Below are 72,089 nucleotides of genomic sequence, written 5' to 3' on the forward strand. Positions count from 1 at the left end.
ACAAAAGATGCAAGAATTTTTGAGGTACGCGAACACCAACGCAACGTCTCATCGAACAGCTAGTAGTTAATTAATTACATTAATGAAAATTTTCGTGAGCAAAGAAGCTAAAGTCAGAATTTCTGACAGAATCGGGTTGAGTCGGCCTACGGTCGGTTGCTCTTTATTCTTTTTTTCGACCAACCGGAATTAAATTCGGCAGCTTTCCACGCTTCTATACGCGCGGGTTCGTCGCAGCGGTTCATGTTCCGCCGCAGGCTGTTTAGCAACTCGCACTGAAATAATTCTCGGAGAAATTTGATTTGTTAATTTGACATTGATTTTCACCGGTGGCCTCCATCATCGTCGTCATCGTCGTTCCTTTTCCTTGTCGTTCTTGTCGTCTACTCGTTCTTGATTGTCCAGCCTTCTCGAACAGCGTGTTTCGCGAGCGAACCATCGTCGTTTCCTTGTGCATGTCGCGCCGATTGCAAGAACAATGGCATTATTATTACAATTGCAGCACACCGGCTCGGGTGCTAAACAGTTTTCAGGCTTTGTGGCGACGCGCACGGACTTCTTGCTCTTATTAAATAAGGTGCTGCTGCTCGTAGCTACCTAGTCAACGTTATTATGAGACGCAATAATGACCGAAGTGGAGCAAAGGTTTACGGAAGTCGATCCAGGACAAATTGTATAAGAATACTGTTTATTCGATCGATTTGTTTGGCGTTTTCTAGCCGGTGTGAAAAATTGTCGAATCGTTGAAGTTAGGAACGTTTCTGTAATAAAATAGCAAATAAGAAAGGCTATCGCTTCGTTGTAATATATTTTTCTAACAGGTTTCCAAGGTGGGTGAAGAACTCATACGCTTCGTCAAATAAATTATATCATGAATATCAGCCAGTAATAATATTCTCTAGCGGAGTTTCGCAAAAGTTCCCAGCTATTTATACCCGCAGTCCTTCGCACGTTCCCTGGAACGTATCGCTCGCTGAAAAGATTACATAAGGCGTGAATGACGACAAAGTTCCGCGAAGAAAGCTGATGTCGGAGGATAACAAAGCAAACGCTAGAAAGGAAACGACTTGTTATCGCTTTTCTTGCGCTTTTCCCACCGTGGCTGTCCTTTTTCTTCGGCCACCATCGCAATAATTGTCGACCTCGCACGCATTATATATTTCTTGTCAATCGATCGTTTCGCTATCTCGCAGATATAATAGATATAAGCCGCATGAAGGAGCGGATGTTTAAAGCCGAATGCCTCCCGCGGGACGTGTACCAACCGTTTCTTGTAATAAATATGCAAAGTATGGTTTTTTACGTAGAACACACGTAGAAACATAGGAAGCTGGTCTGTATCCCGTAATCGAAGTGTACTCTGTCGCCCTGAAAATCACATGCAAACGACTGTGCTATCTAAATAGGTTGCCAATGGCCAAATATGATCGATAATCGAAAATGTGAGAAAATCAAATCTTAGAAATGCTTTAATCTTTTCGTAGAACCATCGAAATCGACTAAATTTTCCATACGAATGAAAAAAATCTGCAAACATTAAAGCTTAATTTTACGATTTCGAAAAGATTATTTCGTGGGAAAGATTGGAAATTGCAAGAAAAGGTACAAGAGCTTTCAGGACATGTTCAAAATCGCCTAGGACATTCGCAAATATTTGGAGCTCAAGAAGATTGATAGGAATTACGTGGATATCTCGAATGCATTAGTAAACAGCTGCGAAGGATCCTAAGTATGTACATCTTCAATTAGAGTGCGTTACATAAGCATAGTACAGGATCTATGATTAGAGCTACTTAGGTTTAATTAGTCTCTAATTCGGTACTGCATACAATATTATCCATTGTCAGCTTGCTCTCTCAGCAGCATCTCTCTCAATCCCATATAGCAGCTGTTGCTACAAGATGCTTAAACTAATCTGGTCTTGCTCCTAAATCCCTTTGATGGTTAGTAATTGAGGATATCTCTCATAAGGACCGTCCCTGGAGTGTATAGCGAATATAGATTCGTCCGCGTCAATGCCTTTCTATGCGGACTCGTCATTCCGTTTTCCAACCACGTGGCTGATTCGCGTCAGCCGATGCAGCCGTACTCCTAAATGTGCACCATAACCTAATCCATAGAGTATAGACGATGAATCCTTTCTTCCTTTTGGAACTATAACACTTTCGTGCCTGACGATATTCTACGTAGCATGTTACTAGGGCATCGACTACGGCGCCATTTGTGGCATGGTTGGATCAAAGTAGAGGAATTGTGAGATTCCTTACAGTATCCCGACCTAGGATTAGATTTATTAGTTCTTTGGTTTGAGATTTCTTTGAAAAAGACTTGGACCAACGTGAAGTATTGACTGTTCGATTCCTAACTGAATTTCGATTCCAAACTGAAATTTAATTTTCGTTACGATTACAATGTTTTTATGTCGAAAGTAACAAGCGAAAAGTAAACAATAACGCTTAACAGACTCATAAAAGCTCATAAGAATAATATAACGAGCGGAACTAAATTAGTAAAGACTACGCAAAACTGGTCATTTAACGAAGAGGAACAGTCTTTTTCTCGCAGAGGAAATATTTAGGTAACTGGAAATACTTCCGGCGATATAAGGGTGAAAGTAATGCTAGAGACGCGCTCGAAATTCAAGGTGCATTGAACATCTAGCGACTGCACCCCGGCAGAACCGCGTCGCTCCGCTTTCCAGGATTCCAGATGCGCCTCCTTTATTCGGAATTCATCGGATCTCGAATACTTTTCGACGGGACGCGACGGCAGATCCTTTGGAAATCTTGTGTGCACGGGTCGCGATTGTACCGAGGCAAGAATGTTTTTCGTTTGATCTGCCAGCGAGTCCTGAAAAATGTTCGATTCAAAAGAAATCGCGGCACACGTGAGTTTGAAGATACCTCTATTTTTCTGTAAATTTCCTTGCGTGTCGGGCTCCACGCGTCCTTTACCGGATGTATCCTATCTAAAAATATGATCCTTCTCGGGTATATGTGTAAAATATCTTCTATATCATATATAGATAGATAGATCATGCAAATCCGAGTTTATCTCATTTTTTTTCTTCCTTTTATCTATTCGTCAATTGTGGATAAAAGTTGTAGCGGCTGTAGTATTCATGTTACCAAACCAGTTGTGTTTTTTTTTGCTACATTAACAATGAGGTCAGTATCAAATTTCGTCATAACATATATGTGGTACCGTAGCGCTTAAGATGTAGATGTCGCTGCTGGGTACGGTTGCTTTTCTTCTCATTTTTGTATCGTGGAAGAAAAATTGGACTCCGGTCGCCGGGATTCGAACCCGGGTCCCGGAACATTCGTAACCTAAGGCGCTAACCACTGCGCTGCCGTCGTTCGACGCTAGTCAGTGTCGAGTGCTGGTATTTGCTATTGAGTGCCGCCATAGGCTTTTTTCCACGATACTACATATATGTATGTGTACTAGTTTCCCTGACATTATATCATTCTACGCCAAAAAGTTTATTCCGTTATAATATATAGCAATATATAATAATTCAGTTTATAGTAAATTACAATGTAATAATAAATAAGTAAGTAATATTTTGTATAGTCTCGGTTTCGAAGGAACATCTGATCGTGGAAAGGTTTGATTATAATTATTTGAGAAACGAACTCTCGAGTAAAATAGCATACTCTATCGACTCTTATTCTCTCCCATCGCGGTTTGGTTAGAACATGGTCGCCAACGACGATGGGCACCGACGAAGCAAGTTCACCATGGAAAAAAATAAGTAACTCAAGAACAGAATCACCGGTGAGAATTGCTTCGTTTTTGCCGGTGGCATTCATATACAACAAGCTCGTTACTTAACACCTCTGGAGAAGAAACTGGGAGAAAGCATTAAGTAAAAGCAGTACCCGACGATGTTGGGCACAAGCGCAAGGGAACACGGCCCTCTCTCATTCCTCGGCCTGTTAACTTTTCAACGAACCTTGCTGCCAGACTCAAAAGCTCTTGGTAAAGCGTGATTTACACGTCACGGAAACTTACCCCGTATTTTCCCCTACCTTACATCCGGCCTTCCTCTATTCCCAACTCTCTCACCCTGTTTTCTATGATTCTTTTCTGGAGAAAGACTCTGTTCACCAACTCTGCCCGTACCTTTCTCCCAGACGCAAAATATTTCGTTCTCATAAGCGTCCTATGATATTACGTTTCAAACGTTGAACATTTCGCACTTTTGGTATTTTACGATTGGTATTTAAAGTTATTTGGATTTAGTAATTGTGTTTAAACCGTTTCCAATTATTTTGATATAATTATGCGTTATGTTTTGAAATTTCACAAGAAATGGACTCGAAAGTTTGAGGGCATCCATTACGCAGAACGTTATACCTTACCATTACCATAAGAGAATAGAAAAATAGAATCGATATGATCTTTTACATATATGAATCGAAATCAGAAAGAAAATCAAACGAGTTCGCATGACTAAGGACAAGAAAGTTTGTATTAACCTAATGGCTAATTTGTTTAACAACAATCGCAGAGTACGTATCACGAGCATTGAGCAAGTCGGTTGATCGAGTAAACTTTAAACGAGGACAAGTAGATGAATAAAGCGCGTGTCGCATGTGAGTAATACTTGAGTGAAAATTAATATACAAGAGGATTTAAAAACTTGCGATGATTATGTACGGTACAGAAGACGTAATTATCTCGACAATTGTTTTGTTATATCGCTAAATATAGGAAATCTGTTGCTCGACTCTCCACTCGAGTATCGTTAAAACACTTGTCCTATTTAATTAGCTCTCGCGACGTCAAATATAATTTATAAGCTAAATAGTGACTATTGAAATTTTCGCTGATTTCGAGACGATTAATTCCAATTAGAACGTCCGTATTTATGAAAATTAATCTTCGTTCAAGAAATCTAGATTCGAAGGAACACGAAAAATATAATCTATTTATAATTTCAATATATGTAACGCAGAATTGGATTTGTTCGTTCATATCGATACTAAATTAGAGTCAGTGCCAAAATAAGAAATGCATGTACTATGTCTCATTTTCTGTACAATTTCAATTGGTTCAATCTTTCGCATCGATAGGAAGACACGAAGACGATAGGAAGAAAATAAAATAATTTGATTCTATCGTTCATTTTTCACACTAGCATCGCAATAATGGGGGGATGTATTACTGGCATAGCCATTATTGCCGTGCATTATTAGTTGTAGTCATTCGAAAGATATATCAGGAGGAGGGGTTTTTAAGGGGACAAAGGGAACGTAAAGGGAGAAATATCAAGAAGGTAACTCGCTTTTTATTTTCTTCCATCCGCTTGCCTTTTGCACAACAAAAAAGATTTTTTTACGAAAAAACTCTTCTTTCTGTTCACGACAACAAGATACAATAATGCTGCGTGAGTAGGATCGATCGATAAGAACTGTCGAGGCATTGAACATTGTTCGAGATATAAATCGTACGATGTAGTATCTCGGATAAATCTCGATTGTACGCATAATTAAGCTGCTTAATCAATTTCCGTTCAGAGTTCCATTTAAATGTCATCGTGTTAAAAAATATCGAATGTTCGACTACAGTGTTAGGAAATTTAAGGGGCGATTCTTGAAGCCGAAATAAGATAAAAATCAAAAATAAAAAAATTTTCGACTTTGTTTTTTAATTATTGATAATTACAAGTCGACAAACATATTGCGCCTTGTACGCGAGTAAACCTTCTTACATGAACGAAAGTAAGTCAGCCTAAGTAGCAAAGTGCACGGGGATCCTCAATCGAACGATATATGGACAGCAGTTTACCTCGGACAAACCATAGAGAAGAAGTTTATGATATTTGAAGACGTAAACCATTTTGCATAACGTTTTGTAAGAAAAATAGAAGATTCAACATTACTGCCTACTAATTAAAATCCACAATAGCATATCGAAAACGGCCTCATGGAATTTTCGAGTAGAGATAATTAATATTTCCTCTAATCTTTTGCCTTCATAAATAATCAATAAGTAATACTACATATAAAGAATATTTATACAAATTTCACACATGCATCGCGAATGTTCAGATCGTTCACAGAAAAGTCGTACCAAAAATAGCAATCGTTTTGTATTACAGTAAATGTTCAATATAGCCTCCGTTTTCTTGCAAACGAAGTACACGCACTGTAAACGAATAACACGCACTGTACACACCACACGCGCTACACACCCAAATCACTTGCGTCGGAATTAAATAAAAATGATTAAAGAGATAATAGAGAAAACAAAAATGAAGGAAATGAAAAAGTTCAAGGAACTAAAAATGAAAAGGCCCAAAAACATCTGCAGCAAAATAACTTAAACCTATTCTAAATCTACAATTAACTACAACTTTATGTTTATACAATTTTCCTATCGTTTCTCTTTTCCTGTTGAAATGAAGAATCATTTCAAGGACAGAAATCCTTCCAGAACTATTTTATCCTCTTATCAAGCTTTTAAAATCGCTAAAACATGTTACGTAAAAATGTAATAGTGGAGAGATATTCTTCGCCAACGCTTTCGTTTTCTTTGTATAATGATCTCGAAATTAGTCAGGGACAATTACGATATCTGAGGTGTTCCTTTTAAAAGCATGATTGGATATGCCTATTGAGAAAACGAATAGGCTGCTCCCCAGATGTGTTTAAAAATGGTTAAAACTACTTTGCAAGGATAGCATCATTTTGGCAACGGAAGCGAAAACATTAAAATAGCTATTTAACGCGACAAACATAATTTATCATTTGGCTGTACATTAATTTGTATTATTGCACATTACCTTAATTAATTCTTCGAGTATAAGATTAAACATTTTTTTGCTTTTGGTTTCTTTATCTTTTATTTTATGTGTATGTATGTGAATATTGTGAGCTGCAATGGTCAGTAATTTGTGTGGAAAATGTGTGTGGTTCATGCAAGGTAGCGTTCGACTACAGTTAGTAGCATCTCAAGAATACTTAATGCGTATATGATTTTTCTGCGGTTACCCGCGGATGGGACGATCGCGGTGCTCGTATGAAATCTGTATAAACATCGTATAAACATTTATGTATAATACAAGCTCGTGATATCGTTGCGACGTTTAGGAGTGAACGACCAGGCAAACTACGTGTATTCTCAAGCAATAACAGCGCAAATGTGTGTTAATTCCCCAAGAATACGCGTCGCCAACCTGGCCTGAAGTAATCCTTGCTAGACGAACTCTTCTTTCTTCTTTTTTTCTTCTTCTCCTTTCACTTCTTCTTATTCTTCTGAATTATGGCAACTTTTCAACGATCCGTAAACGATTTTTATTAATTACATATACGTTATTACGCATTATTTCTTTAATTATAATAATTTGTACATATAATGTAGAAGAAATTACTTATTTTCTATTTTTATTATTCATTGAAAATTCCTAAGAATAAGAATTCTCGAGTGTAAAGCACTGTTTGATAAAAACAATTAAATTGAAACTTATAAATTTTTCGTTTCTTTTTTGTATTTTGCTGGTAAAGTATCTACTGTAATCTGTAGATTTTAATCAATAAGATACAGATCGTTTACTCTCTTTCTTACATTGGAAAAGAACTGTGAGTTTGAATCGGATTCTTGAAAGCCATAATTGTTCTGTAAGAAAAGATCTTCAGGAAATTAGATCCAATGTATTATAGCGTTAGTCGTTTGTATCGAGAAGTTCACAAAATGCAACAGGATAATAATCAAAAGTAGACACGGTGAGATTCGATCGAAAGGGCGATAGTCCTCGAGACAGGTTCGTCCTCGATGTTCCTTTTTCACCGAGCGCCTATAAACTCATGCAGACAACGTATAAAACTAATGGAACATTGTTGTACTGGAATAAGGCTTCTGTGAAAGGTTTTGCTCCTGGTGCACGAGTATATGAATATTTCTGCAGTCGCGTGGACGTGGACACGCTACGAATCGCGTGTTCTCTCCGTTCCGTTAGAGCATCCCCAGTGGCCGAATGGACGTGGAAAAACAGTGAAATACGTGTCACGGATATTATAGGTACAGAGGTGAATATTTATTGCCGAACGACATTCGCGATATACCGTTTTTACGAGTTTGAAATTTTTTCGCGCGCGTTCCTTTTTATCGTTTCATCTCGCTGCACGATCGAATCAATATTATCAGTAGAAGTTTACAATTTGGTTTTCTGAACGATACATTTGGTTTTTAAAGCAACTCAAGCGCGACGCAACATAACTCGCATTTGAGTCGCGCGAAGAAACAATTTAATCGAGTAAAATTTCCACTAAACAGAGTATCGTCGTAAATTTTCGGAATAGAGAGGGCACAGCAGTGCATTTTCAATCCCCGGCAACTCGTTGGTCTATTTGTCATAGATTCTACGAGCGAAAGTAGCAATCGAGTTTTTCCAACCGATCGGTTTCACCGTCACGATCGTTCTGCGATTACAAAACGCACGGAACGCTTCGCGTTACAGGCGAACGCGCACGATTACAGGACGTGCTGACGGGGACGCAATTTCCCGGTGACGCAAACTGATAATAGAACGTCATACAACCTCCATGAATTCCGTGGAAATCGGCGAAGATAATAGGTCATGTGTATGTGTGTGTTGAGTGTCGGTTGTTCCTGCGCGCGTTCGAGGACCGTGGTATTGGTTTACAGACGATGCGAAGAGGTCGCGGTTGTAATGCTGGAAAAATTAATCGAAACGCGCCTTGGTTAGAAACGCAGGCGTGTGTGTCGCGTGCCCGACTAATTTTCCACCGTGAAAACGAGAGCATCGGCAGCAATAACAAAGTGAAGCATTTATTCGATGACCCTCGATACACTCTGGCTCGCTCCAAAACCGTAATGCCATCGGGGGAAAGGATGATTCACTTGGTTCGAACAAATGAGAATAATGAAATGAATTTCCCGGGATGTAGGACAGCTTCATAGCGTTTGATATAAACGGTTCATTCGTAATAGAAGCAACTGGTGCATTCTTCTGCTTTGGATTGCACAAAAACAATCGCGAAAAGAACGTGTTGTTTTGTTTTAGTTAGCGCGTTATTTTGCAGACTCTGCGAATAAAATAAGCAAATCTGGGAAATAGAGGGAAAATAACATGGAATATATGTACTCTATCAATTTTCTAACATTGACCATATCCAAGATCAATTTTGCAATCTACTTTCTACGATTAATCAGAAGATAATAAAAATCAAGGAGGTAACTTTTTCGATTTAACATCGTTAAAAATTCTATCTTTATGACGAAAGTTACCTTCGTCTTTTCCAATCTCAACCGGATATAGGCAATGACGAGAGGGGAAACGATGGCAAGGCGGAGAAATTCAGATTCGAACTTCGTCATGAACCATATTTCCTAGATCGAAGGTCGGAATCTTTCTACCATTCGGAACGATAGTTCGGCTACAAATTTTTCATTTTACGTTGTACACTATTTTGTTAAATAGCTGAGAATAAAGTAAGTGCGTCTTTATATAGCGCTTTACATGACAGACCATTAAAAAGGCATTAGAAAATCTTCGAAACGAATAATCACTCGATGAATAATCGTCACGAAAGCGTATCTAGGTTGAATTGAAACTTTTGTAGCGCTTCCTTAAAAACTCGTCAAGAAGCAATATACATATTCGATGAGCGACGTAGCAGGAAGTAGGGTTTGGTGCAAGAACGGGTTTTCGATGTTTTTTCAGTGCTGTTTTAAAACGGGCAAGATCTATGCATTTAAGAGTCGAGCCGAGTTTCTCGAGTCTCCGAAACCAGAAACATTCGGTTCGAAGAGCACTGTACTGCTGGTTTCCAACGGAGTGATCCTTAAAGGTCCTCGCCCGATTGGATGAAAATAAAAGGTGGACGCAACTGCCAATACACTTAAGTTGGCTCCGCCGTTGTGCTTGCTTCCAGTATCTTTCTAAATGGAGGAGAGAAGGACACAGTATGGTCTTGGGATAGGGATACAATGACAAGGGACAAAGAGAGAGACGGAGAAATAGGGTAGGCAGGAGGAACAGAGGGGCTAACAGAGAAAGAGGGCTGAAAACAATTCCATGATAATAAGATAGGAGCCGGTTCGTGCGATGTAAACCAGTAGCTAAAAGACTCGATTCGCGTAGGGTACAAATGTAGAAGGATAAAATGTGTTCTATGGAACGAGCTATGGAGTTCTTTGAGTTGTCTCTCTCTCTCTCTCTTTCTCTCTCCCTCCCCCCTCTCGTTCCTGTTTAGTAGTGCGCCAATGAAATACAAACATGGTTTGATATATCATGATTTTTAAGAATTGTATTATCCTACAATTATTTCTTCAATAAAAAGCTACGTCGCCGGAGGTGATATACGTACGATGCTACGTCTAATCTAATTACATATTACTCTGAATCGCAATTTTGACACCGTATAGTTACCGCACGTTCAAAAAACGGATATGTACCAGCGCGATCATTAAACGCATTAGATGAGATGTATTAAAATCGTGGAAACTTTAAACTTCTTATATTCCAAGTTGGTACGAAAAATGCTTTCTTTTATAAAATTGATATAATAAGATGTCAGTACAAATTCCTCTTTGACTTGCTTTTTATTTCATGTTGACAGGACTTTCAGTCGCACCTTCACTCTATGTGACCTATCCCAAAGTCCACACATGTACGGTGGGCAATGGCAGATAGTAAGTCATATGTCTTTTTACTGTTTACTATTCCGCGTACGTATTCCCAGAAAAAGATTTGGGTCACGATACTTTTCATCTATTCGTGCTGTACACGTTCCGCTTTCAAGTCCTCTGTCTCCGAAGCTAATTGAAATATCGACCTGAAACAAAGTGCATTATAAAAGGTACTTTTCTTTCTACTATAATTCGACCGAATACTGGGATGAATTTCCCAATTTTTTAAATGGTTAATAAAAAGAATAGGAAAGACGAGGTTCGTTAATTACTGTGATAATATGATTGAAAACTGAACGTTATTGAACACGTGTGCAGTCTTAAACATATTTTAGAGAATCCGCTTTACCAGATATTTTTTTCGGAACTAAAAGACAAATAACTGGGAGGTATCTGATTCTTCAGGAAGTTGAAAGACTGCCTTTTAGATGGGCAGGAAACGGCGCACTTTGGCGTGGAAGTCGAGACGATATATCTTTACGTCCTGCTTGTAGATTTATTGCGTTCGAGGTACTCGAGGAATTAGGCTGACGCGATCCATAGGTCAGCCCACGAATCAGTTTAGTCTCTGTTTAATCTTCTATTCCTATAAATTTTATTTGCTGCCTCGTTTCGTCTTACAAAGTTCGAAATTTTCAAAATAGATATGTAAAAGGATTTCTAACATCTCACAAGCACAGCACGAGGCAAGTTCGACTTTCTTAAATGATTTTAAACGTCTCACGAAAACTGTGAAAGTTTCGTATATTTTTTTGTGTAAAGTTTAATATTTTACTCGAATATCATTGTAAAATATGTCGTATAATCGAAACGTTTTGTTTCGAAAGAATACTAAACTTTTAACGAAATCCTCCTAGCCAAAATTATCCATCCTAGAACGGTATATTTAAAAGAAATCTCGTCTAATATCAAATGATAATCTAAGGTTCATCGTAAATTGTTTAATATTCTTAAAGTGAGGTAGATATGGGAATAGATGAAAAAGAGAATCTAAAATATCGGAAAAATGTTCGAACTCGTGCGAGTCGATTTCGAGGAAAAGTAATTTCGAGTCCCGAAACTGCTGTTTGATAAAGAAAAACGGAACACGCCCGAGGTCGTTCCAATCATTACAAAATACCTGCTAAAGACCGATTCGTTTTATATGCTTGAGAAAACAGTGTAATCTTTACCTTTTTCGGAAGGACACGTAGCGAGAGTTGTTCCATCGAGAGCGACGATGTCCAGCGTACGCCACAGTGCCGATTCTCATCTTTTACACTTCCTGCAAACGAAATTTCCGTTTACACGTTGTCCTTGTCGCTCCGTGGCAACTATCGTATACGGCTGGCCTGCAATTTATTAACGGGGCCCTTGTGCACGCCGGAAATTTGCGAGACACCCGGTTTCAAAGTGGCACCCGGCGAATCATGCGAAGCAAAGAGAACGAGACCAGAGTTCTCTACTCTCTAGGTCTAGAACCGAGAAAGGGAAAGTCAGAGAAAGAGAGGGGAAGAGAGGATTAGTATCGACAGGACTAAGGTGAAACGTTGGAAGGGCAAGGAAAGGGTGCATAATGGTGGTCGTGTTAAGAGGAGAGTTGAAGAGAGAGAGAGAGGGAGAGGGAGAGAGAGAGAGAAAGAGAGAGAGATATGAAGCAAACGGACGGACTGACGGACGCCGGATCCCCGACAAATGGATTAAGCGCAAATTGCTAAACTCTGTTTAATTTGGCCAAATGAATTTTGTTCCTCTAGCCCTTTCTCGTTTTCCTTCTCTCTTCTCTCTCTACCCCCTCCCTCTCCCAGCCCTCTCATTCACTCACTCACTTACCCACGCACCCACTTTCTTTCTTTCTCTCTATCTCTGTTGGTCTCGTTTTCGCCTTTATCAGAAAGCCTGTGTAAGCCTGTCTCAAACTTTCGCTCTGAAAGCTCGTTTTCTTGTGCAAAAGTGGATGCACGTTTGAGTTCTTGGAAAAAAACGTTTTATATCTCTCTGTTTCGTTTCCTTTTTATCGTTTTAAGAGAGGTTAAAATCGATGCGCGAAACTGAAAGAGTTGTACGAGGAATTTACACTTTAATATTTTATTAAGACAGCCTTCGTATCTAGAAACAGTGCGCGTATTTCCTACAAAAGCACCGGTATTTGCTGAAATTCTACCCGAGACACTAATCTTTTCTTTTATGAGTGGAACATTTTAATTGTCCACAGGTGGGTGCCCGGATGAAGCTTTGGAAAACAAACGATTGCGAAACGAGGGATGCGATTTAGTCTGGTAGTCAGGATCCGGTGGGGCGGTTCGAGGAAATGTCGAAACAGATCAAAAGCGTCTGGTTCGGTTATTACCACACGCATATCTCGTCCATATTGTTAAGGCAACTTCGTAATCGGACTACACGCAATATTCTCCCATATTCAGACGGTTCGTTTGCGCTGTTGGAAATCAGTAGGTGTTCATCTTCGAATACGTGCCAAAATCAAGCCGGTAGAGATTATGCCTCGCGTTTAGAATACGCTGCCGTGGATTCAAAATGGATGCATACAGTATAACGCAAAAGTTTTCGACCTGCCAGACGGAAATGTTTTGTTTTCGCAAAACGAAAGCTCCGCGTGCTATTAAATTAATTGTACGTTCGATTAATTAATTTTTTGATCAATATTCTAGCAATTGAAAAGATGTCCATTTAGTGCTTATTTTATCCCGTAATTGTGGATTTCGACCGATTTCTTGGGAGAATTTTGAAATATCGATAACCCGAAATCATACCTACATCGTGATACGATCTGATGGATAAAAAGAATGTATTTTCGGAACAGTAGTAAGATAAAATTCTTGCGATATTAGAAAACAGGAGAGATTAAGGAATTAAGGTTCAACCACGGGTACAATTTCCAACTTATTTCGCGTATAATAGAATTTACATTAATTTCCATGGCAAGCTCGCATATAAATTTAGATTTTCACTGGCATTTATTTAAACCGAACGGAACCAGGTTAAATGGAAATATGGTACATCTAACTGAATTATTTGCATGAGACTGCGACGTGTGGACGATGATGACTGATATCACCAATGGATGAAAGGAAGTTCGTGTCAGAAATCGCGAGAAATGTCTGTTCGGGGAGTCTTTTAAATTTTATCAGAATAAAAGAGTCTAGCATTATGCAAATCGAATAAAATATTCGTAAGCGAATAACTTAACCAATGCGAATTTCAAATAAATCTGTTAAATAAATAAAAAATTATTTCCCAATAAAACTTTTGTTTTAATATTTATAATGCGAGATTAAACGCGTAATACATATCCAGTTGCGTAATATTACGGAAACGGGTTTTTCGAGTTTAACTTTCGAGTAAAATGGACCACTAGGAAAATCAAACTTGTACGTGGTTATTTAACATGAACATCTTTCGAATTGCAATAAGCGTTGCTTTGAGAATCAACTAACAGTGTATTAATCATCAACGTAGGTAGAGAATAATTACTATACTATTCCTTTCGTTTCCTCTGTTCCCTCGCTCTGGATAGTTGTAGAAGTAACTATATACGCCACTTATATAAGAAAATCCACAAAGAGTGCCTAATTATATGCCATCGCAAAGTAGCGGTTTAGAAATTATTCATTCTAGAGATCGTGTGATTTTCATCGAGGTCGAATGACATGTCCTCGTTTTGGATATCTACTCGAATTAAAATAATAAAATCTCACGCGATAAAAATATTTTTATTTAAATTCTTTAAATTATTTAAATTCCGATAGAAATATTTTTATTGACAGTGCGATGGAACGACAACGAGCCTTTATTTTGATCTGATTTTCGTCCAGATTAAGCGGGTAATCTTACTCTCGAGTAATATTTAATTTTACGTCCCTACGTTTGTTTCATTTTTTGATGTAGAATTAAAAATTAAAATGTTCGTAACATGAGAAACCATAATAGTCATAATAATCAATGAAACAAAAAGAAGAAAAGAAAGAATTGAAGATATTGAATAATAGTTATAGTTTCGTTTCTTTTTCATCGTTCTTTAACACTTTGACTATATATAATTATGACATGCTTTCTGAGAAATTCGCATTGAACCATCATTATTATTAAGTCTTTATCATATGATATTACTTTATTTTATATTTACTTATTTCCTGACAATCCCATACAGTTACAAAAAATCGGGATGTTATCCTTTCCTGACCATTCACTATCACTGGATCATCAGACTCACAGAATCATCGTTAAAGATATTACCATCTAGTCTAAATAAATTAAAGGACATGCCTGAAAAATTGTTTTCGTCATAAAAATTTGAACGATTATCATCAACGCGCTCTAATTTATCAGTATATGTAAATAAAAGTAAATTTTGAGATCAGATGTTATATATGTATGTATGTATGCGCTGTTGCAAGCGACACGACGGATGTTCGGAAATGTATCCAACCGGATCAAACTGTGTTTCGTAAGCATTTAAAGCTGTTTAAGCTATTTAACTATTCCAATAATATTTATTTTCACCTTTACTACCAATATTTTAAGAACGATATGATTATCAAATAATAACACGACAATTATATTAAATATTTGTTGTAATCGACTGATGATCGAACCGAATCGTTAGATTCGTAATCACTCAATCGATCGTTTGATCGATGAATCATATATCCTCTATCATTTACGTAACTTAAAAGCACTTTTAAACTTACAGATTTCCATACGTTTGAATGCCGTTGTACTTGAAAAATTGACTCAATTTCTTCGTAATACTGTCGATTCTTCTCGTGATTCTGGGAATATACTATCTTTTGAGGCCACGAAACCCTTTCGAGGCATATGATCTACCACACAAGAGCTCTACTAGGTAGCACATGGGAGTAGATATTAACGCGAAAGTCATTCGCAAACGTGGTTCAGGAAATTTATAACCTGATACCAGACGCGAAATAACAGAATGACACCGGTCTTGATGATTCCCGACGAAGAGTTGATCAAATCCATTACCATAAAAAATTTCGACTATTTTCAACAACAAACAAGAACAAATAGACAGCTTCTTCAGCAGTAATCTGCTGCTACTCCGTGACGATAGGTGGAGAAACGTCAGGTCGTATTCACTCCAACCTTCAGCTCCAGTAAGATGAGATCCATGTTCCAATTGATGTCCGAGACCGCTGTAAACATGGTAAAATATTTGTCAACCCTTCCGGCGAATGAGAACATGGTAGAGATGAAGGACATCTTCACCAGGTATGCCAACGACGTGTTCGCGACGTGTGCTTTTGGTATCGTGATCGATTCATTGGCCGATCGAAAAAATAAATTTTATACTTTAGGCAGAGAGACTTTAGATATTCACAGCGTAACGATTCTCAAACTTATCGTGATAAAAATATTCCCAGGATTAGCCAGAAGATTTTGTATAACGTTATTAAGCAGAAAAGTGACGGATTTCTTCAAACAAGTGGTACCTGACAGTATCAAAGTCAGAGAAGAGAAAGGTATAGTCAGACCAGATTTTATTTAGCTGATGATGAAGACCAAAGGTAAATTAGACTCGGGAAAGGATCTCACCGTTGATGATATCACTGCCCAAGCATTTATCTTCTTTTTTGGAGACTTCGAGACTACATTCGGACTATTATGCTTTGTTGCTCATGAAGTGGCTGTGAATCCCGAGGTTCAGGAAAGACTGCATGCTGAAATCGATTGCGTTTTGGCCGATTCCAGCAGGGAGTTCACTTTCGAAATATTCAACAGTCGTTTAGGGTATCTCGACGTTGTGATCATCGAGACACTGAGAATGTGTCCAATTATACCTATCACCGATGGAGAATGCTCGAAATCATTCGAACTACCTCCAGTTCTGCCAGAAGTGAAACCGTAATGAACGAAGGTTCTCATCTGTGGTTGCCGATCTACGCGATCCAACGCGATTCAAAATATTTTGAGAAACCGAATACCTTCGATACAGATCGATTTTTGGATAAGAAGAGTAATCTCGTTAACAGCGGAGCGTATTTACCATTTGGCATGGATCCGAGAAATTGTATCGCCAAGACGTTCGCGTTAATGAAGGCTAAAGTCGCATTGTTCCATATTTTTGCCCGTTGCTGGCTCGAAGTTTGTTCCGAGACGACGATGCCTATGAAATTGAAGACGAGAGGAGTGTTTCTTACGACGAAAAATGGATTTTGGTTACGGATAGTTCCGATAAACATTTAATTAATTGAAGAAACGTTTAATTAATCCGTCGAATTGAATTTTATTAAAATCTTATAAGGTGGTAAAATTGATAAAATCTGGCAGTATGAACTGGCTGAAGGAAGATTGTGAATGAAGAAGTTATATGAGATTAGTGAATTATTTTGAATTAAGAAGAATCAGTATGAATCGATCAGTGGAATGATAAAATGAACAAATATATCAGAGTAAAGGTATACAAATAATACGTAATATTTAGATCTCAAGTTAGCAGCACGAATTAATAAAGAGAAATTTGCTAGGAGAAATTTTAAACGAGTTTAATTGCCAGAGAAGAAGGAAAGCTTGCTTGTGAATACTCGAAGAGAAATGTTGTTCTGAATAAGAAGACTAATTGTATTGTACCTTTAGAATTGATTTGCTTCGCGTATCTTTTTGAGTTCGAGTGGTCTCTTTGATGTGAATTTGAAGCGTATATTTTATTACGAAATTTTATCAGACAAGCAACAATATTACTAAATATTTATCTGTATACACGAGTAAAATCCATTAGTATACATAAAGTGAATAACGTGTAGGTTTAGACAATCAATAAGATTGACGTAATTTACAAAAGCTTGAATACAGAAATCTTGAAAGTATTTACAGCCCCGGTGAAAAATCTAACAATATATAAAACTTATTAGCAGTGAAAATGGTTAATTGGTTCGATAGCAGTATACTTATATATACCTAATATATGTATATCTATACTTAAGTGGTAGAAATGTTCGTGTAAGCCTAAACGATCTCAAAGGTATGTATATCGTATAAAATTGCAACATATCACATACATAATTAAAAGACCGATAAAGTGAAACAATACAATTTTTGTTGTTGTCGCGAAAAATTTTAACATAATGGATTTTACGATCCATCCTTACGGGCCCATAGAAGAATGTACATACTTTTATGTGTGTATGTAAAACTTGCAGTTAATTGGATAATTAGTTTTCACAACAACCAATATCATAAATATAGTTTTAGGATACAGGCTTCTAAAATTGCACTCACGTGACTTTGTACATCTTTAACTTCGTTAATATTTCAAATTTCCGTATGAAATTTTCCGCGCATATTCCGAACCGAATATCTCGCTTTTCGAAAATATAAAAAAAATTTCAATTTTTCAATAACATTTAGGAAACTTGTACAAAGAAATACGTGTTTGATTTGGCAAGATATTAATTTCGCCAAATATGAAATGATTCGAATTTATATTAGGATATTATATTAGACAAAAAAGAAAAGACAATTGTGCAGATTTCTTTATACTTTGAAGTTTTACGTTTATCGTATTTCGCCGTATATCGGAGAGTACCCTTACTTGCTTTCATTTTTGTACAGTATAATACGTACGAAATTTTGGCAAAAAAATATATTAAATATACTTTTGGACATTGTTTCGGTTTCTATATTATAGCGTCAAGTTTCATACTTTCGTCGTTTAATTATTCTCACTGAATCCCTGCATTAACTACGTTATTTCATATTCACAAAATTTATGCGATTTTATATTACGTTAAATCATAATTCTTTGGGAAAGAAAATCTAGGAAAGTTTCAAATACAGCATAGAAAATTCAAATATTATCCGAAAATAACATCCATTTTTTCTTCGATCTTCTTAATTTACATTATTGTCTAATAGCATCGCATAATTGTGAATAAGAAAATTTTTCTAGTCGAGCAATTTTCAAAGGAATAGTGGCATAAAAATAAAGACGATTATGACTCATTTTTATGCAGTCTAATAAGTAAAAAAGCGATAATAACGCGAAACAATGTATAAACATACAAATGCACGAAGGACATCTATATTTGATAAGATATATTTACCTATTAGACAGATAAAAACTAAAACAATAAAGCATAGTTGACGACTAAATCACCAATAATTTCTACAATATGAACGCTAAACGGTAGTTAGAAATCAGAGATATCCAGAGAATACACAGTCGAGAAATACACAGAAATTCGATAAGACTTATTATCTCACATACATAATACAAATGTTTGCACGCTCTAGCATAAATAGCCCAATGGCTATAAACAGTTACATCAACCCGTCATAGCCAGTCAGTACGCACGCAGCGCTCTAGCATGAGCATCATTCAATCGCGTCTCCGGCCACTCTCTCACATGAGAGTATCCATATACGTTGACAGCTTCTAAGCTTTTTTTTAACATCGAATCGAACATAAACTTTTCTCGTGATTACCGATCGAAAGTCGAATCTCTTTAAAGAAAAGCAATGATCTAGTTTTCTGGTAGGTGGTTGTGTGGTGTTATACCAGTGAATACCCAGTAGAAGCGTTGAATAATAACGATGGAAATAAACTGGTGGCCAATAATCGCGGCAGTGGTCGCCGTAATCGCGGTAGCTTATTACAGATTCACTCGGACCTATGATTTCTTTGAGAAACGCGGGATTCCTTACTACAGTTACGTCCCGATATTGGGAAGCATTTGGGAGGCCGTACTTCAACGAATCTCGTTCGCCGAGACGGTTGAAAAAATATACCAGGCGTTTCCCGATTCGAAGTACATCGGTTTTTTCGACTTCTCCTCACCCATAGTTATGATTCGAGATCTCGAACTGCTCAAGTCGATCACCGTGAAGAACTTCGATCATTTTCCAGATCACAGATCCTTTGATAGCGTAGATAGAGATCCCCTGTTTGGTAAGAATTTATTTGCCCTTCGTGGCGATAGATGGAAGGAAGTACGAAACACGTTGAGTCCAGCCTTCACGTCGAGCAAGATGAAGGCGATGTTCGTACTGATGCGCGAATGCGCTAAAGAATACGGCGATTACTTCGCTTCTTTGCCTGCCGACCAGACTACTTTGGAGTTAAAAGATTCGTTCACCAAATATACCAACGATGTAATCGCCACTTGTGCCTTTGGCATTAACGTAAACTCGATAAAGGACCCGAAGAACAATTTTTACGTGTACGGTAGAGAGGCTACTCATTTTGGGAGATCGCAATCCATCAAGTTTTTCATTGTAAGAAGCTTGCCCTGGGTAGCTCGAGCGTTAAATATCAGGATAATTAGGAAGCAGGTCGCGGATTTTTTCCAAGACTTGGTGGCTATTACGATGAAGACCAGAGACGAGAAAGGTATCGTTCGTCCGGATATGCTTCAGCTGATGATGGAAACGAGAGGGAAATTAGGCCCAGGAAAGGACTTGACCATCGAAGACATGACTGCCCAGGCGTTCGTCTTCTTCTTCGGTGGATTCGAAAGCACCTCTACTCTGATGTGCTTCGCTGCTTACGAGGTTGGAATTAATGAGGAAGTTCAGAAGAGATTGCAAGACGAGATCGATCAGGTTTTGGAGGATTGTAAGGGCGAAGCCACGTACGAGGCTATCAACGACATGAAGTATTTGGACGCTGTCATTCTCGAGAGTCTTAGGATGTACCCGACCATCGTGGCTATCGATAGACTTTGCGTAAAACCGTTCGAATTACCGCCACATTTGCCAGGAAAAAAACCCTACATCGTTCAAGAAAATGAATGCATATGGATACCGATTTATGGAATTCAGCGCGATCCACAGAATTATCCAGAGCCAAACAAATTCAATCCTGATAGATTCTACAGCGATGCGCAACAGATGCTCAACTCCAGTTCGCTCTTTACCTTTGGATTGGGACCTAGAATGTGTATTGGTAACAGATTCGCGATATTGGAGGCGAAAGTTTTGTTGTTCTATATTTTTGCCAAGTGTAACCTCTTACCATGCGCCAAGACTTCTATACCGCTGAGATTGAACAGGAAAGGATTTGCTATGACGTCAGAGAATGGATTTTGGTTTAACATTCAACCGAGAAACATAAAGAAAGGCGAGGTCGAGAAAATTACGGTTCCAGGGAAAACGATGTTTATCGAGAAGATTCCTGATAGACATCCAGACAATTAAGTTATATGCGATGTTTGTAATATCAATCTTCCGAACTTTCGTTTGAAAATATCTACGTATATTTTTTCGATATATTCAATACGATAAGATCGACGGTAAACCAGAAATCAGAACCGAAGGTTTCGAGTTGAACACGTCACTTCAAACGTTTATATTTAGTTATTCGCATCGTCACTTGATTTCGAAGTATTAAGAATCGAGATGCTTGTTTTGCGAAAGAAAGTGAAAAACACATATACTTGGGGTATTCAAAGTGTATAGAGAAATAAAAATCTTTCATATAATATTTTCATTGTAACGCATAAAATATACGAATTGTATAAAGTTTCGGGTCAACGATTTCTCTTTGGTTCGAACAGGGAAACACTCTTAGATATCTATATACAAAATCAACAAGTTGAAAATGATTCTATTTAACAACGAAGAACGTAGTGACTTTTGCGGAGATGAAGTACATCTTGTTTTATTTAACTGTGTTAAAACATCGTTAAATTTTCATAACTTTAAGCGATTTTAGTATTTTGTCAAATGATTTTCTATTGATACGATCTTTATGATTAATATGATTTTGTAGAATTTATAGAAAATAATCGTTACTAATATTCTACAAGCGTACTCTTATCCAGTTGGTTTGCCAAATGCTTGACGGATGATCTAATACATCAGATCTAATGATCTAATAACTCGATCAATGTTTTATAGCTTTTTTTTCCTTCATACGTGTTTACGAGATTTTCTCTGTATACTAACATTTATATACTTTTTATTATTTAGATAAATGTATCTGTTATAATATAATATGATTAAACAAAATTAATATTTGGAATAAGAATAGTTTGGGTTTAAATAGAGAAACAAACTAAATAAATACAAGTTTGTATTGGGAAATGGAATTTATAATTCTAATCTATAATCGATTCTTATTATAATAAGATTACATTATTGTTTTTAAGATAATACCATACTGTCCATACCATACTTCGTCCTAGTTTCACAAATTTCAAGTTTCAGGTACCGTAAACTAAATAATTAACGATAGCATCCTCCGTCTGGGGCTCCAAAGTTCTTTCTGATAGAGAAAAGATTCAATATACGATTGCCTTTCCTGAACATTAAACGATGCGAACAAAACGATATCTTCGTTCAAAGATGTTAAAGTTTTCGATCAGCTTTGTGTTTATACCTAAGGTACATTTCAATCCTTTTTATCGATTTTCTTTATTTATCGTATTATTTTTACGAGTCAATTTCCGTTAAGCACCGATGTATCTCAGTTTTGGAGGTTCTTTACTCCTTTCTCCAACCTTCCCGCGTGATCGTAAATAAGGGGAAAAAGCCAAAGAGATAGAGAATTTTTTGGGTACCCCACAAAATTCTTCTGCCACCATTTAACCTGTTCATATTTCAGTGAAACGAATCGGAGAAGAAATGAAAAGGAGGATCGAATCATGGCGCGTGTTCTTGGTCATATAATGGATACGTGTTACGCGTCCATCTCAATTATCCTGGCCGGATGCGTCAGCATCGTCTCTGCATGTCCAGCACGTAACATGGAGTCGAGATACATATAACAGTCGTATGTGTAATATATTCTACTACGTGATCGGCTAGTGGCAAAGACGCCATACGACCTTGTGAATGTTGCTTTAATGAGCGAGTTCCCGCGTATATATAAGCTGCTACATCATGAGATGGTTGCTCGTCACAATATCACGCGGATATCGCACCAACCTAATTGCGACCTACTTCTTCATTCTCGTGGTTGAAGAAATTGTGATAATATGCTGCGAACTCTCATGGATTTGATATTCGATTTTCTGGGAATCGCGAACTTTGTCTTTAGACAGGGTTCCGATTGGTAGCTGGGACGATTAAATACATATGATCATTTCTTTTTATAACTTTTTGAAATACACCAGAAGAAAAGCAATGAATTTCATTAAATTTATTAAATGATTGGGTCATTCTAAACGTTTTGTCTTCCGAAGATAATCTTAGGTCTATTATGTTATAGTTTCTAGATGTGAAAGTTTGTGGTTGCTGCTCGATTTTCTCTGTCTTATTCCACTCGTTCAATTTGGAATGATTACAAGGTTCAAGACTAAACGTTGGAACGATCGTACACTGTAATTTGTCACAATTTCAAACCGGGGATTTCAATTTTAAACGACCGTCGATGTCCATTTGAAGCGATTGTGGATCTTCAATTGAAATTACTTTGAATTTCATTTGGGAACAATCATTCTATTTATAAATATTCTGAGGTGTAAGTGTTGTCCCTGATAATTGTAGCTGCTGACTGTAGATATGTCGCTGACGGGGTACTGCTGTTTTTCTTCCATTTTTGATGCGTAGCAAAAAAATCGGACTCCGTTTGCCGGGATTTGGAACCCGGGTCCCGAACGTTCGTAACTTAAGGCGCTAACCACTGCGCTGCCGTCGTCCGGCAGTAGTTAGTGTCGAGTGGTGGTATTTGCTGTTGAGTGCCGCCACAATTCAAAAGAGGACTCATTGTGAATATACGCAATTAATTAATTGACCTGTCAATAATAAGTACGCGGTTGTGCCCGCATCAAATCGTATCGCTATAAAGAAGAAAATAACAAACAACTTATATGTCCTCTTTGACACCATACGAATATTTTTAGAAAACACGCGAGTAGCTTACAAGGAACTTAAATATCTCTAGATTAAATTGCGAAAAGTATTTTGTATGAAACTATATACTTGTACCTAGTTGTAACTTTTAAACGGATAAAGTTATCAGTGACATTTTTTCTTCGAAGATAATTAACGAAGCAACGACGTGGCAATCTTTAATTGAACTAACGATAACGACTATTGAAAAGATACGAAACGAAACTCAGATATGGAAATCTCTTCGACGAAGAGCATATTGACGAAAGATAAATATTTTATTAAGAGTTATTTTCTCGCACGGCTAATGTTAATAATGTACGATATCCTTAAATAACGTTATAATAAATCTCTATATTACCTCCAATCATTTTATTATGACCTTCAACAGTATAATACTACAGTAACAACAATGTCGTAATAAAATCTCTGTTCCTTACGAATGACCACACGATGAGAACCACGCACATTTACCATGAAATTTCTTCGGAAATCAATATAAACCAACACTCGACTAGCAACATTAACAACAGCCAAACGAAGTTAGCAATAACAACTAGATACATAGTTAACAATAGCAACGGAGTTGGCCGAGATAGGAAACAACGCAACGAATATTTTCATAAACGATCAACAAGTTATATTCGACGAAGCGGGAAAGCAATTTGGTCCAGTGCAGATTATCGTGCAACTTCTTCGGAAGGTTGGTCGTTGTTAAAGGACCCGTTTCCGATCCAACGACCCTTAGGTGCCTTAGGAAATATCTAGCAGGTTGACTCGATAAAACTACCCTCTCCCCTCTAATGCAATTCACTTTAGCTACGGTGAGTGCGCGGAAGGGATGAAAAGGAAAACTCCAAGACCGAAGGTTAGCAATGTAACCAACACCATCAAGACCGGCTTTTGGCCAGAATTAATGAACTGAAGATCGTAAGGGTGGATTCAAGCAGTGTATTGTCTTGTCGTGTTAGTGGAAAAAGGCGCGAAACGATGGCTAAAAGGGAAAACGAATCTTAGTTTTCTTGCTCTTCTTCTACCTTTCTTCCCTCTTCGTCTTCGCAGTGTTATATATCCTACGATAAAACTATGGCAAATACATTACAATTATAATGAATTGGACCAATTATCGAAACGTGAAATACTGTTGACACTTTTATTAATGTATAACATATACTTTTATCGCTTTGAAGACTATTGTTTATGGTAAAAATTATAACTCATATTCATACATATAATTTACAGATAAACGATGTATAATTACGCAATAAATTTGTGCTTCTGTTAAATCTCACATGCGGAATAAAAATTAACATTACCTTCCTAACTATCCGAAACAATATTTACTCGATTACAATATTTTCCTTCCGCAAGTGTCAAACATTCTATTTATCCGTTTACTCGTCATGATTAGTCACTCTTTTTACTTAATCTACGATATTTTTCTTTCATTAATTGCAATTAAAGAACTTTTCTCATGTAATAGTAACATGTTACATGTATATCCACGCATCCTTGAATTTATTTCATTCTGTATTTATGCCAAACGAATTTTCCGAACTTAATGTTTCAATTACGTCATAAACTTGCTAAAAAACAGTTTTTTTGTCAAACTCTAACGAAACAATTATATTCAGCAAATTGTTCATTACACAATATTAATCTTTCGAAGCACGAGCGAATAATCAATCAGATCACGAATTATATCAGAAACTTTTTATTTTGCTTATATCACATTAAGTAAAATAAATAGCAATCTTTAGTTAGTATTAGTATTAACATTCGAAAGACGGACGCTGCGCAGCTGGATTCGCAATACATTTTTTTTACTCCAAAATGTCTTTCCTGCTCTTGTTATCGAGATCGTGCGAGAGTTTTCTTATCGCTAATGGAGAGGAAGGGGCCAGGCTCATATTACAAAACATCTTCAGTATGCTCCAAACAAAATTGAGCCAACGTATAGATCACGTGGATTACGACTGATTCGGTGTGACGTCCGCCGACATAGAGTTAACCGAAAAACACTACTCCTTACGCAAAGAAGATTTTAACCGCATTAAAGATCACTCATTCGCAAATTCAATTTCTACAATTTCCATTGCTCAGATGCTTTGTCGTTCCATTAGTTTGAGATATGCAGTAAAAATTTTCTCTGGGCTCAACATTCAGCCAAAATCCATTCTTAGCATAGGCAGTTATCACACCTTCCTCATATTGCAACGGAAGCAACATCTTCGATCCAATCTTGACATTGCACTTGGCGAGAATGTGACACAGCAATACCTTTATCTCTGTTAACGCGAACCGATTGCCGATGCAGATTCTGGGACCGAGACCAAACGGCATAAACGCACCCGAATTTATGATCTTCTTTCCATTCTCAAGGAATCTATCCGGATCGAATTTCTGCGGATTTTCATAGTGCTTGGGATCGTGGTGAATCGCGTCAACAGGTATCCAGATGTTCATTCCTGCTTTTACGGTGAAAGGTTTTTCACCAGGTAAGGCTGGTGGCAGCTCGAAATCTTTCACGCATAGTCTATCCAAGAATACGGTAATTGGTTGCAATCTCATCGCTTCGTTGATCATGGCATCCAAGTACTTCATCTTCTGTATGGCATCGTAAGTCAATTGTCCGTTATTATTTTCCAACGTTTCGTCGATTTCCTTCTGTAATCTTTTCAAAATCTCTGGATTTTCGGCTAGAAGGTAGAACAGAAAGCTCGTCTGCGTTGCAACGGAATCAATTCCGCCAAAGAATAAGCTAAAAGCGTGATTAACCATGTTTTCCGTGCTCATACCTTTTCCTGGACCCTTCTTGTCGTTTACATCTATGAATAGTTGTAGAATATCTGATCGATAAGTGCCATTCTGTTTCCTTTCTTCGATCGTGTTGATCACTTGTTCGGTAAAAAATTTCGCTATATGTTTGTCCAGAAATCTGAGCTGAAGGAGCTTCGCCAGCCAGGGTAGGTTCCTTTGCGCCAACATTGCCATATCTTTTTTGAAACTAGTGAACGTGGTCGATTTGCCGTACGTGTAAAATACGTTCTTCGGATTTTTTATGGTGTCAACAGATACACCATAGACGCAGGTGGCGATTACGTCGTTGGTATATTTAGTCAGCAGATCCCTCATCTCCATTTCACGCTCATTCTCCGCTAGATTCGACAAATAGTTCGCGTATCTGGTAGCACACTCGGACATCAGATTGAACATATCCTTTACCTTATTGGAAGTAAACGCGAGTGACAATATGCTCCTTTGTTCCTTCCATTGCTCGCCTTTCATAGAAAACAGCATACCGGCAAATATAGGGTCCATGTCCTTGAAGACAAAGTTACGATGATCGGTAAAGTGATCGAAATTCTTCATGTTGACGGACTTGATTAAGTCGAGATCGCGGAGCACTATGATAGGCGTGAGGGACTCGTATATGCCAACATATTTCGCTTCAGGATGAAGTTCATAAGCTTCCAGAATGGTGTCTTGCAAGGTGGACCGTTTTGCGAAGAAGGATCCCATATTTCCAAACAATGGTATCGGTGGAATGTGCAGAATTCCATGTTTCTTGAATATATTATGATTCTTCGTGGCACAGTAGTAGATAGCGATCAGTATCGCTATTAAAAACAGACCAAGGGACAGATACTCCATTCGAATATACCACAACCACTATCAGAATTTTACTTCCGACACGATGTTTGCTGTGTCGGCCTTTCCGAATAACTAAAGGTCGATCAATTTATCGCGTAGCTATATACATAAATAAGTAAGAGGACACGTCTATATTCTGATACGCAAGAATGTCTCAAGCGTAGTAAACTCCCTAATCTTTAACGTTACGTAAGCAAAAACGAAAAAGATGAAATCTGTATTTCGTAAAAATCGCCATGATTTATTTAGCGAAGGTAGGAAATGCGTAAAGTATCTTTTAAACGTTTGTCCGCTTACTTAAACGCTGATAATTGCACAATGCATTACGGAATATCCTATACGCTGCAGTCGCAAATCTTTTTCGGAGCCTTCTAGCTACGCAGTACTGGAGAAGGCTTAATTTACGGTACCCTAGAGTATTTTTGCTTCCTCTTTCTAGAACCCAGGCTGAGGAAAACCACGAAAACCACGTGATCAAGCGCTCCTTGCAGCTATCTTTGATTCACACTCATTTTTGTTTTATTGTATCAGCCGGATCGATTGACGAATTAACTAACCTATCTGATTGTCTTTAGATTAAGTGTCAAACGACAGTGCATGGCTTATAACAAATAATTACATCGTAATATGTAAAAATAACAATATTTAATCTAACTGTAAATTTTCGTACGGATGTCTCGACTAATTAAAAAGTTCCTAAATTAAATGATTTTAAAGTTACGACTGGAGTAAAATCATTGTTCACGGTGACATCATCTTATGGACAATGCGTGGACATAAATTCCTATATGAATAATTGGAGTACGTTAAGGTATAGTGGAGGTATTGAATAGTGGAATAGAAAAATTCAAATATTTTGTAATAGATTTGAAATATTCGGTATATTTAGAACACTTAGACACACGTAAACGAATAATTTATTGAAAAGAGGCATTTGTCCTATCAACGAGATCGAATAATCTAACCAATAAGATGTTTTGATGTATATGTGTATGTATTGAAATATGTACCGTTTTGCCCGAACGATGAGGATCTCTTCGTATGGAATTGACAATGTTTCCAAAAAAACCGCAGATACGAATATAGTGGTTCAAAGCAGCAGAGATAAAAGTCAAGAATTTTTTTTGGTATTTTAAGCAAGTTTGGACTCGATGATCTATGAACTCGTTCATCTATCTCTTGATGTTTGATGAACTCCTGCCCGGCGCGGCACTCGCCGTGTGATTTTTGCATTGGACTTTGATGCGCGTTTCGACACTAGTTTGCCAGGCGTAACTCTCTGAAACAAGGTTAAGTACATGCGAACGCTGATACGCTGGTATGGTTTAGATCGCTGGTGTTTCTGTGCCATGCGTAATAGTGTACACAATTACTCGACATTACTAGACCGTACAATATCATAAAACATATTTCCTATGCCGTCCTTTATCCGTCGTTAACTCGCGAGATTATTTATAAAATTCCTAAAAAGAATCCACGAACGAGAATTCCTTACATAAGATTAAATCAATTGTTAATCGTTAATCAAGAGTTTCGATCGAATCGGAAATTTATTATGGAAGTAACTACTGTTGATAAATTATTCCATTGAGCATATTATACATTGCATTGTGATTTGCCGAGAATCTGATTTTCTGTCAGACAATAAATCAATATACAGGATGATTTATCTAATTCGGTCATCTCAATTTAAAACTACATACGAACGAAATAAGTCAGAACGATATTAATGTTACATTACGATGGGACTGTAACAGGAATGTTATCACGATACTAAATTGTGCATGCTCCGTACAATTTATACATACGTAACTATATTGCTTCGTTTGAGGAAAGAAAGTAGTATTGTTGATATTTGTATCAATGGAACAAACTTACAGTACCATAACGCAGGCTTTAGATGTCACATGCGGAATTTATCGCCGATGGAAAACAGATACGAGAAACAGATCGTTTGCTAATTTTTTAAAGTTAAATATATTCCTAATAAGAGTTCAAAGTAGGAATACTTCAGTTTTAGGGATAGGGTTGAATAACACACCGATTCTTTGCAAAAATAAAACCGTTTAATAATTTTCAGTAATACTTTAAAGTAATAGAACTATTTAATAATAATAAACTTAATAATAATAACAGTAACAAATTTTAATGAACGGAGAGAAACCTTTTTTTATAATATTGTAGCGAAATATTAGAAGCATAACGAGTTAAACAATCAAATTTTTATACATAAGTTTAACAACATAAGTTTCATAAAATTTATGCAATGCAAGAGTACAATATGACAATCAATAAACAATATCTAATATCAGTGTCGCACAAAGATAGAAGATATTGCATTATTTCACAAACGGATTTTTCTTACACTTTGATGGCGAATCATAAAGGAAGTCGAGTTGGTCGATGTATTTATTAATTCTGCAGATTCTGTTGATGATATCGTTACCGAATGTCGATTGGCGAATAGGCGTATGAAATAATATCGAATGCTGAAGACATAGGAGGGAATGTTAAAGTTAATACGTATTGTAAGATCAGGACAGTTAATTCTGTTGTTCCAAATACTGCGTAATAATGATAATTCGTTAACAGTCCTACGCTGCTCTACTTACAATATATTCAATTGAGACAATAATCACTGAATAATCATGATCAGGTCGCCCCTCTTATACGCAAGGAACCTGAGAAAATGATTTTGGATATTTTCCGGAAGTTAACAGGATTTCTCAGAGCTTGGCGTCCATATTGCCGGCGCGTATTCGAGATGAGATACTACAAGATACTACAAGTGTAATTACGTGTAACAAGTGTAATTTAATACGTTCTTGCCTTTTACAGTATGAGATTATCTCGAGTAATTGATTTTTCAAACTCTGACATGTGAACTATATTTCGCAAGCTGTACATTACATGATATTAATTGTTTAATGATGCGAACGTATGATAAACGTATCATTTTAAAGGTTTAAAATTTTCTACAAATCATTTGTACAAATTCATTTGGCACCTCCGTTGACCTGGGAAAAGCGATCAGAACGTTTCCTTGGCTTAATGATCAACCAAAATCCATTTTTCGCACCGGCGTTTATCACACCTTTCTCGAATTCTAACGGAGTTGTCGTTTTCGGTCCGATCTTGACATTGCACTTGGCAAGAAGGTGACATAGCAATACCTTCATCTCTGTGAGTGCAAACCGGTTTCCGATGCACATTCTGGGCCCAAGGCCAAATGGCATATACGTGTCCGAGTTCATAATCTTCTTACCATTTTTAAAAAATCTGTCTGGATCGAAATTCAAAGAATTTTCGTAGTACTTAGGATCGTGATGAATCGCTTTCACAGGAATCCAAACGTTCATTCCTTTCTTGATTGTGAAAGGTTTGTCACCGGGTAACGCAGGTGGCAGTTCGAAATCTTCAGCACATAGCCTGTCTATGAATATAGCTACCGGATGCAGTCGCAAGGATTCATTCATCACGGCATCTAGATACTTCATCTCGCTTAGAATAGCGTAGGTTAATTGCCCGTTGTTGTTTTCCAATGCTTCATCGATTTCTTGTTGTAATCTTTTTTGAACATCTGGATTTTCGGCCAACAGGTGCGTCACTAAGCTGATTTGCGTGGAAACGGCCTCAAATCCACCGAAGAAGAAGCTGAAAGCGTGAGAGGCCATGCTTTCCACGCTCATACCTTTTCCTGGCTCCTTTTTTTTGTTAGTCTCTAGCAATAGCTGTATGACGTCCGATCTATAAGCACCAGTCTCTTCTCTAGCTTTGACTGTCTCGGTTACGATATCAGAGAAAAATTTCTCGACGTAGCTTTCCACGTATTTAAATTGCAAGAGTTTCGCTAGCCAAGGAGCGTTTTTGTGCATCAACGTTGTTAGAGATTTTTTGAAAGTTACTAAGGTTGTACCTATTTTACCGTACACGTAAAACACGTTATTTGGATCTTTTATTGTGTCCACGGAGACACCGTACACGCACGTGGCGATCACGTCGTTTGTATATTTACTCAGAAGGCTCTTCATCTCCACTTCACGCTCGTTCTCCGGCAGTTTCGTTAAATGGTCCACGAATTTGACCGCGCAATCGGACATCAGTTTGTACATGCCTTTTATCTTGCTAGAAGTAAACGTGGGAGACAACATATTTCTATGCTCCTTCCACTGGTCACCTGTCAGACAAAATAACATTCCCCCTAACAAAGGGTCCACTTCCTTGTACGCGAACGGTCGATGATCTGGGAAGTGTTCAATATTCTTAATGGTGACAGCTTTAACCAGTTCCGGATCGCGGAGCATTAGAACAGGCGTCAGAAATTCGTAGAAGCCAACATATTTCGCTTCAGGATGTAATTGATAAATTTTGAGAATAAAATCGTGCATGGTGCACTGTCTTCTAAGGAAGGGTCCCATATTTCCAAACAGTGGCATTGGTGGAATATGCAGAATTCCATGCTTCTTGAATAAATTATGATTTCTTGTGGTAAAGTAGTAAATAACGACGAGTACTGCTGCCACTATGGACAAAGCGATCGGTAGATACTCCATGGTAAAGTAGTCGATGTAGGCAGAGTTTAGCGATGACACGATGTGCGCTATGTTCTCTTACCAAGAAGACTAAGAGTCGGCCTATGAGCACAGTTCTTATATAGGAGAACTCGTTTCTGCATATCAGTATGCAGGAGCGTCTCCATGGTGTCGAACTCCTTTGCGTTTGACGTTCCATCGCGTTCCACTCACATTTATGCGCAGATTTATCAGTTGTTGGTGATAATAAGTTTAACATATTCGACATAGATTGCAATTACTGATTACATAATTGGAAAAAAGATGGATCGATGGAATTTAGGCCGTGAAATTTTAATTAAACATACCCGGAGCATAGCTTTCAAGGAAAAGAAATCGGTCGTTCTGAAATTTTTAATAACCAATCTTCGATATAATATTCGTTAATAAGTACTTACGATTGTCTTCTATTCAGCTGACAATATATTTATTTCGTAGTTGTAGAGTTAATTTGTTATTCTTATTAAAATACTTTTCCCACTGAAGTTCCCAAACATTCAAGTATACAAATAAGAATAAAAGTTTGCGGACAGAGGATTATATGCATAAGGAAAAGATTATTATTAATTTTTATTGATTGTGTGACGTTTTACGCAGTACTTTAATGCGCAGAATAAAAATTATCGCGGACGGAAGACGGAAACGCGAAGTGATCATTAGTTAATTTTTGTAAATTAAACATATTCTTGATAAAAATTCAAATTGCTAATACTTCAATTTTAATGAAGGAATATTTGTGCCTTTACGGAATATTAAATAAATCATTGATTTTTTGCAAAAATACAAAATATGTAGCGAAATATTTTTGTTTAAAATTAGATTCCGTTTTCCTATTTGTTTATCACTATCAATCGTTCATTCTATCCAGATTAGTTGTGTGCATCGGACACATGGATAAAAGGACCATTCTTTATGTAAAAGCAAATTGAAAATGTAGCATTTCTTATTTGAGATTTAATTTTTGAAAAAATGCATTTTGTAGTCTTTAGATCTTCTCGCTCGGGTTAATTTTAAGAATTGATGAAAATAGAGAATTTGCATTTCCAGAGACACTTCCATATCAATTACTATTTTGATAAATTGTAACGCGAGGAAGAGAAATTTTAACATAATTATAAATGTTAATAACATTGTCTTTGTATTAGAAGTTTCTTCGTACCGATCTGATAAAGGCATCAGGCCCTTATCTGTTCATGTTTTTACTATCGGTTTCTCTTGACATTATAAATACCATTGTTTGAAATCGTGATTGGATTTACAATTTCGCTATATCATGTCACGTATATGTATACTCGATTATGTGCTCGATTATGTAAGAGGAAAACGTGTCACTGGATCTTTAAACATGAAAATAGTTATTTAAATTATTGATTATGTATAAAAAAAACACGTCAAACAATAGTTGACAGACTAGATGCAGACAACTGCGTGTTATTACACTTCTTTTTCGTGCGACAAATAGTTGGCGAGAAAAAATGAAAAGGGGGTCTATAAAAAGGTTCTTTTACATTTTGAATCATTTTTTATCAACAAAAACTTAAAAAAAGTGTCTATTTTTATTTCCGAACTGAAATACTTGTTACGATTTGGTCTTGATCTTCGGTATTCGTAGCCGTTATATGTTACTCTAGATGTCGAATCTTAGAATTCTCGAATTATATTTAAATAAAAACGGTAGTTGCTGTCACCAGAAGTAGTTATTAACTATTTCGATTAATTCGACTCCCATTCGCTAATTTTGAAACAAGGCAAACGTCTGAATGAAATGATTCCAAAAACTTGTCGCACCCTTCTAGAGCGCGTCACTATTTTGAATTTCTAAACTGTTGTATCGTTCATATTTTAATTCGTTAATATAACCGTATGAATAGCGTTAACTAGCGTATCAATACGACTGGTAAATAAACTTTCACATTTCGGCTTACCCGCTATGTGCAGGAGTACTAGCACGAGAAGGATTAAAGTCTCCTTGAAATAAATAAATATTTTCAATATCTTCTTGATTGATGAAAATAATAGTCAATGAATAGTTTTATTGAAATTGTATATGTGGTACAAGTCCGAAATCGAAGAAGAAAATGTTACAATGTTTAGCTTCTCACCTTGCTTATATGTATAGTCGATCGCACTCCTGGAATGTCGTACTGAGTCAATATAGTTATTGGAAGACTGACTGTATGAATGGTTAACGATTAATAAAATGCTCCGTTCTACTTCTTGACGTTACTTAAAGATTGGATTAGAACAATTCTCTGCTTCGTAAAGACTACTGTTCTTCTGAACTTGATATTAACTCTCGATAAATTTTTAACCGATTCTTGACAAAATTTTAACTACTTGGACTGAACTCTATAACTGAACTGAATAACTGAAGTCAATAACTGAACTGAACTGATTGAACCCTTGAAAAATTTTTAACTGAACTGCGCTTTGACAAAATTTCAACTGAACTGCTTCTCTACAAATTTTTACTGAACTACGTTACGGACTTTAACTGGACTGCTTGTTTCTAAGTGGCTACCCTTATTTATACTAAGACTATCATGGCCAATTGTCACGTGATGGATTATTCTATGATAGCGCGGAGTTTTGGTACGTGATTACTTTTGCGGACGCTGCAATCTTCAGTTCTGCTGGTGTCTTTCGAGAAGTGTTAGGATTTCAGCTTATGTGGGTTTCGTGGAAGTATTGCTGCTGCATTCTTCTTGCAGTATCAGTTTCTGCTCATGATACGTCGTATTCTGCTCAACACGTGGTTACCTTGCTGATGCCAGTACTTGAGCCTTTGGCGCGTGTCAGTTGTTTGTCACTGTAGCTGCTATATGAGAAGATTGTAGCATCTTAACTTCCATTACTTGCTTATTGTACTGTGTATTGTATTCAGGAGAGCGCGTGCAAGGCGGTACGTGTCAGTGGATGTCTCATTTTTCCTTGTTTCTATTTCGATATTCTTAGATTTTAATTTTGTTCAATAATAATGTAAAGTATTTATACGCGTATTTCCTTTCCTTTCAGTTTTGTGTTCTTAATTCCATTTGCCTAGAGTTGTGGCCCGCGATATTCGCGAGTTATGACGTATCCCTTTCACGTTTCCCTTTGATATAATCAATAACTTAGATGACATCGAATGAATTCGACTTTATGTGCGCCCAAATAATTATTTTAATGTTTGAGGGTCCAGAGGCGCGTTTCCCTTTTATATAATCGAGTTTAGAGTGTGCACAGATTATTTTTTTATTGATTGGAACTATCGTGGATGGTATTGTAACAGAAATCTTGAAACAAAATTTTATCAAGAATGAAGAAGAGCTAACCTAGATTGTACATGTACATATGTACGTACTATTAGAGATCAATCTAATGTTATTGTATTTTATATATTTTTTCCTATCTAGTATTGCCTAGTCAATCTCAATTTAAATTATGCGTACTTATACGAAATTAACCGGAGTAATGTATTCTACGCTGAAATTTACAACAAAAGAATTACGATAAAATATTTTGTTTTGAGCAAAAAAATATTTATCTTTGTATAGAACATTAAATGAACTATAAATTGTTCCTGAAAATATAAAATAAAAAGTCAAGTATTTCTGATCGATTAGATCCATCATACTATTCATTTAGCTATACATCGTGATTAGTCATTTCTTTTATTTAATTTTTAGACACCAGAGATGAACAATAACAAAACCGAAAGGTCCAGGCTCGACGATTAATCCACAATAGCTTTATTTCATTAATTAGAATCCAAGAACTTCTTTTATCCAATAATTGAGACACATGCATCCTTGAATTTAGTTTACTCTATTTTTATGCTAAACGAATTTTCCTAATTTAATATTTAAATTATGTTACAAAATAGTCGATATAAAACAAAACATTTTTTACCAAACTCTAACAAAGAAATAATGTTTAGTAAATTGTACATTACATGACATTAATTGTTCGAATCATGAGCAAAAACGTATAATCAACCAAGCCACGAATTATGTAGGAAATTTCATACTTAAGTAAAGCAAATAGCAATCTTCAATCAGTATCGAGATTAATTGAGAAAAACCATACAAAGCAGGATACAAAGAAGGATTTCAACGTATCGTGTTAAAGATCGCTCATTCCTAAATTCAGTTCCTATAAATTCCATTGATCATACGCAATTTGTCGTTCCATTAGTTTGAAATATGCAGTAAGAATTTTCTCTGGGCTCAACATTCAGCCAAAATCCATTCTTAGCATAGGCGGTTATCACACCTTCCTCATATTACAACGGAAGCAACATCTTCGATCCAATCTTGACATTGCACTTGGCGAGAATGTGACACAGCAATACCTTTATCTCTGTTAACGGGAACCGATTACCGATACAGATTTTGGGACCGAGATCAAACGGCATAAACGCCCCCGAATTTATGATCTTCTTTCTGATAGATTCTCGAGGAATCTATCCGGATCGAATTTCTGCGGATTTTCGTAGTGCTTGGGATCGTGATGAATCGCGTCAACAGGTATCCAGATATTCATTCCTGCTTTTACGGTGAAAGGTTTTTCACCAGGTAAGGCTGATGGCAGCTCGAAATCTTTCACACATAGTCTATCCAAGAATACGGTAATTGGTTGCAATCTCATCGCTTCGTTGATCATGGCATCGTAAGTCAATTGTCCATTATTATTTTCCAATGTTTCGTCGATTTCCTCCTGTTTCAAAATCTCTGGATTTTCGGCTAGAAAGTAGAACAGAAAGCTCGTCTGCGTTGCAACGGAATAAGTTCCACCAAAAAATAAGCTAAAAGCGTGATTAACTGTGTTTTTCATGCTCATACCTTTTCCTGGATCTTTCTTATCAGTCACATCCATGAATAACTGTAGAATGTCTGACCGACAAGTGCCATTGCGTTTCCTCTCCTCAACCGTGTTGATAACTTGTTCGGTGAAAAATTTTGCTACATGCTTTTCCAGAAATCGAAGGTGGAGAAGCTTAGTCAGGCAGGGTAGGTTCCTTTGCGTTAGCATTCTCATAGCTTTCCTCAATGTTGTAAACTTCCGACGGTGTGGACAGATACGCCGTAGACGCAGGTCACGATTACGTCGTTAGTATATTTAGTCAACAGATGCTCCATTTCTATTTCACCCTCGTCTTCTGTCAGTTTCGACAAGTACATAGTCCGCGTATCTGATCGCACATCCAGATATTAGATTAAATATGTCCTTAATCTTATTGGAAGTAAACGTTGGCGACAACATGCTTCTCTGCTCTTTCCATTGCTCGCCGTTCATAGAAAATAGCATTTCGGCAAAGATAGGATCCATATCCTTATCGACGAAGTTACGACGATTGGTAAAGTGATCGAAATTCTTCATGGTGATGGACTTGATCAAATCGAGGTTACGAAGTACCATGATAGGCGTGAGTGACTCGTATATGCCGACGTATTTCGCTTCGGGATGAAGTTGGTAGGTTTCCAGAATGGTGTCTTGCAAGGTGGTCCGTCTGGCGCAAAAGTATCCCATATTTGCAAACAATGGCAACGGTGAAATGTGTAGGATTCCATGTGTTACGTCCGGTGACTCTTTACGTTCGAGGCAGCCAGCAGCTGTGCACATAGAATTAAACGGGTCGCAATAATCTTAAGGAACTGTCATAAAATGAGGTTTTCTGATTTACCATTAAGGTCGTTAAGTGGCATAAAACATCTTTAAGTCAAGAGATTCCTTATTGCGTCATCAGGTAAAAATTGGGGAAACGTGGGTTTTCCCATGGTTCCAAGGATTCCATCCTAACGCGAGCAGTGGTGGGGCGATCACCACCGAGTAAAAGTTTTCCTTTGCAACAGCATCGTCACCGGACTTCACTGGTTCATCATCTTTATAACAGTCAACATCTCTTTACCAGATTTCTTTCAATCCTTCAATCATTGACCTACTTAACTTATACCTTACACACCAGCGTAACTATCTTTTCTACAAAGTTGTTGGAGATATATACTATCTTTGAACTGTTAATCAAGCATTATACTCATTAAGCTACCTCTATTATCCTAATCGAAATAGGGGGTCGATCAGTTCGTGGTGTCGATTGTCTAAACTCCCGTTGATGCGCTTCCTCGCGATCGCGTCTCTCCGTGAACAGTCGAAAAAACACCATGCTTCTTAAATAAATTATGATTTTTCGTGGCGAAATAGTAGGTAGCGACAGGTATCGCTACCAAAGACAGACCAAAGGACAAATACTCCATTCTGAATATTAAATTAAAGCCATTGTTGGAATTTTCACTTTCGACACGATATCTTGCACAGCGTCCGCTTAGTAAGATGACTGATTGTTCAACGATTTATCGCGTAGCTTTATAAGTACATACATATAGAAGGGAACGTGTCTGTGTCCCGATATGTAGGGGCATTTCAAGCATGTTCTATTCCCTAACATTTAAACGTTACTTCTTAAACCAAGCGTGACTCGGCAAAAACTAGGCTACCACTCCACGTTTCCTTATAGTTATTTCGACTGATACTCATTTTTGTTTTGTTATGTCGACCGATTGATAATTTGGTTAACTTATCTGATTGCCTTTAGATCAATTCTCGGACGATACTGCACGCCATTTGCCGTCTTATCTGAAATAACGATATTTCATAATGCAAACATAGTAATCAGAGACTACTTAATGTGGCCTTACATTTTCATACGAATTAATTAAATGTTAGCGAATCGATTAATTATAAAGTTACAATCTAAACAAAGTCATCGTTCACGGGCGACATCATTCTGTCGATGAAACATTGACATAAATTCCTATGTGAATAATTGGAATAGATTGAGGCAGAGCAAAGATCGAGTCGGGAATGTAAAAATTCAAATCTTTTATAATAGATGTGAGATGTTCGGTACACCAATAGATTATATGGACGGATAAACGGATAACCTACTCGGAAAAAGGTGTTAGTTCTAATGACTAAACGGAACTAATCGATAAGATTATTCGATAAGATATTTCAATATCATAGGAATATTTTCATACAATTGTTCGATGATGTCATACAGTATGAAAGAAGCATAAAACATATAAACAAAACAGCCGTCCGTCCTTTAGTCGTTGTTAACGCGTGAGTCTTACTTACGTACTGACATAGATACATAAATAAGCATTCCTTATTAGATTAAATTCATTGTTAATAGTTGGACACTATCATTCCATTACCGTGAACTGTTAATTCCGAATCAAAAATTTTGATCGATTTTTGTTATGAAAATAATTGCTGTCTATTCGTTATTCCATTAATTAAAATGTCGCACATGTTGCACTGTGATTCGCAAAGAAACTAATTCTTTGTTTAACCAATTTTAGGTAATAAATTAGTATACGGAATAATTCATCTAACTCGACCGTTTTAAGTTATTTATATGTCGTTACTTATACGAAACATCAACCTTAAGTCTTTCTTTGATGGAATTTTTTGGAATCCGCATGTAACAGATAAAGGTAAAGAAAGGTATACATGCTTAATTTCGTTTTTGATTCAAATATAAGAAACTTTGTAAAGTATGCCTGTTGTGGTATTCTATAGAAAAAAATGAAACTTCCTTTTTTGTAAAATGAAATATATACAAACATGGTAATGTCAACCTTTCCGGCATCGTTTCTAAAGTTTTAATTTAAAAAGGTTAAACGCAACTCTATGCGACTATATTAGGATGCAGAAATATTATCATGATAATGACGAGCTGTAAATGTTCCGCTTAATTTAGAAGTAACTACATGATTTTGTCTGTCGCCTGACGTAGCGTTGTAGGTATTTACTAATGGATAGATTTATCGTTCAGATAGAAATTGCGTTGAATACAACCTAATATTTACTACAGAATGATGCAGCGCTTTCGGTGTTACGTGCCAAAGTTATCGCTGATGAGAAACAGATACGGGAAACGATAGTTTGTCAATTTTTTTAACCGTTTAATAATAATGAAGTAAATAATAATAATAACAACAAATTTTATTAACGGGAAAACACCTTTCTAATGTAGCAAAATATTAGGAGCATAGCGAGATAAACAATCAAATTCTTACGCATAAGTTTAACAAAATAAGTTTCACAAAATTTTACGCAATGCAAGAGTACAACATGACAATCAATATACAATACATAATATCAGTGTCGCACAAAGATAGAAGATATTGCATTATTTCACAAACGGATTTTTCTTACATTTTGATGGCAAATCATAAAGGAAGTCGAGTTGGTCGATGTATTTATTAATTTTGCAGATTCTGTTGATGATATCGTTACCGAATGTCGATTGGCGAATAGGCGTATGAAATAATATCGAATGCTGAAGACATAGGAGGGAATGTTAAAGTTAATACGTATTGTAAGATCAGGACAGTTAATTCTGTTGTTCCAAATACTGCGTAATAATGATAATTCGTTAACAGTCCTACGCTGCTCTACTTACAATATATTCAATTGAGACAATAATCACTGAATAATCATGATCAGGTCGCCCCTCTTATACGCAAGGAACCTGAGAAAATGATTTTGGATATTTTCCGGAAGTTAACAGGATTTCTCAGTGCTTGGCGTCCATATTGCCGGCGCGTATTCGAGATGAGATAGCACCAGAGTAACGTACGATACTACAAGTGTAATTACGTGTAACAAGTGTAATTTAATACGTTCTTGCCTTTTACAGTATGAGATTATCTCGAGTAATTGATTTTTCAAACTCTGACATGTGAAATATATTTCGCAAGCTGTACATTACATGATATTAATCGTTTAATGATGTGAACGTATGATAAACGTATAATTTTAAAGGTTTACAATTTTCTACACAAGGAAATTAAAGGTTATTTTACTTCATATTCCATTTGTACAAATTCCATTGGCACCTCCGTTAACCTGGGCAAAGCGATAAGAACTTTTCCTTGGCTCAATGATCAACCAGAATCCATTTTTCGCAGTGGCGCTTATCACACCTTTCTCGAATTCTAACGGAGTTGTCGTTTTCGGTCCGATCTTGACATTGCACTTGGCAAGAAGGTGACATAGCAATACCTTCATCTCTGTGAGTGCAAACCGGTTTCCGATGCACATTCTGGGCCCAAGGCCAAATGGCATATACGTGTCCGAGTTCATAATCTTCTTACCATTTTTAAAAAATCTGTCTGGATCGAAATTCAAAGAATTTTCGTAGTACTTAGGATCGTGATGAATCGCTTTCACAGGAATCCAAACGTTCATTCCTTTCTTGATTGTGAAAGGTTTGTCACCGGGTAACGCAGGTGGCAGTTCGAAATCTTCAGCACATAGCCTGTCTATGAATATAGCTACCGGATGCAGTCGCAAGGATTCATTCATCACGGCATCTAGATACTTCATCTCGTTTAGAGCATCGTAGGTTAATTGGCCGTTGTTGTTTTCCAATGCTTCGTCGATTTCTTGCTGTAATCTTTCTTGAACATCTGGATTCTCGGCTAACAGGTGCGTCACTATGCAAATTTGCGCAGAGACGGTATCAAACCCGCCGAAAAAGAAGCTGAAAGCGTGAGAGGCCATACTTTCCACGCTCATACCTTTTCCTAGCTCCTTCTTCTTGTTAGTCTCTAGCAATAGCTGTATGACGTCCGATCTATAAGCGCCAGTCTTTTCTCTAGCTTCGACCGTGTCTGTCACGATATCAGAGAAAAATTTCGCGATATAGCTTTCTACGTATTTAAATTGCAACAGTTTCGCTAGCCAAGGGGCGTTTTTGTGCATCAGCATTGTTAGAGATTTTTTGAAAGTTACTAAGGTTGTACCTATTTTACCGTATACGTAAAACACGTTATTTGGATCTTTTATTGTGTCCACGGAAACACCGTACACGCAGGTAGCGATCACGTCGTTTGTATATTTACTCAGAAGGCTCTTCATCTCCATTTCACGCTCGTTCTCCGGCAGTTTCGTTAAATGGTCCACGAATTTGTCCGCGCAATCGGTCATCAGTTTGTACATGCCTTTTATCTTGCTAGAAGTAAACGTGGGAGACAACATATTTCTATGCTCCTTCCATTGGTCACCTGTCAGAGAAAATAACATTCCTCCTAACAAAGGGTCCACTTCCTCGTACACTAACGGACGATGGTCCGGAAATTGTTCGGCGTTCTTGATAGTGACAGCTTTAATCAGTTCCGGATCGCGGAGCATTAGAACAGGCGTCAGAAATTCGTAGAAGCCAACATATTTCGCTTCAGGATGTAATTGATAAATTTTGAGAATAAAATCGTACATGGTGCACTGTCGTCTAAGTAAGGGACCCATATTTCCAAACAGTGGCGTTGGTGGAATATGCAGAATTCCATGCTTCTTGAATAAATTATGATTTCTCGTGGTAAAATAGTAAATAACGACGAGTACTACTGCCACTATGGACAAAGCGATCGGTAGATACTCCATGGTAAAGTAGTCGGTGTAGGTGCCAGAGTTTAGCGATGACACGATGTGCGCTGTGTTCTCTTACCAAGAAGACTAAGAGTCGGCCTATGCGTAGAGTTCCTATGTAGGGGAATTCGTGTCTGCATATCAGGATTCAGGAGCGTCTCGACGTGTTGAAACTCCCTTACGTTTGATTTCATCGCTTTCCTTCCACTTTTATCAGTTTTACCAGTTTTATCAGTTGGATAATTAGTTTAACATGTTCGGCATAGATTGCAATTAATGATTACATATTTGGAAAAAGATGGATCGATGGAATTTAGGCCGTGAAATTTTAATTAAGCATACCCGGAGCATAGCTTCCAAGGAAAAGAAATCGGTCGTTCTGAAATTTTTAATAACCAATCTTCGATATAATATTCGTTAATAAGTACTTACGATCATCTTCTGTCCATCTGACAATACATTTATTTTGTAGTTGTAGAGCTAATTGGTTTTTGTTATTAAAATACTTTTCCCATTGAAGTTTTCAAACAGTCAAGTATACAAATAAAAATAAATGTTTGCGAGCCGATTATTGGGGGAGGGGGGTTGCAGAGCGGTTTTTTTGCAGAAGGAAAATATTCAATACTTTGACCTTATGACATGTTATGATCTTGACGAAGTCGGTGAGATTGGTTATTCTAAATAACCACAGTCATTCGCGTAGTTCGCTTATCGTTGTCTGACGCTGAGCAAGATAATACGTATACAATTTTTCTTGATAAATAATTCCACTGATTGTGATGCAACATAAATTGCGTTGTGATTCTAAAAGAAACTGGTTTATTTACTTAACGAATTAATGAAGATAATTCGTCCAATTGCAGCACTTTAAAGTATTTGTTAATTGTTTCTTATACATATAAAACATTACTTCGGAAGGAAATTGTACGAAAAAACACCCTACACGATATAACAATTCGTTGTTTACTATTTTGTTTGTTTACCGGCTCACCGAGATTATTTCGTGTTTTTAATTGAATATGTTATATTAGACTTTACTGCTTGCTGGTTACTGTATTATGTTATGTGACTATTTCTACGAACGCTTTTTTCGTATAAAAGACAATTTAGAACAATTTAGACAATTTACGACAATTTACGGTGTAATTTAAGGCGATAAAGCAAATCTTGTTATATAACGAACATTCTGAAATATCGTCACGAAATGATAGTCGATGCAGTCTAGTACTAGTTTGGTTATTTCGATATCACAGAAAAATTAATTTTTTTACGTTTTCAGATAACATTATTCAAATATATATTTCGTAAATGTAATGTAAGAAGTTATATAACATAAAGATTACAGAAGACTATGTAAATGTTATTATGTTATTTTACACTACATTGAAAGAAATTTTACTTCATGCTCGGAGCTCATAAAGCAATATGTATTCAATTTTGTATAAATCGATCATCTACCATATATTTCGTTTCAACGCGCATGCCAAGTATCCTTACGTATTTCGTTGTATTATTATTTTTAATATTCTTCGTATTTCTTTTTATTCTTACTTCAGTAACGATATATCTCAAATATTTTTCTTTTAAATGTTAACCGATTCGATTCATTACCGAACTTTTTGTCGAAAATTATAATATTCGAATAATCCAATTTGTAGAGAAATAACAATCGTTCTCGATAGCTTCGATCATTGGACGAATAGGACCGCTACAATGTGTCTATATTTTAATGGTTTTAGATTTCCTTTTTTCCTTGAGTCGATCGTCGAAATTAGCCAACAGTGAATTGCGCTCGAAGTAGACGGCCGCGGGTTATTTGGATGTCTCTCTTGAGCGGCACGGAACGTCGCGTCGCCTCAGATCCAGGATATTGCGAACGATGGGATCAACGTACGGAAACAAAGCCGGCCACTTAGCGGCAAATTAGCGATAGCTCCGGACGCCACTGTCGCTCTTCATTACACCAGCACCCTTGCACACCCTTGGCATCCAGCGCCGACCGAGCATCTCGAGCATCTCCCCCTATACTTCCAGCGCTAACCCTCTTAACATCCTGCAGACAATGCAACCGCCTATCTTCCTCACTACATCTCGACCAATTAAATCTCCGCTATGACGAAAAATCCGTCTCCAATCACCGGTAATCGCTTAATTATTCCATGCCTCGACTATTCATTCCCTTCCTTCTGTTTCTCCTCCTTTCTCTTCTTTTCTCCTTCTTCCTCTACATTTTTCCTTTCTTAAATATATTCCGTATGTGGCGAAAGAACATTTCCAACATTATCTTAAACAAAACATATACCGTATGAGGTATGCGAATGAACTACGATATACTTTTTCAACTCGGTGAAGGATCTGAAACGTTCAAACGGACATTTCATACGTCAGAAATAATTGGTACTTGATAAATTGGTACTTGAAAAAAAAAACTTTGGAGTATCTTAAACAAGTTACTAGATGATCATAGAAAACGGAACGAAGTCATGGTCGCGATCGGCGTCGCGTATTTTGCATCGATATCTCTGCGATTTATTTCCAATTTCCGAGAGCTTGCACCGCCATGGCTTTCCTGCCCGCGGAAATTGAAGGAAACCGAAGAAGAAAAAGGGCGGAGGGTTTTGTGCTCGAAGCGTACCACTCCTACCCGAAAGTGGGATGACGGCTGGCCAGAAGGCTGGTAAAGAGTAGGGAGACTCGTGTATCAGACTCCATTGTTAAAGCTTGTTGAGAATATGCCAATAGTCTGGAATTCAATTTGACTTGCGAATCACGAACACCGTTTAATATACAGCAGACAAGGAGGTGGCGGAAACCGTATGGCTGCTTGTTTGGTAGATGACAAACCGAGCAAAACACAAACAGATGCATGAAGGAAGTTGCTTGCACGCGGAATGCTAATTCGATATTAATCTCAATGATAGCCTCATGAATACTCGGCCAAGGTGAACTTGATAATTTTAATTGATTTGTCGCGTTGTTTACCTGCTCTTTCAGAATATTTAGAATTTCGAACTTTTTCATTTAACAAAACTGCTATTGATATTCTCGGTAGTATTTCACATACGAGTTGAAACTTTCAAATTCCACTCGTTAGAAAATCATCGATTATCACGAATATACTTAATGCGATATCATAATTTTATCTCTGTTTTACGATGTAATACCTTTATAAAGTTCGTCGTTAATAGAGGATATCTTTTGAAATGGCGAAGATTCTTCGGATAGGAAAGTAAAGTACAATTACCCTCATCGTAGGTGTTATTACGATTTTTATAATTTTATTCTTTAAATATATTCTTTAAAAAATGTAGAATTCCAACAACGACAAATTCAATTCAAGATTACGCGTAACGAATTTGTGCAATGGTTACTACTGGAATGGTTATTGTTGGAATAAGAATCTGATGTTTTTCTAAGAGAATTTATCTTCTATTTTTATTCACTCCTTGTCGTAATTAGATTAGAATAGATTTTCATGCAGACTGCATCGAACAGTAGGCATTAGCATCCTCTTTAAAGAAGTATTGCGTGTTTTCTAATGGACAGCGTAGCGATTATGTAATCGAACTAACTGATGAAACGTCTTTCAGATTTTATGCAAGAAATTAAAAGGTAAAAGGAATCTATTATTGAATAACTTGTAAGTAGTACGTGTCTGTGCATCGTATCGACAAATAACGAATACTAAAGCCGTGTAATTTATTCGGTACGATGCATCTTTCAGGCGAAGGAAAAATAGCTATGTACATACTTATTATTAGCTGAACCGAGTCGATCATCGAGAAAAAACTCTTGCGGAGATGAAAGGGCTCGCGATATTTCTGATATTTTTTTCTTATATAAAACAAAATTTACTATTAAATTTCAATAAAATCTTCATAATCTAGGACGTCTGGGATAAATATAGAAAGAAGTAAGTGTTTATATCAAGAAATTAATAATATCTCGTAAATAATATCATTAATTATTTTGATGATTAAAAAATTATGTAACCGACTAACGTCTTTCATTTCTATCGAATAATATTATTAGGAGGAAAATGTTATTAAAAAAGCTAGTCGATATACGAAAACGAAGGAGAAATTAGCGCACGCGAACGAAAGAGGTACGATGCGACAAAGTCGGGTTCGTTCAAATTTGTTTCTACTCCGATGCCGTCATTAGTTGAGCTGAAGCGAAACATCCCTCGGGGAAATATACCTTAATAATAACTTAAGAGCGATCCTCTTTCTTCCTCTCTTCTTTCCCCCTTCTTTCAGTTTCTCTTTTTAACGTTTATCCCAACTAGCTTCTCACCTTTCGTTTCTTTCGTCTGCTAGTAAGTGCCTTCTCCATTTTCTTCCTTTTTTTATTAAATTCTTTCTCAACTTTCGACGGCTGTAACGTATTATTTACATTTCCGATAATTTTTACGGTATACGGTAATTTATGATGTAACACGATATATTAATTTTGTGGAAAATATGTGAGACGTAGTAAACGATAAGTTGATATTTCTTTCCCTTTCTGAACAAAATTCACCGTGCAGTTTTTTTCCCTCGGAATGATAATAAGATGATCGGCCTTGTCGCAGAAAGTGGAGCAGTTACGCAATTACGTAGCTAAGCATTCGAGAGCAAGTTAGAAATACAATATATATAATAATATTTTATGGAAATATTAATTAAGTGCAACGCGTGAGTTGATTATTAATTTAGTTTTATTTTAATTTTTTTTTATTTCAACGTGAGTTCTGACCGATTTAAAATATTTCGAGAGAAACTATTTCGATTAATCGAAATTCATACAATACAGTTGCTTTTTTTTAGAGGCATTGTAAATGTAAGTTTTATTAGTATTTGGAGAAGCTTGATATGCTTCTGTAATTTATAAACTATATTACATTATATTTTCTTATCGTGTTAAAATTGGCGATTATCGCTAAACATAATTATACAGCAAAAAATATAGGCACTAGATCGAATGAAAATAATTCTAGCGATTTAATGGCTAAATATCATTTTTGAACGACTGGATATGATTGCTAAAACTTGTAGCAATTTTTCGTTTATTTAATGCTCCTTAAAAAAGAGGGAAAACATCTAAAACGTCTCGTTTGTGGAAGACTGACGTTCAATTTTCACGAATAGTCGCCAGGAGACGCGAGCATCTACTCTTTCCTTTCTTGTTTTTTAGTTGGAAATTAAAAGCAGCTGGATGCTGCCTCGTTCCGAGCCCGGAATTCCCGAGAGCAAAGTTTCTCAACAAAGGCTGGATTTCTTTCCTCGCTGTTCGCTTCTTAAACGCTGACATAATGTACGAGCTAAGTCCCTTGAATCACCCAAGAGATCAGGACATCCCGGTTTCATTGGCGGAACGTTCCTAAAATGAGAACGTAAATCCATACCATGCTGAAAAGCGATAATACGTCTTGTTTTTCAATACGTATTCCGAACGAAGATTTACAACCAATGAATTCATTTCTGTTGAGACAAAGATATTGTTCTCTAGGTATCTCTTCAAAATCTTCACTTTCTTGCTTACCGACCACAACGCTTATTAGCACTTTAACGCGAATTAACGACTCTGACTATCCAGCCGGTTCGATCGACAGCAGCCAAAATTTGTTGTTTCATCCTGAAAGGCTAATTTCACGTTTGCACCGGGCTAGTAGTCACGAAAGGCCAGCCAGACGAAACTTGAAAGTTTTGCGCACACCTAAATGGGAAAGAGAAATAACTTTGACTGAATTGAAGGCGACAAATTTGAGAAAGAGACACAGAGAGAGAAAGTAATCCTTTAATGATCCTGGACACACGAGTCGTAGAGAGGAAAGCTTCGCCTCCTATCGAAGACAGAAGAGGAAAGAAGAAAGGGGAAGGAAGGAAGAGGAAAGAGGGAAAAGGAAAGAGAAATGAGGAAAGAGGAAAGAGGAAAGAGGAAGGAGAAAGAGGAGAAGGTGGCTGGCTCGGTCTGCAGGCATCTGCATAACAAAACGCGCAATTAATAAAGTTCCCGGTGTGGAGGGCGACCACAAAAGAGCATTTCGTCCTTTCACCGTGCTCCTGCAACCTTCCATCGCCTTCCTCTCTGTCCCGTCGTCCTTTCCCCCTTTTCGTCTTCACCCCTTCGCCGAAACGAAAATCGCATGGGTGGGGACAGAATGTAGGTTGGCGGAGTCAGAGGGGATCGTGGAAACAGGCAGACACCTAGCTCCGGGTTAAATAAGTCAGGCTTTGTAAGGAATCCTCCGTGAAACTTGGAAATCTTTGCTACGCGAAACTGTTGGCTACGTATTTTTAATATTTTACCGGATACCGGCTTTTCTGCGTTGTTTCCACTCGCTGGATTCGCGGAAGTGGGTTTATTTTCCAAGCTTTTCGGCAACTTTCAGCGAGACCGGGCCGCATCGACGATGATTTTTTCGTGAGGAATGGAGGGTTAAATGTAGGATAGTAAGAGCTTTGAAACTAACAACAGATCTTTCTGAATTTTATTAAGAGATTGTTACCAATTCACAAATCTGATTTTCGCGGATTCTACCCAAAGTATGATGCTACCGATCGAGTTAGAGGAGCAAGTAGAGCAATAGCGGAATAGGCAGCAGTCGTGCAAGAGGACATTTTCACACTGCATCGGCTCTAACCGGGGCTTTCTTTTCATTAAAAGCCCAAGCAAACTTTCGAATGAAAATTCGCTTGGGGGATGTCTGAATTGAATTGCTTGTGCTACCGACCGCTCCCGTCCTCCCTTTCTACATTCTGTCTCTCTCTTTCCCTTTCTGCGAGTCGTCGCGTCGTGTCGGTGCAATCCGAAAGTTTTCCCGCGCAAAATGCCAGTCGCATTATTTATCAAACGGGCGAGGAAGCAGCCGGCATCGGGCCGAGATTTTAACGTTGGCTGCTATCGTGCAGTTGCCTCCTACGGTAAACAGTTTTCAGTCTTCGGTTGGCCAAAAGTCTGGCTAGTTAATATTTCAGACGACTTCGAGCTAACTTCATGCATACTTATGTCGCGACGCGTGACTTCACCCGCAACCAGGATACCACGCTCCCCGATCTACTCCGCTAGATTTCCGCGCTAGATTTTCCAATCACCAAATTTTACACCGATTCCTCCCGTTAGCTACGATTTCTCGATACAAAATCGTTCGCAAATAATCTCCCCGCGAGATTATTTTTACCAGTTCCGGCGAACTGATTTTATTAACGCGAAACAGAGTCCTCTACGCTATTTTTCGACAGTTTCGTTTTCGCACCCCCGCACAATGTAATTCTTATCCGTCGAACGTTACGTTCCACAATTTCTCGCTTGCTTTTTTTCTAAAATTCCCTTTCTGGCATCGATATATTCAATACACCTTCGCGGTATAAATTCCGCAAGGGAAAGCGCTATTCAAAAGTGAACAACGACAATAACAACATAGAAGCATTGCACAAAGGTGACAAAGTTTGAAAATTGTATACGCACTCTTTCGGTATTGAAGTTTAAAAATTGTGGTACACACGCTATCAGTAGGGGAAAATAGAATAGTTCGGTAAACTTATTTCGTAGAATTAAACAATAGCTTCATCAAAGCGATTAATTCCTTCGTGCACCGTTCCAGCTGCGTTCTTCATTAATTAAACGCATCGGTCGATGCGATTTTTGTGCCTCAACGTAAAATACTCGGGCAAAAAAAATGCACGCATCGTATAATAAAAGAGAAATAATGGCCGCCTTTGGAAGCAATTATTACGGACTTGCAGAATTTTTTGCAGAAAAGGAAACATCGATAAATACGCGCGGATGTAGTCTAACGTCTTTTACAGACGTTAATAAAGAAAATGTCTTCTTTGTGAAGCTATCGAAGGGTATAAAATGGAAGAAACGTTTGTTCGTGGTGATTTCTTCCGGTAATAAACACGACAGTTTTTACTTCCTTCTTCTTACTCTTTTGCAGAACTGATTAATTCTTGAATATTCAGATATCGTAGACCGTATGCAATAAGTATTTTGTGATTATACAAGGTTCTACTATCTTGTTCCGTTATTAATTGCTTCCGACTGAAACAAAGGCCACGTAAATATAACTCGGAATTGTTTTACGCGAGATAATAGAAATAAGACAATCCAGATGTTGGCAATAAGTTGAAAGATTTCTGCTGTTTTTTAAGGGACAATTGTTCTTTATAGGTATCGCGTCCGTTATTTCCTTATCATCGTGTTTCCTTGGCAGCTTCAGAGAATTTGTAATTCTACGAAATTTTATCTGCATCCCTTTCTACGACGATTCTATAAAAAAATGCATCATCATCGTGCAAACGTAAATCATCTGTATTGCGTAGGCGTAACCTTTCGAACTTGATCGTAAGATTTTACACGTACTTTCGAATCAACCGAAAGAATTTATCTAATGAAGTAGAAAAATATATGAAATATTCTTCATTTTTCTCTTTCTTTTCCTTTTAAATGGGTCGTCGTATCGGTTTCGTAGAAAAGTCAGTTTTCCAAGAAATCGATTTCTGATAGGTAGTTTGTTTGTAAAAAGGTAAAAAATGTTTTTTTAAAATGTGGGAAAATACCATCTATTCCTACATTTCTAGGTAGATATACAGTTTGGTAGTCGATCTCAGTGCTTATAAAAGAACATTCGCACGCGGTTGCAAACACGCGCGATCACGCGCATACAGGGCAACGTTTCAACCGGAAAACTGACAGGGTGCCGTGATCGATCGGCTCATCAAACATCATGCCATATTGTTGACTGAATCCCTTTTGCGGGGCTGCGAAGCTGGACGAGCTGAAGCGAGAAGAAGAACCAAGAGGAAGGAAAAGAGCCAGCTAGAGTGTCTATTTTTATTACGTGGTTTAACCTGACGGCGATTGCGCGAACCGGAGACTGATGGCGTTTTTATATACACCTGCGAAGAGATAAGGGAAACTACGAAAAGATCGTGTATCCGCCGGAAATTAATATGGATCCCCGTCCCCTTCTCCTCTCTTTCTCCAAGAACTTTTTGGAAAACAGGTAAGGGCGTTGCTCGCGCAAATATCCAGTCGTTCGGAAAATTCGTAGACTTTTTGACAATTGATTTGTTCAATCCTATCCTACATGTTATATATTTTATAAGAATCAAAGAGAATCGTCGTAACAATTGTTTAATTAATTATAAATATATTTCGTATTTTCCTTTTACCTAATTTATTCGGTTGTGTAGCGAAAGAGTGATCAATTGCAAGTTCGAACAATAGGAGATTGATGAAGGGCCCGTTTGATTTTGCGGTTTATCCATCATCTAACATCGATGCACTAAGCGTTCAAAATAGAAAAGGTGGAGATTTAAGGGAACTCTTGGTATCTTTTTGGTTAAGCGGGATCGATACTTTCAATGGCAGAAAAAAAAAAAAATCTTTTCCCGTAAATATAAATTACGTATGAACGCGATCAAAATCTTCCGTACTGTAAATCAAATATTATGAACGATAATCTGTGAACTAACTTTTTATTTTGATAAACTGTTTGTTTACAGAAGATTAAAACTGCCGTAAACATTACGCTTCTCCTTGTTATTTTTTCCTAGATAAGAAAATTCAAATAATGAAGAACGTAATATTTTCATAAGTTCTTGGAGTTAATCAGAGTGACTTTAGAGAATTTTTCTTCCCGTCGGTGTACGTACGATTTTTGTTGGCCTGTTTCCGTGATGCAGCCAGGAATAAAATAATAAATTATTGAAGCTATGTTATGTCGCGTCCTTGGTCGTTGGAGGTAAACAGTCTCCGGTCGCGGAAATTGAACAATTTTTCTGCATTTTGTTTACCAGTTGCTATTCTCCTTCCGTTCTTTCTTTCTGCTGGCCTAGCTTCGAGTCATTTGCATTGTTAACAAGCACGTTATATGCACCCTGTTCGCGTACCAAGTAAATATGCCCTGATTAGAAAATGCAAGTCATTCTCTCTTTCGTAGTTTGAAAATCGTAACTTCTATGTATATGTATATATAGAGAATAATGGTATTTCACTGATTTATCGTAATATACGCATGGAAGTGTAAATATTTCTGGAAATAACGGAGCATAAATCAATCCGGTAAACGCGTCTCTGGGAGATACGATACAACGCGCGCATCTCGTATGATGACAATCGGAGGATTTTTTAAGCGACGATAGTGAAAAAAACTGTAGAAACACGAGAGCGTTGCGCGTTTACATCCTGTTGAAAAACTTTGTATTTCGGTAAAATGTTCGATATAATACATATTTCTCTGGCGATATGCGGTCCATCCACATCAACGAAGGTCCTATCTGGTCGCATCAAATATTACGGCTCGTGTAAACACTGCAGGGTGGTAATTAAAGCCAGGTCCTTCTCGAATTATAAACATCGAACCAGGGTAAATTCGCCGTAGGTGAAAACCCAGCTAGCGCATTTCCCAAATTCGCTTACACGAATGTGCACTGTGTGTCATCCTTTGGCTATTACAAAATTCCCATCAAAATTAGCTGCAGTGTCGCAAAGATATTATCCCATCAATTCAAATACCTTAAAAAATTTTGATCTTATCGTATACATTATACGTATATCGATATATATACAGAAAAAAATTTATTTTGGTAAATGCGATTATACACACGAATTCGGAGAAAATTTCAATGATGAAAGTAAATATGTGTTTTTATCGTTGTTTGTTATCTATCTCGCGTTTCGGTTGTAAATACGTACGCGACTTAAGTGAACTCAGTCGTGACACATGATGAATTTGTAGTGTTGCAATATTATCAAAAATTTATCCAATTAATTTACGCAGTTTTAAATAGTTTTTAATTTATTTCGTAGTATTACGGAATCTCTTTCGGCAATCTATCTAAGCATTCCCAAGATTATTGGACTGAACCAATTTCGATACGTATTTATATTTGAAAATTCTAAACAATTGTGACGCAAACATTTGTTGTAAAAGAAACTTAGCAAGTAAGTATTTAGGATTAAATTGTACAAGCTCATTTCAAACTCCAGTCCAAGCACCCATAGAATTCGAGAATCTATGTACTTATAAACACTAATTACTGATACACATAGTAATTGGAAAGTATGTACATAATACGCACGCAATATCGTACACTTGATTCGAGACAAAATAGCCGTCTACAATTTTGAAGTGCTTTCTTTAACTATAGGAAATGAAACATTGTCTCTTAGCAAGTAAAATTTTTCTATTAAGACCGACTTGGATTCCCGTTAAACTTGACTCCATCGTTAGTATCCATGTTCCAATGATCTGTTAACTTACTTTTTCTCAATAATGCCAGAAGAAGAAGAAGAAGAAGCAGAAGAAGAAGAAGAAGAAGAAGAAGCAGAAGAAGAAGAAGAAGAAGAAGAAACGAGGAGGCACGTTGTCAAGCTCATTGCCAAGATGCATTTATTCATTGCCTTCAATTCCATCCATCATCTTCCTAACCCGATGTTTGAACAATTGGCTTGGTCAATCTGCCGTCTCCGAGAGCCATTAAGTAGGATTACTATTCGTACTACATATACATACTACACACTATCGATTCGGTGCCCCTCTAGAGATATCTCTCAGTATAGGTTGCGTAACGTCACACTACTTATTTGCAAGAGTTTCTTGTGCGTCACGCTCGTTGCCATGAAAAGGAAGTTCAAGGCTTAATTTGACAAGATGTGACAAACGACGCCAGTCCAGAAAGGGTAAAAATGCTCGGTACAGTCGGCTAGAAGATTGGTATTACATATTTATAGGAGACTCAGCATTGCCTGCTAAAAAATGTCCCGCCATTTCGCACCGACTTCAACTTATTCGTCATTTCTCTTTGTCGACCACTTTGCCGCGCACCCTTGAAAAATGATTGTACTGTCAAAAACGCCGTCTACCGCGCCCGTCACCTGCGTCTCGACTCATAATTCTCCTTTATAAGGAAAATTATCATCACTTGTGCTCCACTCCAATTCCACTCTCATTTTCTATATCGAATAACCAAATTGAACTCGCGGTGCTTTTGTAATACCAATTTCACCATCCGATTGATATTTAACGACCTGCGATTATTCCGCAAGCCCGTCCCTTCGCACTTCCCTCTGAAAGAAGCCATAAATTACGTATTATCGATTCGCGATAACTTAAAATAGTAACATGTACTAATACGTGCTATAAACAGATCAGAATAATTAATACACTTGGATAATTCATTTTCTTTTTTTTCTTTGAAAGATTTTTTCAAGTTATCTTCCCACTATTATTCCCACTATGTTCTTTACCAGAAATTACGAATAATCTATACATACTGTACCGTTAATTGTATTAATAATGTTAATTAATACTATTAATCGCACCATGAATTATAGCGAAATATCTACAAAATTGAATAATTACGTTACACTGCATTTGCAGCAAAGCATGATATATGCTACAATATTAAATTCGATAATAATATTCTTTGCAAATTTTCTATCAAATTCATCTTAAAATATTCTAATTTTTACGTCTAATTTAGAAATCGTTTATTCAGGCGATTTACATGCAATTTCGTGAAATAGAAATTAATTATTATACCGTTAACGAAGCCTCGTAGATCAGAGGTGTGTTAAAGTTCACCACAAATTCACGAACTCTACTTACAGATGAGATACCTTTTTGCCACGAAGGCAACAGGTTGCATACCGAGAGCAGAGATCACGAACTTGCTAAAGGTCGAGCTCCGTGACATAAGTTCACAAATTGTCTTCATTTGCTTACAAAACGTCGGAGGCAGTTCAAAAAAATCGCCTGAATTTGCAGGCTGGAATCTTGGAAAGTATAATGATCGATGCTAGAAAAATTTTCTTGCGAATTTTATTAAGAATTGTTCAATGTTCGTTAATCTGGATATATTTGAATATCTGATATGAAATAATATGTATATTAATAATACGAAAGTGAAAAAAATGCGAATGGATTTGGTCTGGAATTAGCGGTGGAAGTTGACATTTTAAGATGAAGAAGAAAATATAAAAATATTCAAACTATTTCAGACATAAAGTTTTGGTAAAAAAATTTTAATAGATCGCTGATAAGAATTAACGAAGGATTAATTGATTGTTCAAACGAAAAGACGAGTAGCCATTGGAGTCACGTTTGGCCAATAAGTAAAACTATTTGAATAAACAACGGTCTTATAGAGGACGTTGGTCGAGTTCATAATGATATAGCAAATTTTTTACGAAACAAATATAATATCGAAGAAACGCTGACTCACGCAAGATAAGACCGCTTCCTCGCTCTGACGTTAAACGAAGTAAAAGACGCACGTGTGACATGGAAGAGATTATGAAACGAAATTTTTAAACGCAACACATATACAGGATGGTTGGTAACTGGTGGTACAAGCGGAAAGGGGGTGATTCTATGCGAAAAAAGAAGTCGAAAATATAGAATAAAAATTTTTTTCTTTTAAGTTTTTTTTTTAAATTTTTCCATCGAGACAACGATCTACAGTAAGATCCGTTATAACGAGACGTGATAAAGTGCAAGCGTACCGAGCGAAAATTCAAAGTCAATTTTCTCGAAAACAAAGCCTCAAACGAAAAATTTTTATTCTATATTTTCGATTTCTTTTTTCGCGTAGAATCACCCCCCTTCCGCTTGTACTACCAGTTGCCAACCACCCTGTATACATATAATTATCTGTCGTAGAGTACCATAAAGTTGAAGATTCATGGATTTGAGCAAAATATGTTACATATTTGTACATAAAGAATTCCATTTGCTTTCCGAAGGGTCACCCTGTATATACGAACAATCATAGTCGATAAGTTTTGCAGTTTGCTTATTTTATTTATTTACAAATTCTAGCTAAGATGTAATATACCAGTTATACTCGAGTAAGATAAACAAAACGTTGAAAACTATTTTCCCCTTTCTCTCTTTGAAGTTATTTAAAACAGATTATTTTTCTGGGATTAAAAATGAGAAATTTATCGGCAGGTATCTTATGAACGTGTCAATTAATTTGTTTAACAGTGCAGCGGTATCGCGCGATTCGACGAATCTGCGATTCGCCTTAGCATTTTCATGGGAGGAGTACAGGGCGAAGCAGCTTATTAACAAAGTTAAATTAAGCAAAGTTTCTGACTCTGATTACCTATGGCCCGCGTCACACGGGCCGGTTTTAGTTTGCTCGACAAGCTTGTTTCTCGCTGGTCAGATAAGCCGGCCAGCTTCACCGTATTATTTCCAAAAGTTTTATGGAATCGGTTTTTACTTATGCCGTCTATCGACGAATAAATATTTAAACGATCAACAGGACAGAATGATATCTCTGCCCCAGCAGTGGTATAATTCTGACGATATCGTATAGACATAATTGCCAATCGAGCATGTTCCAATGAAAAATGGCTTCGATCACGTTGAACGCCGCGGGCACGCGACAGTTCATTCATTGACTACCGTATGTATTTAATCAAGCCGAATCGAATCGGTTCATACGAATTAAGCGATAAATAATATGGTAGAATGTTGCGTAGTCGCTCAATTCGTTGGAACGTATATGTTTATTCCGTCAACCGGTGAAAAACGGACGGTCTTACACGATTAATGAATTTTAATGAGACTCGACGTTTGCCAATTCGCTTATTTTCATACAAGTAATTTATGCGAGTATCAACTCTATCGCCAAGTTGCTTCATACATCTATTTTCTTTGTGATCTGCATGATTCCCAATAATCTGTGAATTATTACAACTATTATACAACTATACGCCAAACTACAAATTATAGAACGCAGATAGATCTTTTGTATTTCTTTTGTTTTAGTTAATCTGATCGCATGCGAATGGTCTTTCGTTTTACGTCATTGTACTTGTTAATTTAATCTACTTTTATCATTGATTTGAAAATTAGGTTTATGAAATTAACATTTCAAGCTAAAGATATGGAGTTTTTAGGAATTAAACTCAACGATCGATCGATCATTCGATCGTCTTGAGAATGAATAAATTTCGAAAAGAATTATTGACAGAAATTACATTATACGTAATTTATCAAGGTTCGGATACTGTAAAAAATATTAATTAATATAACTGAAATCTGGCTGAATTTTTTTGTGCTTTTATAGCTCGGGGATACTGATTAGTCATTAAATACCAATATCCAATAAAATAAGAGATCGGATTATTTTCAATCGACAATTACGTGAACAGCCGAACGAATTTGTGTTAGAACGTTCTAACGTGCCGTTTTCCGTCAAAGATATCGGTAGCCCCGTAAGGGAATCAGGCAACGTGAACTATGAGCTCTATGCGTTAGTACTTCGTCGTAATACCGTAAATTGATGACTACTGCATTTGTGTCCATCGGGATGCCGTGTATAAACCAAATCCCCCGGGGAGTTGATGGCAAGCCAAAGAGAATTTCATTACCGGCCAACGAATTATAATGCGGTTTGTATGCATACGCAAATGTTAAACTTCCTCCTTTTTCCTTTCTGTTGTATTTGTAACCGAATTCGTGGCGTGCATTTCACAACGATAAAATCGCTAATTTACAAATTTATCAACCTTTGCACAGAAAATATTTATATTAGTTTCAACAATTCTCACATGAATGAATCATGTGGTTTCGCTTAATTTTTTTTTTTTGTCTCAAGTATCAGATGTTTTAAAAAGCCAAATATTGTATTTTCTACAAGCCTGAGGATTGAAAAATTCTGGCCGTGCATTGGTAGTCGTTTGGATATCCGTTTTCATATTGTATATGTATATATATATATATAATTCGAGCTGTGTATTTTTACTATTCTGCCTATGTTATCGTTAGTTTCATCAGAGCCTGTCGATACAGAATCTTGTATGTGGAATACCTAGTTAAAAAAAAATTCGTTTAAAGACATATTTACGTTGAAAATAAATTACACGGTCTATTTACAGAACCATGTTGTGAATTATGCAGCTATATTAACATGCGCAATAAATAACGTTAACATATGTAATAGATGGCAGCATGCACACATACATACATTCAAATACATATATATGTGACAATTTGACATAAAGTTTACTTATATAAGTATAACAAATTGTCTTTCCTTAAAATATAATCATTTAATCGTCTTAACAAATGCTATCTTGAAAAAGATATCTCTATTTAACGTTTTGTTTGAAAAAATACATTTACGTGCCGCAACTAAAACTTGCCACTTCGACGGATTTCCCCGAACTAGGGTTAATTTGCCGAGAAACCAAATCTTCCTGTACATCCTCGATTAATTTTCATAACTATAAATCAGTCTTATTTTGTCATTCGATGTTCCCATCACGGAAGGTCCATCGAGATTCGCAAAAACAAATAGTTCGACAAGCTTATCAACGCGTATCGGTGAGATTATCATCTACGATACTTCTGATTTATATGTGAGAACAAAAAGTGGAGGAAGAATAAGAAACGTTCGCGGTGCTAATTTGCGTAAATCGCAAGAAGCGTACGTTGCGGTAACTATACTCTAGCGCCGACACAAAGGACAGAGGCGAAAGGCGGAGCGACCAAGAAGAGACCGCGGTCGACCGAGGAAGCCGAGATCTTTATGGTAGCAATAAAGCCAACGTTGCTGGCTTCCAATTACAAATGACTACTGGTAGCTGAAAACTATTGCCTGTGGCGTACGTGTACTCCCTACCTATTCAAGGCCCGTAACCCTGCGCACACCCTTGCATTCTCGTTCTCTCTGTTCCCCGTATAGACGCTGACCCCACGAGCCAGTTCCCGCGGCTGGTTAGCTACGTGAAATAGGACCTATCGTAAATCCTCGTAACGCCTAACTAGTTAGTTAACTCCCCCACCATGTAGCGCCTCGACTTTCTTTATGCCGCCACCATCGTGTCCGATGTAAGGATTACCTTGGTTAATAATTGTTATTAAGCAACTGCCACGCTACTACGTGATCGCTTGTTCGGATTTTTCTGTTCCCTGTCGTGTCAAGGGTGGACAAAGAAAATATGTTTCTACGGTGGCGTGAGGAATGCACTTTGGAAGACCATAAGCAAAAAAGGATGGTTGATAGGTTTCGTTCGATTTCGTAGTTTATGTCCTTTGATCTAAGAATACTTGCTAAAATAATCGCAGTAATCTTTTAACAAAATCATTCTACGATTGTTATATTGAAAATTGTCTGCCTGAAAAGAGTACGAATGTATAAGTGATTAACGTACGGCAACTTAATAACTATTAATATGTCGGAATGAGTTTGGCGAAACTCCTAAAATGTTTATAAATAGGGTCTGAAAAGTTTCCATCAGTCTTCCTTAATATTCAAAGTTGATACGCGAACTTCAGATCTCGTGGCGAGTTTCAAAGCTAATTTACCGTAACAAAGCTACGCCGTTGTTTTATAACCGACATTTATCATCGTATATCTTACGATAAATAATTAAGAACATCACAACGAATCTAATCGATCACTATACCGAACCTACCCTCTTGCTATGTTTCCTACTATGCGTTATATTTCTGGATTATCTGTAGAATCTCATTTGTACGTATATACATAGCATCGTAACAACTTTGTTTATCCATCGCATATATGTGTTTAATTGTCCATGCAATTCGTTAATTTTTACCAAATTGTATTACGATTATTTTTTTTTACCGAATCAATATAATTAATATTATATTTATCGATTCATCTATAACCCATAGGATTCTGCTATCCAAGATTATATCGTTTAGCAATTATTCTATTCTCTGTACAATATTTTCAAATTCATTGATTAAAATTTTAAATAGAATGTGCATGAACTTGGAGAATACCTTTTTTATATTTTATAATTTGCAGTGTGTAAACAATTTTGCAACGAATGAGAAATTAAAAAATTAAAATCACCGTGTAAAACGATAAAAGTCAGGAGCGGATACGTAATCCTAAATGTATCAAAGAACATTTCACGGGGTTGAATATTTATCGTAGCGTAAAAATGTGCTCGACTTGGTGAAATTATTAAACAAAATGTCGCTGCAGTCTCTTCCATCGGTCCTCACATTTTAGAAACTATTATAATCTGTCGGTGAAATCCTCGTGCGCAAATCTCTTTGCCTTTATAATCGCGTTCCATCGTATGAGAGTTAAGCCAGCGCGAAAAATTCGTACAGGCCGATCGAAAAACTGCATCTAAACGCATCTACGTTATGGAAATTTGACGCCGACCTCGTTTGTTCGATAATTTCTTACAAAAAACTGCTTTAATCAACATCAAAATTATGGAAGGTATTAAATGTTGATGATAATTTCTCCTATTGTATCATACAAAAACAATTCATATACAGATATGAATGATATGAATGTATAATCTCATTATTGGCAAGAATCAGGTTATCTATTTATATCGATATCGTATATTTTTTAAATACATGTATGTGTGGCGCATGACGCATTTATCGTATGTACACACTACATACTACGTAGCTTACTTGATAATTAAAGAAACAATCCAATTCTGATAAGTGAACTTTTTCCCATTTGTATACGCATCGCAATCTTTACCATTTCTATCCTTCTCTAAATGCCAAATTCTCGCAGCACGATAAAATAACTCGCGAACCACTTAGTTCGAAACAAACACGATTGCTTTTTCAGCACGGAAGAAACATCAACTCAAGCGTAATTAATAAGAATCGACGCAGCGTGTGAGCGAGTGACGTATGCGCGCTTAATAAATACGAAATGGAATTTGCTGCAGGTTGTAAGTAAACTTTGAATAGCAGCGTGTATGTTCTGTAAAAGGCGTACAGGTAACAGAGCTGGTCTTAGTCACGGAGAGAGATAGTTGTTGGTCTGGTGAAAAGCGAGGCGCCGCATATTAATCATGGTATTAACACTCGAACGTTGGCAAAAGCTTAAACTAGCGTGGTTGACACCGTTGAAAGGTGTCACACATCGTCCTCCTTGGCAACACTGCGTGCTTGGTTCCTTTCTATATATACACGTATACGTGTATTATCCTGTTGAACGATAAGCGAATAGAGATACAGGCATCGTGAAGGGAAGAGAAAAAGGGGGGGGGGGTGGCTGAGCCAGGATGCTAGGAGTGGGACTGCAAACTGAAACTGGGTGCGAAAATTAATTGCCAGGAACGCTTCGTTCCATCCACTTTTGCCAAACTACCCTTCACTCTTAATTACTAACCACCCTTCGGCCTGCTCGGCCAGAATCCCTGTCGCTTTTCCAGCCGACCGCTAACTGGTGGGAAAAATCAAAATCAACGCCGTTGAGCGAAAGATATATAAAACGGTAGAATGATCAGATATCACGGTTTGCTTAATTTTCCAGCGTATCGGATAAAAAACAGGGCCGGCAGCGACGTCTCCGACCAGAGTCGGACAATGTTTCGGTCAATTTTGCTGGACGATCGTTGCTAAATGTCCGTGGTTAAATTTTAGCGGAAATTTCCACGACCCCTTTTCATACCATAAGCTTTTTTTACAAATTTAAAATTCGCGAGAAGTAGGTAGCTCATGGGTTTTCCTAAGAGTAATATTTTGCGTTTTAAGAATCATGCTCCCTCCTATAGTGCTCTACGATACTACTTTAACTCTTTCAACGTAATGAATTCATACATTTATTTCAATATTGTATTTGTTCTTACGACAAAAGATTTCAACGTCTCTATACTTAAAATTTGCACGAATATTAACTTTAGCTTTCCTTTTAAAATGACAAGATTATCATCGAAGAAAAATAACACCGTGTTATTAAAAATTATCCCGACTACTTAAAACTTTTGTAAAGTTGAAAAAGAAGTTAATTCGTTATAGGTAATCGATAGTTTGTTATACCTTGCTCGGTATCCCGATGGAAACGTGATGCGAGCGAAGCGCAGTAACAGGATACGGTAATGCTGCTATTATTCTTGTAGTTGAAGAAAATAAAAGGAAAGTACGAAGGATAAATAAACGAAATAGCAATATACAATTTTCGAATATTTCCATCTCGTACGAGCCACAATGGCGAGATTGCAAAGAAGCAATCATCGATTCGATATGCAATGCATAAGGAAAAAGGGTATGCGCCTGTGCAATTGCTGTACTGTGTACAATGGCCGAAGAAGAAATTGCGCGGACGCAAAATGTAGATATAATACAATCTCTGTTACTTGCTTTCTGTAACATGCTAATGCGATACAGGAAATGGAACGAAATCGCGACGAAAATTACCTCGATAGTGAATTGTACGAAAAATTATTAATAACGACAATAATGATGTTATATACATACATACGTTAAATTTGTTCGATAAACAAAGAAGAGCAAATAATTTATAAATACCTTGTAATTTTGAGAAACGGCAATAATAATTCTAAATTGTAACTTCCGATGTCTCAAATTCAGAAAAGAGTAGATATTTTAATCGACGAGAGAATCATCGATACGGTCGAAACTAACGAGAAACTTATCGCATCGTGAAATAACGACATCAAGAGCTCTGATCGAGCATGAAGGAAAGCGAGAAGAGTCGGGTCAGAAGCACGCGATTGCATAAAAGCGTCTATCGATTTGAAACACAAGATTTCGAGAACAAGAGGAACGAGGAAGGGGGAGAAGAACAAGCGGAAGTAGAAGAGAAAGAAAAATAAAAGACACGAAAGAGGATGGAGGTGATGGACAGTAGAGGTGTCGTTGTGTCGAACGAATCCGTGGAACAAGAGGAAGGCGATGTAATAAAGCGAGTCGTGAGCGAAACACGCCCCGAAGGCTACAGCTACCCTTAGAGTTACAATCTTCTTCGATTTCAAGAGGTCGACAGATCAAGCTGCTTACGCAATACCCGTTGTATCCTTATAATAAGAACAAGTATGACCCTCCAAGTCCGAATAACCGTCGACTACGATTCTTACATCTTTTCCTGATTCTTGTTGTTCCCCACCCTCACCTCGCTCCGCAACGCACAACAAATTCCTCAGACAGAGAATGTATCACGCACTATTTTCTATTTTTTATTAGACGTTTATAACCACATTTTTCTTTGTATATAACTAAATTGTATTTGATTGTAATTAAGTATCGACACGCAATCGACATTAAAAATGATTGCACGCAACCATTTGTAGAAATTATAAGGTAAAAATATCATTCCTTTCCCTTCGAAAGGTAGGAAAAATCTTTTCAATGAAAAAAAAATTGACAAATGAGTGAAAATTAAAGTTGAGGTGAAATAAGTGCGAAATAAGACTAAGAGCTTTTTCCGATATTCGTAACCTGTGATCAATCCTAAATAACAGAATAAATAAAATAAAGAATTATTAACAGTTGCAACGATAAAAAAAATGGCAATTCAAGAGCTTAACAGTTACAATCGAAAAATTCAAAAAATCAAAATAATAGCAGATTGGGCAGATCGAACCATCTGTGTAGTACTATTAATACGAAAACAGCAAGTTTATCATCGATATCTACAAAAAAAACCTGTAAGCGTAACAATGATTTCACGAATAAATATAAACATCAAACAGAATCAATATGTGTACAGGAAGCACAGAATCAATGTGTCAACCGAAAAAATGAAGACTTGATCCGGATTCCGAATGGATAAAACTAAAAAGCAATGAACACGTGGCGATACGTCCTGTTGAAATCAGATATAAAATTTCGTTTCACTAACGTTCGAAAAATCTGAAAATCACCGAAAGCTAGGTGCCACTCGATCGGAGGGTTGAAAAGTATTTTAGCCTTTATCAGAGTCTTGTTTATAAGTGTTGTTCGACGTAAAGGACAGATAATGTATTTTTGTGAAGGGAGACGCGAATGATATTGAATTTTCCTCGGGCCAAAGTACACCGTCGAAACGCATGGCAATTTCCAAGTAGAGGAAGAAAGCGATGGCTTTTATGCAATGTCGAACGGCGCTCTGTTAAGTGCATAACGGTACGAAACGCATCGAGAAGGAACAACGCAGTCTGTTCGGCTAAATGGGCCTCTCGACGAGACCGGTGGACGGGCAAATGACCCGTTTCGTAACAAGCCAGTAATTGTGCTTGTTCATTGAAATTATGTCTTTACTTGGTCGAGCGGTGTTCCCCGTGTGGTTGATTACGTGTTACGCGGCAAATTCATGCTCTGTCATACTTCTCTGGTTATACGATCAAACAACCATTAGTTTAAAAAATTCATTTCTCTATCTTTCCTATTCTGTGATGGAAATTGTAGCTACCTTTGTGAGATCACAGGGAAAAATACGATAAGAATATTTTTTAAATATCATTTAATAGCGAAAAATGAGATGGTGCGATAATTGTTCGTAAAATGCAACCAAATGAATGTAAATACTTTATTAGACTGCAATTTTTCTAGATTTTCCGGACGAGGATATTGTATCATTACGTCTTATGAAAATGTAAAGTGTACGGAATCGACGTGAGGCGCTTTTATTCCTATCACATACGATACTTTGACCGATAAAAATTTGCCGACTTCCAACGACCAAGCACGACCTCTGCATTTCTGTCTGATTGTGAGAAATAGGAGATCTCTGAATAGAAATCGCGACTGATTGACTAAGGAATCGTCCAAATTCTATAGCACGAAAAGCATCTACTATCACGCTCCACAATGTCTGTCTGTTGTTTCGGAGAGACATGGAGCACGCGCGCCATTACTTTTATAAGACGAAAGAACGCCTCTTCTCAAAAAATTTACTTCTTTCATAAAGAATAGTACGCACCGACAAAAAAAAAAAAAAAAAAAAAAAAAAAAAAAAAAAAAAAAAAAAAAAAAAAAAAAAAAAAAAAAAAAAAAAAAAAAAAAAAAAAAAAAAAAAAAAAAAAAAAAAAAAAAAAAAAAAAAAAAAAAAAAAAAAAAAAAAAAAAAAAAAAAAAAAAAAAAAAAAAAAAAAAAGAAAATTAGCTGACAATAAAGGGACGGTCGGCGAAACATCGTCGATTCTCGGTTTAGAAGACGTTGAAAAAGGAATAAGGAAATTGAAAGAGAAACGTTTGCGAGTGATTAGAGATTGGCGAGTCTGCCAGCCGAAAAGGCTTTGTGGAAGAAGGAAAGAATGACTATGTATCGTTCCAGATGCAATTGGGTTATTAATTAAGGACATAAGCTGCCGCGGGAGTAGTTCGTGGGCATCTCGAGGATCTCTTTCATCGAGTTTTAATGCTCGCGGAAAGTAGCGGGTAAGAGGAGAAATATTCGAGCGAGGAAAGGAAGGGAACCTAAGAATCGCTGCCATCATGCTGATGTTGTTAGGGATAGACTTTTAATTTCACGGATCCTTAATTATTACCAAGGCTAGTTTTTAAGGGAGAACCCGGTTCGGCCGATATCAATCTGCAACGTAACTTTGTGTCTGTAATTGAAAAAAGCTTGGGAACCCTCGTTCCACTGCCAAGGGAAGAAAGAAACAACCAGCCAGTTCTATCTACCAGTCGTTTGCCGTAAATAAAATTCCGTTAAACAAAGTTCGCTGCTGTTGTTCTTGCGCTTATTTCCTGCCTCCTTTCATCTTTTTTTGCAGCTTTCACTCCGTCATGCACCCAGTTTCTTTCTATTCTTCTATAAACTCGTTGATTTACCAATTTCTTTATTGCAAACGCCTAACGATCGTTGTACTCTTAGTGGAGTACAATCTCTCTTCCTTCTCGACACGTATATGTAAAGCAACCAAGTAATTGCTGATTTTGTCAATACCACCTAATGACAAAATCCGCAATCACTTAGTTGCCAATCCAATACATACAGGGCGGTTGGTGACTATTGGCTAATTCTACGTGTTAAGATGAGTCAAAAGAAGGAATACAATTTTTTTATATGACACTCCGTTTCCGAAAAAAAGATTTTAAAACTTGCAAAAATATATTTAAACTTGGCTAATTATAGACTGAACAAGAGCGAATAGCAAACAAAAGGTTAAACTACATGTGAAAATAAGTAAAAAATGTAGAATAAAGTTTCTTTACACGATGCTTTGTTTTCGAGAAAAATAATTTTGGAAATGTATCGTATAATGCGTGTGCACTAGACCATTTCTTAATTAAACATATTTTAACTTTGTTCTATTCAAAGTGAGGCTTTAAATGCAAAAATTTTATTTCATGTCTATGATTTATTTTCACATCAAAAATCGCGTCCCAGTCGATTATCCACGAGTCGTGCGACACTCTGTGTACTGTGTATACGCACGCGCGCGCGCGCGCGCGCAGACACACACACACACACACACACAATTGCACATAATATAATTAATATGAGAAATTTGAAGAAAAATGGTAAGCATCGCCCGCTGTCAGTTTCCTGGGAGTCTTCAGCGAAGATGGATGATTTTGGGGAATGTTTTTGGTGTTTTCCAAATATTTATCGGCGAGCGAATTATTTAAATATTGTTTAAAAAGCACAGGGACTTTATTTTATTTTTTATATCGTTTTTCAGTTTCTGTTCTATTGAATATAAGCGGCTGTATTTTATTTTAGTAATGATAAGAAAGATAGAATTAATTTCTATTATTATTTAGTTACACTATTACTTTGAAGATAACAAAGTTAGATATTGTCTTTAATTAAATTCTAATTTTGTATGAATATAAATTTAGGGACATTACTTATTGTAATAAAAATAATACATTAGTGATTTTATTTAAAATAGGAATTATTATTGATAAATTGACTTTACAAATTTATATTTATTGTGTAGTAATTTCTATACAATTTTTGTATTTCTATATATTTATATATGAAAATTCTTCTTACATAAATTTAATTCGAGTTGACTTTGTAGAATATATTATTAATAATTATTTTTGGATATTTTTTGTTACAGAAATCTTATCATGTTGTACATAGCAGTTCCAACGAAAGCAACATCGAACTTTACGACATTTCCTCACTAAAATTACAAAAATATTACGATTAAACAAAATTTCAGTGAATTACTTAATAGTACATTGATTGTTTATTCATTTGCCATTTAAGGATACTTTGTGTGCTGCGCCAAAATTTAGTATATTGTACGTTACGAAAAGTTAAGATATAGAAACATGTACATTTATTGTATGAATTGTATGTATTACAAAATGATTTCAATAAACCGACAATAAATTGAAAACTCTGTACTATTTATTTAAAAACCTATTCCAGATCACATCAATATTCTTCTAATACAAAATTGCAATTTCTCATGCCGCATCTTCCCATGTTATCTTCTTCTGATCCAAGATGAAGATTGTCATCACTATTTCTTTCATTTTATTTATTGTTTGCTTCTTTTATAATCCTATTTTGTACGTATATGGATGGAAGGAAGGACGGAAAGATGAGGAATGAATAAAAAGCAAAACGGAAAAGGAGACGGGGAGAAAGATACGGGAAGAAAGATGTGAAAGTGATGGGGAAGAAATATAAGAATAAAGGAGAAGGAAAGAAAGACATGGGAAGAAAAAATGCAATGGAAATGAATATAAAGGAAAGGAGGGAACCGAGAGTAATATAGAAGGAATATACAATAAGAAGTGTAGAACTATTACGTAATTTTGGTTTTTGCTACTTTCAAGTTTAACTTTAAGGAAGAACGAAGGAAATAAAGGAAAAGATGGGAAGAGGAAATTATCGGATTTATTATTTACCTTTAGTCCTGCTGATTTTAAGGTTGAGGCAGGAGTGGAAAGGAAGGAAAGGAACGAAAGAGACAATCCTTGAATGTATCGTAATTTCATTATTCTAAATTTATCTTTGTTTGTGCTGATTCCAAAATTCCAGCAAGTTTGTGGGGAAGAAAGGAAAGGCAGGAATGTAAAAGCCCTTAAATATACTATATGTATGTGACGCTGTGTTAAAATATAAGGAAAAACGATTTATAAAATTTCACAATTTATATGAGGTAATTTTTATGAAATATAAAGTAAGCCAAAATTCAAATCGCAATTATTAATGTTCGTTTAAAAGTTATCCAATCATAAAAAATTCAATTCGTAAATTAGAAATTTTCTATCTATCTAGTATCAAATCTTGGTAGAAGTTTCATCCTTCAACCGCGTGGAGTTCAGAGCGAAGTTTCATCAGGGTCGGCGGATACCCTTTGCGGGCAAACATGATAAATTTTGGTCCCGGTATCCGTAATACGTGCTCCGATGACAGCGTCGTTGATTCAGGCGCATATGTGCGCGTGAAAACGATATTTCACAGGCAGTTTGATGAGCTTCGCACATTAAGCCGGGGGTAAGTAATTATCGACTGAGCAATGACCAGAATGGCCGGGCTGGGCCACTCCCTTCTGGGGTGTCCCAGTGCGTGTCACCGCATTAACCACCCCTATACGAACATCGTTCTCATCAAAGTTCAAACGCTGGATATCTCCGATATGTCATTGTAACCTCTGCACGGCTTAATTAACGAGACACGGGGAAAACACGCGCATCAAAAATCCGGCCATTTTTTCCTGTATTTCGTTTTCCCTTCCCAGAGAGATTCATCTCGATGATTCGTCATCGACGATAGAGGTGCTTCTGTCGAACGTGAATTCATAGATGACATAGGTATCGATAAAATTACATACATTTATAGGTTTTTAAGATTCGAAATTAAATCGATCAATTAATTACATGAAAATTTCTTACGGCCTAATTCGATTGGAAAATTGGAATACGCGAATGATTTGTCAGAATACCTTATCATACCGACGTAATGCATGTTTTATTTAACGGAAATGCGTGTTCGATTTTCGATGGCGTACGAATTGTTGGGAACGAAGGTAAGGAAATAGCAATCTCCAGCTATTCCGGGAGGAATATCGTTCCCATGTTCACGAGCAACGTCTCCTCTTCCTTCGATTCACCTCTTCGATATCAAACTATCGCGAGTCCAGGAAAGAGAGAACTGCAGTTTAGATGCCAAGTGCAGCAAGTGTATTGCGCTGTACACTCTTCAACTAATGAGAAACTATTGCAGAACGTGATTGCAAAGTTTCACTCCCCCTCACCCTGGAGAATCATTTAAAGTGCCGTATTCTTTCTGCAGATCCTTCGGATACGCCATTCGCTTATTCGAACATTCGTTTATTCCACTTTTCTTTCTTTCATCCTGTCTTGTTGTATTTCTTTTCTTTTCTTTCCTTTCTTTTATTCAAACACGAATTCGTTAAAGAGATACAAAGTTACGAATATCCCGAATCCGAGCTTACTTATAGATACAGATCTCTTACAAAATGTTCTCATTTTCAACGTAAATCGAGTGTATCTACATTTGAAATGTGAAATGGCCGGTTGTTAAATTATAGTTGATCGAATCAAGTTACATTACCTTGGTAGTTACTTCGGAGAGATATTTTGGTTAATTAAATCCACAAGCTTCGTTTACTGTTAACGATTTTAATTAGTGCAATTCTCAGGTATGCGAATATGGAGAATAATAAAAATCCCACGGTGCAGTTCTGCATGTACAACTTTTAACAGCACGTCTGATTTAATATACATATTGGTTTGAAAATACGTATTCCGCTCTCAAGTTTTTAGCAGCTTCATTGTCAAGGCGTTCCTATGTGTCTTTCGATAATACATCCTCCTGGTAAAAAAGTATGAAACTTTAAAATAAAATAAAAGAAATTTCGCTTTAAGCGCCTCTTCAATGGCGTCTTCGACATGCTTGTTATTGTATACAATAACGACATAAATTTCGGGAATTTATATGCATGTTGCGTAATATATTAATCTAAACAGTGGTTTGTTGCAACTTTGTAAATAGATAAAATTCAAGTTATCGTTGATATTTTTAGTAATTTTTAGAGTGCAAATCCACGTTGATACGTATTAGAATCCTTGTCGACTACTTTTTTTCACAGGAATAATTTATGACCTCATTGTATCTCTTCGAAGATACATCCTTTTCAATATCAAATTCGCGGTCGTCGGTTACTCTTTCCCTCGATAATTCCCCACTTTCTTCCGGCATTAATATTTATACCGAATACATTACATGCTTTTCATTCTTTAGAACCCGAGACATTCTTCTTCCAATCATTACACGTAGACGCGTAATCGAAGATCAGGGGGCGGATAATGATTCCTGAACAAAGACTACATCCGACTTGTTTTGCCGATTTCGTTGATAACTTCGTTAAACTGTGAGGGAAGAGAAGCCCTTTCCCCCTCGTGACTCGCAATCAGTCGACTCTCATCGGCGTTCAGATCTTCCTCTCGAATTACCACCGAGGACTGTCGAGACTGGCACAGTCAATAGATCTACCTTCGTCTCACCTTCCGGAGAAAAGGAACAACCTGTTTCCGGGTGGGGCAATCGGAAATCCACCAACTCCGAATTGAGAGTCGAGAGTACCTTGGTCTTCCGAAATAATTCTTTGGCTAACGATATCATTCCACTATAAATTTCAACCAAATCTTTTATATTATCGATATCATTGAAGGAATGTTTGATTTCCTATTAATCAAGAAAAAAGTGAGATGAATCATTCGCATGAGTATAACACTTCGTTTCATTAGATTTCAATCTTACCCAGTAATTATTTTATTTAAGAAATTCGTCGAATCCCGCCGGAAAATAGGAAGAAGTTTTAACTTGGCTCCGCTCCACAAGAAGAAAACCGATAATCGCTTAATGACAAGTATTTTCCCGCGAGCTTGAAACCATAAATCATAACATAACATCAGCCACGCAAGCTATCCAAAAACTGTCATTTGTATCGCGAACGAAGATCTGCGATATTAGTTCTCGTTGGTAGACGCAACAAACGGGTGGCTTGGGTGCGTAAAGAAGGGTGGAGGATGTCGTACCTTGGTTGCCTTTATTATTTTATTCCATGGCTTCTCCCCGGCAAAGAAAGAAAGAAAACNNNAAAGAACCCGCGCTCCTTCCGAAGACAAAGGCAAAGGGAGAAGACGGAAAAGAAAGATATATATATATATATATAAAGATATATATATATATTATATCATATATATATATATATTATATCTATATATATCTATATATATTATATATATATATTATATATATATATAATAATTCTGTCCGTTTATCTGTCTGTCTGTCTGTCTGTCTGTCTGTCTGTCTGTCTCTCTCTCTCGATCGGTCTTTTTGTGATAGAGCAGAGTTTATAAAACAAGGTAAAATTTGGAACGAAATATTCAGAGGAGAATTCCATTTGGTATGGTATATGGTAAAAGGCACGTTTAGTTGCACGAAAGTTTATGCGTCGTGTAATATCAAGACCAACTTTTTTTTTTAGATTAAATTTTGTTTTATGCTAAATTCGACGTAGGATGAATACGTTACAGATAATAACGTGGCAGATGAAAAGGAGACCGGGTAAAAGGGAAGCTCTAGTATATCGTCAATTCTAGCAATTTTCGTTTATGCAAATAAGAAATTTCGATAGAACTACAACCGTCTGAACGCATCAAGGGAAGCCACAGTTCATGTATAATAGGAACTTATCGATTCTCCAAACATTTTCTCGTTTTCGCTGTATCGTCTTGTCGAATCTAAGCTACTCTGTCCATATCTTCTGTTTATTATATCGAAACTAACGTTATATACGATAAGTTTAATTATTTCGTGCAAAGTTCAAGATCGAACTTCGTCATGTCGAAGCTTAGGTGTTCCAGACGGACGCTACTTTCTCAGTTTCGCTAGAAATCGATTCCAGTCTCGAAGCATGACAGCCACCGTTTCATCTGAAAATATCGTTTCTCGACAAAGTAGAGAAATCGCGCGCCAGGTAGAACGAAAGTTGGAAATGATATAGATATATATATAGATATAGATATATATATATATATATATATATATATATATATATATATATATATATATATATATATATAGATATAGATATATATATATATATATATATATATATATCTCAGAAAGAGAGAGAGAGAGAGAGAGAGAGAGAGACAGAGAGACAGACAGACAGACAGACAGACAGACAGATAGACGGACAGAAAGAGAGAGAGAGAGACAGAAAGAGAGACAGAGAAAGAGAGAAGATAATGTAAGAGAAAAAGCTGGAAGAAGGGAGAAGGCACGTTGCGTGCAGGGTTGAT

At 36.9% G+C, this 72,089-nt stretch overlaps 3 protein-coding genes and 2 pseudogenes across 3 annotated transcripts; 2 read left to right on the top strand and 3 right to left on the bottom strand.

The window, feature by feature from the left end:
• The first annotated feature begins 15,399 nt into the window (after window positions 1-15,399).
• On the top strand, window positions 15,400-17,666 carry LOC100740852 (annotated as a pseudogene).
• Window positions 17,667-18,933: 1,267 nt separating this feature from the next.
• Window positions 18,934-21,771, top strand: LOC105682151 (cytochrome P450 9e2-like). The gene has a single exon (XM_012394580.3). It carries the CDS (start codon window positions 19,213-19,215, stop codon window positions 20,812-20,814), a length of 1,602 nt encoding a protein of 533 aa, XP_012250003.1. The 5' UTR covers window positions 18,934-19,212; the 3' UTR covers window positions 20,815-21,771.
• Window positions 21,772-25,149: 3,378 nt separating this feature from the next.
• LOC100740972 lies at window positions 25,150-31,698 on the bottom strand. Its single transcript, XM_033318412.1, has 2 exons — window positions 30,105-31,698; window positions 25,150-27,123 (listed from the first exon to the last, which is right to left on the bottom strand). Exons 1-2 carry the CDS (start codon window positions 31,656-31,658, stop codon window positions 25,528-25,530), a joined length of 3,150 nt encoding a protein of 1,049 aa, XP_033174303.1. The 5' UTR covers window positions 31,659-31,698; the 3' UTR covers window positions 25,150-25,527.
• Window positions 31,699-34,358: 2,660 nt separating this feature from the next.
• On the bottom strand, window positions 34,359-39,614 carry LOC100741091 (annotated as a pseudogene).
• Window positions 39,615-39,968: 354 nt separating this feature from the next.
• On the bottom strand, window positions 39,969-42,203 carry LOC100749156 (cytochrome P450 9e2). The gene has a single exon (XM_003486002.4). The coding sequence runs from the start codon at window positions 42,108-42,110 to the stop codon at window positions 40,533-40,535; it is 1,578 nt and encodes a 525-aa protein (XP_003486050.1). The 5' UTR covers window positions 42,111-42,203; the 3' UTR covers window positions 39,969-40,532.
• Between the last annotated feature and the right edge of the window lie 29,886 nt (window positions 42,204-72,089).

This window comes from Bombus impatiens, unplaced genomic scaffold (genome assembly GCF_000188095.3).
Source record: "Bombus impatiens unplaced genomic scaffold, BIMP_2.2 scf_0095, whole genome shotgun sequence".
NCBI lineage: Eukaryota > Metazoa > Arthropoda > Insecta > Hymenoptera > Apidae > Bombus > Bombus impatiens.

Bases quoted from the DNA above. Each gene is read 5' to 3' on its own strand.
- LOC105682151 (XM_012394580.3), top strand. From the start codon at position 19,213: ATGGAAATAAACTGGTGGCCAATAATCGCGGCAGTGGTCGCCGTAATC.
- LOC100749156 (XM_003486002.4), bottom strand. From the start codon at position 42,110: ATGGAGTATCTACCGATCGCTTTGTCCATAGTGGCAGTAGTACTCGTC.
- LOC100740972 (XM_033318412.1), bottom strand. From the start codon at position 31,658: ATGGAGTATCTACCGATCGCTTTGTCCATAGTGGCAGCAGTACTCGTC. The intron at 27,124-30,104 runs TGAATTTGTACA...AAATTCTGATAG, and splicing joins AGGTCAACGGAGGTGCCAAA to TGGTTGTGGTATATTCGAAT.